This window comes from Scyliorhinus torazame, chromosome 24, assembly GCF_047496885.1.
Source record: "Scyliorhinus torazame isolate Kashiwa2021f chromosome 24, sScyTor2.1, whole genome shotgun sequence".
NCBI lineage: Eukaryota > Metazoa > Chordata > Chondrichthyes > Carcharhiniformes > Scyliorhinidae > Scyliorhinus > Scyliorhinus torazame.
The window spans coordinates 36035079-36106704 of NC_092730.1; the positions used below are offsets into that span (position 1 = coordinate 36035079).

A 71626-nucleotide genomic window follows, 5' to 3' on the forward strand; every position below is an offset into this window, starting at 1 on the left:
GTTTCTCGTTCTCAACTTCCAGGCTGTCATATCAGAGGCGACATTCATTCCTCCAGTCCATTGTCCGGGCAAATCTCTCCAATGAGCTGCTGTAATTAATTGAAACATCGATTCCCTAGCGGGCAGAGTGGGGCTATTCGGTCCATTAAGTCTGCACCGACCCTCCGAACGAGCATCATACCGTTCCAATACCAGCCTCCCCGAACAGGCGCCGGAATGTGGCGACTAGGGGTTTTTCACAGTAACTCCATTTGAAGCCTACTTGTGACAATCAGCGATTTTCATATTTCATATTTCATTTCATACCCTGTCCATGCCCTGCCCATAACTCCACCTAATGTCTGGAAAGTAAAGGCCGAGTAAACATGGCCCATTCCAACTAAGCTGCAGATGGTTGAAGTGTGAAAGGTAGCCGGTGCAGTACCAAGGTCCCACTGCCTGCTCGCACCTCGTTCTATTCATCCATTAGCCTTTGATTTGAACAATAAAATGATATCCAGACATTTTGCTCAATTGTCGGCGAGACCAGCGGCCATTAAGAACGGCAGAGAAGTCTTGCCGTTCGACACATTTTCACGAAAGTTCCTTTGACATTTTTGTGTTTTACACCACCTCACAGCTTTCCATGTAAGGCATAACTTATGACAACGAAACTTGCGTGAATTTGTAAATTGCATGAGTAAAGGAAGACACGTTGTCATCAGGATTCGAACCTCCGCGGGGAAAGCCCAATGGATTTCTAGTCCATCGCCTGAACCGGCATAGTGGGGAGCACCGCGGTGTTCCCGGTGGTTAACCAGCGTTCGATTACCGGCTATTGTTGCGCCGATTTATTTAGAAATTTATGCGAGCTGGTTAATTTCAAAATAAGAGAACAAAAAGATCTAACAAATGACAGGCAAAAATAAATTTGAAGCTTTGTTATCATCGATTTTCACAATTCTGGTGCCCGGTGAAGTTAATATGAACGTTGCTGAGGTTGTGAAGCTATCCTGACAAATAAGAAAATTCAGAGCGAAAGCAGAATGAGAAAAAGGAAGGTTCTTCTGTCATGACACAGACATTTAATCCGAATACATTGAATGAACAAGAACTTCAAATTGATACTTAGACTGACATCGTGTTCTGCAAACAGATTGCTCCAAACGGAGTAAAGATTTCGGATCATAGCCGCTGCGAGTAGGGTGCGAACCTACGCGGGGAAACCCCATTGGATTTCGAGTCCAACGCCTCAACCACTCGGCCATTGCAGCTGACCGCTCGCTTGTAGAAAGCATTGTAAAATGCACTCCAGGTATTCCAGTAATGCAATGAACGGTGTCCCAGTCTTTATCTGGGAAGGGTAGAATTAACATGGAAAAAGACCATGAGATTTGGGGCAACGCCTTGAGCTGCACGAAAATCTCACCTTCCATAACGCACTGTTCTACTTTTGTGTCACAATATCAGTTGCAAAGGAAATATGCGATAAATTCATGTTGTTTGAATGGACCAGTACATAACTTCCCAGTCTCGGTCAAAATTAAAGTAATGGAATCGAAGAATCTTACAACACAGAAAGAGACCTGCGCAGACCGAGTGGTCACGTGATGACTGGGTTATCAGGAAGTTCCACCAGATTTCTGTGTGAAGTGACCGCAGCAGGTCTACCACATGGACTCAACGTTAAATTCCTCGACGTCAGACGCCGTTTCCATCCGCTGCAAAGAGGAAGCTGATGTTTTCACCCTGTCAATAATCACTGTCAATATTTCCATTTCAGTTCTGTTTTTGATGATACCCTTTTTCCCAGATCACAGAAAATACACGGAAAGCTCCAGCTGCCGGACATGGTCATTTTCGATGTCGCAAAAGTCCTTCACATTGCTAGCCGTGAAGATTCATGGAGCATCATCCTCAAATTTAGCTGCTCACGGGCATGTGTCACATCCTCTGCCTGTTCGGCAATCACATAGAGTCAGTGATCCTCACCAAGTGAATCAACACAAACCCGGCTCAATAAGAACTGCAGACAAACAAAGGGTGCGTCATAGCACCAATTTTCTTTTCCATTTTCCTCACTACAATATTGTACCTGTCACCCAGCAACTTCCCGACAGGCCTGGAGATAATCAAAGGAACGACAGGAAATTGTTCAAACTACAATCGTTTTCATTAGAAAGTCAAACAATATCTTCAGACATTGAGCTCCAGGCTGGAGGCAAAGTTTGTGTGGGTATTCAATCAGAATCTCAGAATCAAGCAGATTCAGCACGGCTTTATGAAGGGAACGTCATGGACGACAGATTAATTGGAATTCTTTGCGGCGTTAATCACCAGGATAAATAAAGGAGACCCAAAAGGTGTAATATACTTGGATATCCAATAACGCGTTCGACAAGATGCCACACATAAGTTAACTTAATGAGATAAGAGACCATGGTTTTCTGGCTAATATATTCGGACGGTCTCCTTGGATTTTATTTTGTATATTGTCACGTTCTCCAAGGTACAGTGATATGTATTCTTCTGCGAGCAGCTCAACAGATCATTAAGTACATGAAAAGGAAAGGAAATAAAAGAAAATACATAATAGGGCAACACATGTTACACAATGTAACTCCATAACACCGGCATCGGGTGAAGCATACAGGGGTGTAGTGTTCATGTGGTCAGTCCATAAGAGGATCGTTTAGGAGTCCGCTAACAGCGGGGAAGAAGCTGTTCATGCGTTATCTCAAACTTCGGTATCTCCTGCCATTGGAAGAAGTTGGAACAGTGAGTAAGCCGGGTGGGAGGCGTCTTTGATTGTGCTGCCCGCTTTCCCCAGGTAGCAGAAGGTGTAGATGGAGTCAATGGAGGGGAGGCAGGTTCGTGTGATGGACTGGGCGGTGTTTACGACTCTCTGAATTTTCTTGCGGTCATGACCGAGCAGTTGCCATAACAGGCTGTGATGCCGCCAGATAGATTGCTTTCAATGGTGCATCTGTAAAAGTGGGTAAGAGATAATGTGGACATGCCGAATTTCCTTAGTTCCCTGAGGACTGGATAATATCCCAAACTTGTATCCTGCTATTGTCACCTTGCTCCACCACCTTGTTCTCTTCACAAAACATCAGGAATCTCAGACCAAATCTTCAGACATTTGATTCTCTCTTCAACCAACATCTTGTCCCTGATTAAGTCCACCTTGGGAAGAGGGGCTTGACATTCCGAGATCCCCTGCAGACAGCCGGTTGCTGTTGATGGATCAAAAGAGGCCAAAACCCTGAAAGAAAGCCTCTCTCACAGTCCTGTGAGCATGTCTCCATTAGACGGCGCAGTCACAACCTGCAGAATACCTAACGGCACAGAGGTCCCACTTTCGATCCCGGACCTGGGCCACTGTCCGTGTGGAGTTTGCATATTCGCCCCGTATTTGTGTGCGTTTCATCCCCACAACCCAAAGATGTGCAGGGTAGGTGGATTGCCCCTTAATTGGTAAAATGAATTGGGTACTCTAAATTTATATTGAGACAAAACACTGAATAGATCCTCTGGGAGCTGGACTCAAATCAAATGGGGAATATCCGATGAATTTCTGGTCGAAAGATTTAACAACTGGATAACGTCAGCTGACATCAGCAATTGTGTTAAAATCCCTGTTGATATTCCACAGGAAAGGGAAGGAGAATTTGCAAAAGACAGATATCCCGCTGTTATGGAGGAAGTTCTCATTCTTACACATGGTCAAAGGGAATAAGGCTCGGCTGAGATTTGAATTTAGATTTTTCTTTAGGGAACAGACACTTTAACGTACTAAACTACAGTGTGTGAGTATGTTGAGCTAATCACAAGGGAATGCTGGAAATAATTTACGGATCTGTAGTATCTGTGAAAAGAGAAATAGTTACCATTTCAGATGCTGACCTTTCATTGGAACGACCTGTTCCTCTCTCCACAGAAGCTGCCGGATCAGCTGAATATTTGCAGCATTTTCTGGCTTCGTTTCGGGTTTGCAGCATCCACAGTATTTTGCTTTTGGGCCTAAGGACAATGAGTTGTCCTTCCTGCTCTGAGGGTTATTGCAGGTCTCTCTGGCTGTGATTATCGCTGATTATCCGTCTCTGGGATCTTTATGAATCATTGAACGATTTATCGTGAGCTAGTCCCATTTACTGCATTCAGGAGCAGCATTCCCTATCAGTGAACAGGTCACACTCGTTGCAGCCGCCTGCTGCCTGTGACCAGCAACAAAAGCAATTGCAGAGACAGACTTAGATTATCATCATGGGACAAATAACAAAAATAATAATCGCTTATTATCACAAGTCGGATTCATTGAAGTTACTGTGAAGTCGACACATTCCGGCACCTGTTCGGGGAGGCCAGAATGGGAATTGAATCCGCGCTGCTGACTTTGTTTTGCAGAACATGCCAGCTGTTTCGACTACTGTGCTAACCCAGTCCCTCAATACAAAGCCCGAGAGACAGGATCAGAGGGAAGGTTGTTTTTCTGCAGTGTGGACTTCACTCCAGAACAATGAGAAAAGCAGAACATGAGAGTTGAATGTGGTAAAGAGACGTTTCTTCACACAAAAGGTAACGGAAATTAGGAACTCGCGCCGAACAAGCCAGTGAAACTCAGAGTCAATAATATAGTTTTGAATATTTCACTTATTTTTAACCAGCTCTGGTCTGATTGTTTCTGAAATCCTGTAAGGGAGCTGGAGTGAAGATGCAGCCGAGCCCTAATTCAATTTAAATAAAGAGTGGAACAGTCTCGAGGGGCTGAATGGCCAGCACAGTTTGTTTGTTCTTGGGAAAAGAACAGAATATCAAGAGAAACAGTTGAAAACACACATTGCATTTCATTCATAGAGTCATAGAACCATACAGCACAGAAAAGGCCCTTCGGCCCGTCACGTCTGTGCTGCTCAAAAACAACCACCTAACCATTCTCATCCCATTTTCCAGAACTTGGCCCAAAGCATTGTGTGCCCTGGGATGGCAAGTACACATCTAAATACTTCAATATTATGAGGGTCTTTGCTCTACCATCCTTTCAGGCAGCGGAAAAACAAGTTTTCACAATAAAATATTTCACAACAAACACTGCAATCAGAATCTGAAAAGGGAGAGAGGTCATCTTGTCCTCTGTGTCCCTATTAATAAAGCCGAGGATACCGTCTGCTTTATTAACGGCTCTTGCAACCTTTTCTACCTGCTTCAATGATTTATACACTTGTCCATCCATTTCCCGCTGTTCCTGCACACACTTTTGGAATTATATCCTTTATTTTATATTGCCTACTTGTGTTCTTCGTACAGAAATTAATCACTTCATTTCTTGTCTGCCATATGTTCTCCTGTTGCACCAACAAGTCTATGTCCTTTCAGTGTTCGACGGTGTTCAGAATTCCTGGAACTCTTTTCACAACCACAGGCCGGCCCAAAACATTTCAGACAATAATGTTCTCTTGAAATGTACTCTTTGAACTGTGCAAATTGCTGAACTTTTGAACTGCCTGTTGGACAACATCGGAAATTCCCATGTGGGGATGGGCGATTATTGCAAGTGTGGCTCTATGGCGCAACGGATAGCGCGTTGGACTTCTGGTTGCTGTCGTGGTGAGACGTTCAATGGTTGTGGGTTCGACTCCCATGGGAGTCACGTTTTAAATAATGTTTTACGAAATCAGTCATGGGTTGATCAATGTTCCCAGAGGACTGCCGCCCGGAACTTCCTTCCAGAAAGGTTCCTCCAGTCACTCCCCCACTTTCTCATCAGAACAACGTCACAGAAGAAAACACACCACCTTCACAGAACGACCATTCAGCAGGAAAGTAAAATATGTGAACTATGCTGACCCGAATCAGTCTGCTCAAACGTGAGTTCTTGTTGAAAGAAAAATTGAGGAAGTGAATAGTTGACTGGCAACCGCAGGGCAGTAATGTCGTAGCTCCTGGTTTAAGGAGCAGAGTGCTGCAGCGGAATGATGGGCCATTACCCCGAGTACGAAGAATCGAGGGTATTCCCTGCTATTTACAATCGCCCTCACAAGAAAGCAAACAGAAACAACGTTCCTGTTTGCTTTACAGCAAATACCTATCAGAATCCTGCTTGCAGTCGCATCCCGACAGTTGTCCCAGGAATGAAGCAGACAGTATTACAATATTGTAAAGATAAAAAATGGGGAACCACAGAGAAAATGCTGTAAAAAGGGATGGGTGAGTAAATTTGCAGATGACACTAAAGTCGGTGGAGTTGTGGATAGTGCGGAAGGATGTTACAAGTTACAGAGGGACCATAAGACCATAAGACATAGGAGCGGAAGTAAGGCCATTCGGCCCATCGAGTCCACTCCACCATTCAATCATGGCTGATTTCAACTCCATTTACCCGCTCTCTCTCCATAGCCCTTAATTCCTCGAGAAATCAACAATTTATCAACTTCTGTCTTAAAGACACTCAACGTCCCGGCCTCCACCGCCCTCTGTGGCAATGAATTCCACAGACCCACCACTCTCTGGCTGAAGAAATTTCCCCTAATCTCTGTTCTAAAGTGACTCCCTTTTATTCTAAGGCTGTGCCCCCGGGTCCTAGTCTCCCCTGCTAATGGAAACTACTTCCCTACGTCCACCCTATCTAAGCCATTCATTATCTTGTAAGTTTCTATTAGATCTCCCCTCAACCTCCTAAACTCCAATTAATATAATCCCAGGATCCTCAGACGTTCATCGTATGTTAGGCCCACCATTCTTGGGATCATCCGTGTGAATCTCCGCTGGACCTGCTCCAGTGCCAGTATGTCCTTCCTGAGGTGTGGGGCCCAAAATTGCTCACAGTATTCTAAATGGGGCCTAACTAATGCTTTATAAAGCTTCAGAAGTACATCCCCGCTTTTATATTCCAAGCCTCTTGAGATAAATGACAACATTGCATTTGCTTTCTTAATTACGTACTCAACCTGCAAGTTTACCTTTAGAGTATCGTGGACTAGGACTCCCAAGTGCCTTTGCACTTCAGCATTATGAATTTTGTCACCGTTTAGAAAATAGCCCATGCCTCTATTCTGTTTTCCAAAGTGCAAGACCTCGCACTTGCCCACGTTGAATTTGATCAGCCATTTCTTGGACCACTCTCCTAAACTGTCTAAATCTTTCTGCAGCCTCCCCACCTCCTCCATACTACCTGCCCCTCCACCTATCTTTGTATCATCGGCAAACTTAGCCAGAATGCCCCCAGTCCCATCCTCTAGATCGTTAATATATAAAGAGAACAGCTGTGGCCCCAACACTGAACCCTGCGGGACACCACTCGTCATCGGTTGCCATTCCGAAAAAGAACCTTTTATCCCAACTCTCTGCCTTGTGCCTGACAGCCAATCGTCAATCCATGTTAGTACCTTGCCTCGAATACCATGGGCCCTTATTTTACTCAGCAGTCTCCCGTGAGGCACCTTATCAAAGGCCTTTTGGAAGTCAAGATAGAGAACATCCATTGGTTCTCCTTGGTCTAACCTATTTGTTATCTCTTCAAAGAACTCTAACACGTTTGTCAGGCACGACCTCCCCTTACTAAATCCATGCTGACTTGTCCTAATCCGACCCTGCACTTCCGAGAATTTAGAAACCTCATCCTTAACAATGGATTCTAGAATCTTGCCAACAACCGAGGTTCGGCTAATTGGCCTATAATTTTCCATCTTTTTCCTTGTTCCCTTCTTGAACAGGGGGGTTACAACAGCGATTTTCCAATCCTCTGGGACTTTCCCTGACTCCAGTGACTTTTGAAAGATCATAACTAATGCCTCCACTATTTATTCAGCTATCTCCTTTAGAACTCTAGGATGTAGCCCATCTGGGCCCGGAGATTTATCAATTTTTAGACCTCTTAGTTTCTCTCGCAATTTCTCCTTAGTGATGGTTACCATATTCAACTCTGCCCCCTGACTCTCCTGACTTGTTGGGATATTGCTCATGTCTTCTACTGTGAAGACTGACGCAAAGTACTTATTTAGTTCCTCAGCTTGTCTCCCATCACCAGATTACCAGCGTCATTTTGGAGCGGCCCAATGTTTACTTTTGCCACCCGTTTGTTTTAATGTATTTAAAGAAACGTTTACTATCATTCCTAATGTTACTGGCTAGCCTACCTTCATATTTGATCCTCTCTTTCTTTATTTTTCTCTTTGTTATCCTTTGTTTGTTTTTGTAGCCTTCCCAATCTTCTGACTTCCCACTACACTTTGCCACATTATAGGCTTTCTCTTTTGCTTTGATGCATTCCCTAACTTCCTTTGTCAGCCATGGCTGCCTAATCCCCCCCCCCCCTCTGATAACCTTTCTTTTCTTTAGGATGAACCTCTGTACTGTGTCCTCAATTACTCCCAGAAACTCCTGTCATAGCTGTTCTACTGTCTTTCCCACTAGGCTCTGCTCCCAGTCGATTTTCGTCAGTTCCTCCCTCATGCCACTGTAGTTAGCTTTTTTTAACTGTAACACCTTTACATGTACATAGATAACTGCAGCTCTGGGCGGAGAGGTTGCAAATGGAGTTTAATGCAGAAAAGTGTAAGGTGATTCATTTTGGAAGGAATAACAGGAAGGCAGAGTACTGGGCTAATGGTAAGATTCTTGGCATTGTGGATGAGCAGAGAGATCTCGGTGTCCATGTACATAGATCACTGAAAGTTGCCACTCAGGTTGAGAGGGTTGTTAAGAAGGCGTACGGTGTGTTAGTTTTTATTGGTAGAGGGATTGAGTTTCGGAGCCATGAGGTCATGTTGCAGCTGAACAAAACTCTGCTGCGGCTGCATTTAGAGTACTGTGTGCAATTCTGGTCACCGCTTTATAGGAAGGATGTGGAAGCATTGGAAAGGGTACAGAGGAGATTTACCAGAATGTTGACTGGTATGGAGGGAGGATCTTATGAGGAAAGGCTGAGGAGTATAGTGTTCAATTCTGGTCGCCACACTACCAGAAGGATGTGGAGGCTTTAGAGAGGGTGCAGAAGAGATTTACCAGAATGTTGCCTGGTATGGAGGGCATAAGCTATGAGGAGCGATTGAATAAACTCGGTTTGTTCTCACTGGAACGAAGGAGGTTGAGGGGCGACCTGGTAGAGGTATACAAAATTATGAGGGGCATAGACAGAGTGGATAGTCAGAGGCTTTTCCCCAGGGTAGAGGGGTCAATTACTAGGGGGCATAGGTTTAAGGTGAGAGGGGCAAAGTTTAGAGTAGATGTACGAGGCAAGTTTTTTACGCAGAGGGTAGTGGGTGCCTGGAACTCACTACCGGAGGAGGTAGTGGAGGCAGGGACGATAGGGACATTTAAGGGGCATCTTGACAAATATATGAATAGGATGGGAATAGAAGGATACGGACCCAGGAAGTGTAGAAGATTGTAGTTTAGTCGGGCAGTATGGTCGGCACGGGCTTGGAGGGCCGAAGGGCCTGTTCCTGTGCTGTACATTTCTTTGTTCTTTGTTCTTTGTTCTTTGACTTGAGGCTGTTTTCGTTCGAGAGAAGAAGGTTAAGAGGTGACTGAATTGAGGCATACAAGATGATCAGAGGATTGGATAGGGTGGACAGTGAGAGCCTTTTTCCTCGGATGGTGATATCTAGCACGAGGGGACATAGCTTTAAATTCAGGGGAGATTGATATAAGACAGACGTCAGAGGTAGGCTCTTTACTCAGAGAGTAGTAAGCGTGTGGAATGCCCTGCCTGCAACAGCATTGGACTCGCCAACACTAAGGGTATTCAAATGGTCATTGGATAGACATATGGACGATAAGGGAATAGTGTAAATGGGCTTTAGAGTGGTTTCACAGGTCGGCGCAACATCGAGGGCTGAAGGGCTGTACTGCGCTATAATGTTCTATGTTCTAAATCTCAGCTGCTTTGGCAGCATCTATGGGGAGAGAAAAGAGCCAACGTTTGGAGTCCAGGTGACACTTTGTCAAAGCTGGACACGAAACATTATCCAGTAGTACCACACAGAGGGGCAATATAGATATATAACGATAACCAGTAATACGTCACAAGGGAGCAATAAAGAAATAAAACATTATCGAGGAATAAGTCACAATAGAAACTGAGTGCCCAGCTTCCCCTCTCGGACGGATGCGGACAATCCAACCAGCCAGACTATATACAACAAGGGAAGAAGGATTTTACCCGGAGTCCTGGGATCATTATTAATTCCTCAACCAGAGTCACTGAAAAGGCTATCCAGTCATTCACTGGGCTTTTACCTGTGGGATCATTCTGTGTGAATTTAAGAAGGAATGTCTTGTGCTGAGATCGCCGCTTCCCCATTGAATGGGAGGCATTTGATCTTCGTGGGTTGAACATTTTGCTGGAGAAATGTAACCTCGTGGAGGAAAAGTCAATATCAGGAGGCGGATTCGGATCCACGCCACCAGAGAAGACTGTGACCTTCGACCGCTCGGCCATCCTGACGCGTTGTGGCAAAAGATATGCTCCGTGCAGAAATCGATTTAAATTCCACCTTCATCGTCATTTCATTTCAAACTGGATGTACTTTTACGATTTTTGAACCCCAGCCAGAGGCCTGTATCTGAGTGCCATCCTATTCCGAGCCGCTGGTGGTTAAGGAGCTTCTCATTGCTGCATTCATCAGTTTGCCCCAATCAACAAGGTCCGAATTGTTAGGTGGATTGGCCATGATAAATTGCCCTTAGTGTCCAAAATTTCCCTTAGTGTTGGGTGGGGTTGCTGGGTTATGGGGATAGGGTGGCGGTGTTGACCTTGGGTAGGGTGCTCTTTCCAAGAGCCGGTGCAGACTCGATGGGCCGAATGGTAGACTAGTACAAAAGGTGAAGTCACACGGGATCAGGGGTGAGCTGGCAAGGTGGATTCAGAACTGGCTAGGCAATAGAAGGCAAAGGGTAGCAATGGAGGGATGCTTTTCTAATTGGAGGGCTGTGACCAGTGGTGTTCCACAGGGATCAGTGTTGGGACCTTTGCTGTTTGTAGTATATATAAATGATTTGGAGGAAAATGTAACTGGTCTGATTAGTAAGTTTGCAGACGACACAAAGGTTGGTGGAATTGCGGATAGCGATGAGGACTGTCTGAGGATACAGCAGGATTTAGATTGTCTGGAGACTTGGGCGGAGAGATGGCAGATGGAGTTTAATCCGGACAAATGTGAGGTAATGCATTTTGGAAGGGCTAATGCAGGTAGGGAATATACAGTGAATGGTAGAACCCTCAAGAGTATTGAAAGTCAAAGAGATCTAGGAGTACAGGTCCACAGGTCATTGAAAGGGGCAACACAGGTGGAGAAGGTAGTCAAGAAGGCATACGGCATGCTTGCCTTCATTGGACGGGGCATTGAGTATAAGAATTGGCAAGTCATGTTGCAGCTGTATAGAACCTTAGTTAGGCCACACTTGGAGTATAGTGTTCAATTCTGGTCGCCACACTACCAGAAGGATGTGGAGGCTTTAGAGAGGGTGCAGAAGAGATTTACCAGAATGTTGCCTGGTATGGAGGGCATAAGCTATGAGGAGCGATTGAATAAACTCGGTTTGTTCTCTCTGGAACGAAGGAGGTTGAGGGGCGACCTGATAGAGGTCTACAAAATTATGAGGGGCATAGACAGAGTGGATAGTCAGAGGCTTTTCCCCAGGGTAGAGGGGTCAAATACTAGGGGGCATAGGTTTAAGGTGAGAGGGGCAAGGTTTAGAGTAGATGTACGAGGCAAGTTTTTTACGCAGAGGGTAGTGGGTGCCTGGAACTCGCTACCGGAGGAGGTAGTGGAAGCAGGGACGATAGGGACATTTAAGGGGCATCTTGACAAATATATGAATAGGATGGGAATAGAAGGATACGGACCCAGGAAGTGTAGAAGATTGTAGTTTAGTCGGGCAGTATGGTCGGCGCGGGCTTGGAGGGCCGAAGGGCCTGTTCCTGTGCTGTACATTTCTTTGTTCTTTGTTCTTTGAATGGCCTCCTTCTGCACTGTAAATTCTATTATATGAAATTCCCGCTCTACCTGTTCCTCACACGACTAAGCGACGTGAAGGATCCAATAGGAAAGTTGCATCCTGGCGACTGGAATCTCTCTCCACAGCTGATTTCACAGACAAGTAGCCGAAGGCGCCCTCCAGTGTCCAAACAGGAGAAATTCCATTCAGTCGATGCGGCAGCAGACGATTCTGGGAGAAGTCAACTGAGTCACCACGACTGTACTGTGGGTAGCTGAAAAACAGGTGTCAAGGAGCGGATCAGACTGAAAGCAAAACTTTGATACTAATAAAGGTATAGTCAGAAGTACAGCTGGGTGACACCAAACTGTTGGCTTTTCGTATGAGTGAACGTATAAATAGCAGAGAATGGTTTCAATCCATCGACCTCTGGGATATGGGCCCAGCACGCTTCCGCTGCGCCACTCTGCACCTCGTTGAATGCATCTGGGCTTGGACTTGAGGCAAAGTTTAAAGAAATTAGTAACAGTTTGATCAATATTCCCAGAGAGGTGAAACTGCCGCCACGAACTTCCTTCCATGAAGGTGTTTCCAGTCACTCCCCACTTCCGCATCAGAACTACGTCACAGAAGAAATCACATCCCCTTCACAGAACAACCATTCAGCACGAAAGTAAAATATCTGAACGATGCTGACCAGAGTCAGTGTGCTCAAACGCGTGCTCAAATGAGAAAGTGAATAGTTGTGTGGCTACCGCAGGGCAGTAATGCCGTAGCTCCTGGTTTAAGGAGCAGAGGACCGCAGCGGAACCGTGCTGGGCCATTAGCCCTAGTTCGAGGTTGTTCTCTGCTGTATACATTCTCACTCACACCAAAAGTAAACATAACGCACGTTCCTGTTGGCTTTGCAGCAAATACCTATCATCCCGACATTTGTCCCAGGAATGAAGGAGACAGCATTACAACATAGGGAACCACGGAGAAAATGTTGTAAAATCTCAACAGGTTAGGCATATCCTGAGACCTAGGATTTCCCTTGAATGGGAGGTATTAGATCTTCCCAGGTTTGAAAATCTTGCTCGAGAAATGTAACCTCGTGGAACACAAGTCCATATCAGGAGTGGAATTCGAACCCAGAGCACCAGAGTAGGCTTCGACTTTAACACAGCGCCTTTGGCCGCCCAACCATCAGAACACGTTGCGATAGAAGATGCAAATCGATTTAAATTATATCTTCAACGCCATTTCATTTCAAGTTAGATCTGCTTTTCCCATTTATTTATTTTTAAAATAAATTTAGAGCACCTAATTCATTTTTTCCAACTAAGCGGCAATTTAGCGTGTTCAATCCACCTACTTGGCACATCTTTGGGTGATAGAACATAGAAAATAGAACATAGAACGACACAGCGCAGTACAGGCCCTTCGGCCCACGATGTTGCACCGAAACAAAAGCCATCAAACCTACACTATACCATTATCATCCATATGTTTATCCAATAAATTTTTTAATGCCCTCAATGTTGGCGAGTTCACCACTGTAGCTGGTAGGGCATTCCACGGCCTCACTACTCTTTGCGTAAAGAACCTACTTCTGTCCTATATCTATTACCCCTCAGTTTAAAGTTATGTCCCCTCGTGCCAGCCATTTCCATCCGCGGGAGAAGGCTCTCACTGTCCACCCTATCCAACCCCCTAATCATTTTGTATGCCTCTATTAAGTCTCCTCTTAACCTTCTTCTCTCCAACGAAAACAACCTCAAGTCCATCAGCCTTTCCTCATAAGATTTTCCCTCCATACCAGGCAACATCCTGGTAAATCTCCTCTGCACCCGCTCCAAAGCCTCCACGTCCTTCCTATAATGCGGTGACCAGAACTGTACGCAATACTCCAAATGCCAACACACCAACACGGGGCGAATGTGTAAACTCTACGCGGACAACTACCCAGAACAGGATCGAACTTGGGACCTCGGCGCAGTGACGCTTTTCCTATTTCTCAACCCCCGCCAGAGTCCTGTATCTGAGTGCCACCCTTCTCCAAGCCGCAGGGCATAAAGGAGCTGCTCAAAGCTGCATTGGTCAGTTTTCACCAATCAGCAAAGAGCGAATTCCCACTCTACCTGTTCCTCACACCAAGGTATTGAGAGTCTAAGATCTGAGCGACGTGACGCATCCAAATGGAGCGTTGCAACCTGGCGACTGAAATCTCTCTCCACAGCTGCCTCCGGTGCTACTTTCACAGACAAGTAGCCGAAGAACCCCTCCAGTGTCCAAACAGGAGGGAGTTCATCCAGTAGAATCGTCAGAAGAGAATTATGGGAGAAGTCAATCCGATCACCTCGACTGCACTGTGGGTAGCCGAAGAACTGGTGGCAATGAGCGGTCAAGCCCCAAACACGTCTGCCTCCATTCCTCCCTTGAATCCAACTCGATGCAATCTGGCCTGACAAACTGGAAAGGATTGTCACATCAGTGATTGCAGATCGATCGTGGAAAACTGAATTCCACTTCCGAAAAATGTGTGGATGAAAAATCGAAGAGGACGGGATTCGAACCCACGTGTACACAGCACAAAAGATAAACAGTCCATCGGTTTAATCACTCAGCCACTTCGTTCCACAGGTTCAGACGCCAATACGTCTCAATTTGTTTTGCATCCATGAACTGATGGAAATTATCTGCCTCGTTCGTTTCAAACTGGTGTTCAACGATGGAAATGAAGCGATGGTGGTATAGTGGTGAGCATAGTTCCCTTCCAAGCAGTTGATTCGGGTTCGATTCCCGGCCATCGCAGTAATTGCTAGCGCGGATGTCTTGACATCGTGAGTTTCAAACTGAGAAAAACTGGTCAACAGTTTCTCACTTGAGTGTATGTGTAATTATCTAACTGAGGTGTATCAGATGCCAAAAGGTCCGGAAAGGTAGACATGGAGCTGATGCCTCCTCTTGTGGCGCATTCTAAAACGAGAGGCTATGACCTTAGAATAAAAGATCGCAAATTAAAAAAGAGTGGAGGTAAAACTACTTCTCGCAAAGGGTGTGAGTCTGTGGAATTCGGTATCCCAGAGTGTGTTGGATGCAGCGAGACTGAGTAAATTTCATGTTAGAGAGATTTTTATTGGTGAGGAGTTGAAGGGTTGTGGAGAACGGGCCAGACGGTGGAGTTGAGGCCAGGATGGGATCAGCCAAGATCACATGAAATGTGTTAGGCTCACGAAGCTAAATTGCCGACTCCAGCTCCGAAGTCTTGTTTTCCAGAGAGGATGTGTTCTGGCTAAAGCGCAATCGACCTCTTCATCTGAAACATTGTCGGTAGCAGATGAGGAACATATCAGCACGATAGAATGGCGGGGCAGACTCGATGTGTCTAATGGCTTAATTCGGTTCCTGATATTTTATGAACGTAACTTTTGCGCGACTTCGTGAGTTTCAAACTGAGGGGAAGAAACAGTTTCCAAATCAGAATTTATGCGCAATTAGAGCAGTGAGTTAAATAAGTAACTTTCTCACCTATTTGTAATGTGATTTCAACATGAATAGTGTTCGACTATTAACCACCCCCAAGCCCTTAAACAAAAGCTAAACATCACAGCATTTTTACTTTATGCTCGTGACATGGACCAAACAGAGACACAGCAGACACGTTTCAGCCGAGGATGGGATTCGAACCCACGTGCGCAGAGCGCAAAGGATTATTGTGCAGCCCCTTAACCACGTGGTACAACTACTTTACTTCATGAAACATTAATGTCCGATCTTCTCACAGACAAGCAGCCGACGCACTCCTCCAGTGGACAAATAGAATGAAATTAATCCAGGAGAGGTAGCAGAATGTAATTGTGGGAGAAGTCAACCCGGTCACCTCGACGAGACTGTGGGTAGCCGAAGAAGAACTGGTGTCAATGAGCTGTTCAGCCCCAAACACGTCTGCCTCCGTTCCTCCCTCCTCTAACCCAACTGGATGCATTCTGGCCTGACAACTTGTAATAGACTGTCACATCAGTGATTGTGGATCCACCTTGGAAAAATGAGTCACATTTCGCGGAAACAGTGGATACAATTTCGAGGAGTATGGGATTCGAACCCACGTGTGCAGAGCACAATAGATTATCAGTCGATCACCTTTACCGCGGCCCACAAGCGCGCAAGTTAATGTGTCTTCACTCGTTTTGCATCCATGAACAGATGGAAAGTATCGGCCTCCATCTATTCCACCTGGTGTTCAAATTTGGAAATGCAGCGATGGTGGTGCAGTGGTCAGCACAGCTTTCTTCCAAGCAGTTGTACCGGGTTCGGATCCCGGCCATCGCAGTAATAGTTGTATCGGATGATTTTGCGCGACACCATGAGTTTCAAACTGAGGAAGACTGGCCAACAGTTTCTCACTCAGAATCTATGCGCAATTATCTAATTGAGGTGTATAAGATGCCAAAAGGTATGGATAAAGTAGACGTGGGGCTGATGCTTCCTCTTATGGGGCATTCTAAAACGAGAGGTCATAGTTTAAGAATAAGAGATTGCAAATTTAAAAATGATTTGAGGAAAAACTACTTCTCCCAAAGGGTTGTGATTCTGTGGAATTCGTTACCCCAGGGTGCGTTGCATACAGGGAGAGTGAGTAAAGTTAAGGAGGGGTTAGAGAGATGTTTATTGGTAATGAGTTGATGGGTTATGGAGAACGGGCAGGATGGTGGAGTTGAGGCCAGGATGGCATAAGCCAGGATCACATGGAAGGTGTTAGGCTCAGTAGGCTAAATTGCCTACTCCCGCTCCGAAGACGTGTGTTCTCGGGAGGAGGTGCTCTGGCTGATATTGCAATCGACCACTTCATCTGTAACTTTGTAGGTAGCAGATGAGGAACAACTCAGCCATGATAGAATGGCGTGCAGACTCGATCGGTCTAATGGCTTAATTCTGCTCCTATACCTTATGAACTTATCTTTTGCGCGACTTTGTGAGTTTCAAATTGAGAGGAAGAAGCAATTTCGAACTCAGGATTTATGCGCAATTAGGGCAGGGAGTGAAATAAGTAACTTTCTCACCTTTTTATAACGTGGTATCAACATGGACAGTGTTGGACGAATTCACCACCCTCCAAGCCCTTGAACAAATGCTAAAAATCACAGCATTTTTACTTTTTGCTCATGAAGTGGACCAAACAGAGACACAACAGACACATTACAGACGAGGATGGGATTTCATTCCACGTGTGTAGAGTACAATGGATTATTGTGCATCTCATTAACCACATGATACAACTCCTTTACTTTATTGAATTTTAATACGCGATCTTCTTACAGGCAAGTAGCTAAAGAACCCCTCCCGTCTACAAACAGGAGGAGGTTCATCCTGGAGAGCTGGCTGAAGAGAATTAGTGGAGAAGTCATCCCGGTAACCTCAACTGTACTGTGGGTAGCCGAACACCTGGTGTCAAGGAGCGGTTCCACTGACAACGTATCCACAGGCACATATAGTGACGAAGACTGTCAGGTTCAGATTGTCTCTTTCACTCTCACTCATTACCTGAGAGTGACAGGAACCCCCCCCCCCCATTTACAAACGGGACCAGAGAAGGGCAGAGCGAATGCACCTCACTCCCACATACAACATGTTGACGGATTCAACACAACCAAAATATAAGAAAAGATCATCACCAAATATTATGTTCTCATAAATCCCACCGTCCCAAGTTCAATATAATATAAACAATTGTTATCAGTTGTGTGTCACTCTGACCTGCGAACTTCGTTCCACCAGAGTGTGCTGACATCTATTGGCCACGACACAGAACCGCAACAGAGCGGGGGAGATTCACATGAACTGTTGGTGTTGCAGAAACAGGTCAACATGAAGAACCGGTGATAGAATGTGATCGGCAGGACTGAGAGGTGTTAGAAGTAAGTAAAATTTAAACAATCTATATTCATGTATTTCCCAATGGAGTTGGTAGAATTTGGAAGTGTTTATCTTGAGGATCAATTAAGACGAATAGCAGAAATGTTTTTAAGTGAAATCTGGACGAGTACAGGAGTGAGAATGGATTTCAGAGACAAACAAATAATGTTGCATGAAGTAGTCCATAGAATCCACCAATTCTATAGTCTGCGTGTCGGATCTCCTGGAGCACTGTAACAATTAGAGAAGTGTCTGTTTTCAATTATGAGCATTATGGAGAGGACGAATAACAATTTGCAGCATTTTCAGACACTGACAGATACTGACAGCAACAGAGACTGACAGAAAGTAACAATCTGACAGGTAAATCACACTCACAGATAAGAACTGAGACTGACAGATACAATCAGACACTTACAGACAGTAACCCACACTGACAGATACAATTGTACATTCACACACAGTATCAAACACTGAAAGATACAATCACAACTCACATACACTGAAATACACTGATAGCTACAATCACACACAAACAGGCATTAACAGATACTGACAGTTACAATCACAACTCACAGACATTTACACACGCTGATACATCCAATCAGCGTGTGGCTGTTTAGCACAGGGCTAAATCGTTGGCTTTGAAAGCAGACCAAGGCAGGCCAGCAGCACAGTTCAATTCACGTGACAGCCTCCCCGAACAGGCGCCGGAATGTGGCGACTAGGGGCTTTTCACAGTAACTTCATTTGAAGCTTACTTGTGACAATACGCGATTTTCATTTCATTTCATTTTCATACACTCACAGTCACAGACACTGACTGATACAATCGCACACTTACAGACAGTGACAGGCACTGATACACTCGCCCAGAACCCTCCTCTGCCGCCTCCACTGGGTGAAATTCCTCCTGTTTGTCCACTGGAGGTGTTTCTCGGCTACGTGCCTGTGAAAGCAGCCCCGGAAGCAGCGGGGGAGAGAGATTCCAGTCGCCAGGATGCAATTCTCCAATTGGATACTTCACGTTGCTCAGAACTTACACGCTCGTTTAGAGAATCATAGAATGGTTAAAGATCAGCGTGAGTCCATTCCGCCCACCGTGTCCATGTCAGTCGCCTGGAGCTGGCGTGTAGTCCTGTGATGAAGACAGAAAATGCTGTAAAATCTCAACAGGCCTGGCAGCAGATGTGGGGAGGGAAACAGAGAATGGGAAGGAGGATCCGACTGGATTCGGAACTGTAACTCTCTTTCTCCCTCCACAGGTGTTGCCCGGCCATCCGAGTTATCCACCATTTTCTATTGCTGTTTCAGGATTTTATGAAGAATCGCCATAGCGGCATTGCCCTTTTGCTCGGCGCTTCTAATTATAAAGACTGGTCCCGTATGTCTATTGTTCTGTTCGCAGTGGAGGACAACGAACCAGAAAGAACCAAATTGACGCAATGATCCCGATAAGAAAAGCAAGGGACAAAGAAGACTTTCTTTTGATTTTACTTTCACAACCAAACCAAATTCAGCGGGAATTAAGAAGTCCAATGAGTTGCTCAAATAAACTTTGCTTGGGACGTAATGGTAAGGTGGTTTCAGCGGTACGTTGAGCGCACCTGGTTCGTTGGTCTAGGGGTATGATTCTCGCTTGGGGTCTTCTGCTGCAATAAAATGCTCGAGGTCACGTGTTCAAATCCTGGACGATCCTTGCAAAGCACTTTTTAATATCTGTACGATCGATATGGTGCCATTGACTGAACGAGGGAGCAGTTTGGAGAAAAAGGAGGGTGGGAGCGAGGGTCATGTTTGGGGCTTAACCGCTCTTTGACACCAGTTCTTTGGCTGCCCACAGTGCAGTCGAGGTGACACAGTTGACCACTCCCAGAACCCTCCTCTACCGCCTCCACTGGATGAATTTCCTCCTGTTTGTCCACTGGAGGGATTTTTATGCTAAGTATCTGTGAAGGCTGCACCGTAAACAGCGGGGGAGAGAGATTCCAATCGCCAGGATGCAACTCTCCAAATGGATACTTCACGTTGCTCACACTCGTTTAGAGAATCATTAAATGGTAACAGATCAGGGTGAGTCCATTCCGCCCAACGTGTCCATGACAATCGCCTAGAGCTGGCGTATAGTACCGTGATACAAACAGAAAATGCTGGAAAATCCCAACATGCCTGGCAGCAGCTGTGTTGAGCGAAACAGAGAATGGGAAGCAGGGTCATTCTGAATTCGGAATGGTAACTCGCTTCCTCTCTCCACAGATATTACCATACCAGACGATTTGTCCAGCAATTTCCATTTGTCTTTCAGGATTTTATGGAGAATCTCCATCGCGGCATTGTCCTTGTGCCCGGCGCTTCTATTTACAAAGACGTGTCCCTTCTGTCTATTGTTCTGTTCCCTGTGGAGGCCAACAAACCAGAAAAAAACAAATTTACCCAATAATCCCGATAAGGAAAGCAAGGGGCAAAAGGGAGTTCCTTTTGATTTTACTTTAACAACCAAACCAAATTCAACAGGAATTAAGAAGTCCGTTGAGTTGATAAAATAAGCTTTGCTTGGGAGGTAATGGTGAGATGGTTTCAGCGGAATACTGATCTCCGGCTTGTTCGTTGATTTAGGGGTATGATTCTCGCTTAAGGTCTTCTGATCGGTAAAATGCGATTAGTCCCGGGTTCAAACCCCCGCCGAGCCCTGCAAGGACTTTATAACATCTGTGCGATCGATATGGTCTCATTGACTGAACTCGGGAGCAGTTTGGAGGAAAAGGAGGGAGGGGCGAAGGTCATGTTTGGAGCTTAACCGCTCCTTGACATCAGTTCTTCGGCTGTCCACAGTACAGTCGAGGTGACTCAGTTGACCTCTTCCACAATCCTTCTCTGTCGCCTCCACTGGATGAATTTCCTTCTGTTTTGTCCACTGGAGGTGTTCTTCAGCTACATGTCTGTGAAAGTAGCACCGGTAGCAGCTGTGGAGGGAGATTACATACGCCAGGGTGCAACTCTCCAATTGGATACTTCCCGTTGCTAACTCTTGTTTAGAGAATCAAAAAATGGTTACAGATCAGGATGAGTCCATTCCGCCCACCGTGCCCATGACAGCCGCCTAGAGCTGGCGTGTAATCCCGTGATAAAAACAGAAAATGCTGGAAATCCTTAACAGGCCTGGCAGCAGCTATGGAGATGGAAACAGAGAATGGGAGGGAGTGTCGTACTGGATTCGGAACTGTAACTGTCTTTCTCTCTCCACAGATGTTGCCATACCAGTCGAGTTATCCAACATTTTCTATTTCTCTTTCAGGATTTTATGAAGAATCTGCATAGCGGCATTGCCCTTGTGCTCGACTCTTCTATTTGTAAAGACTGCTCACTTATGTCTATTGTTCTGTTCGCAGTGGACGCCACCAAACCAGAAAGAACCAAATTGACCCAGTGATCCCGATATAAAACCAAGGGACAAAAAGTCTTTCTTTTGATTTTACATCAGCAAGGAAACAAAATTTAACAGGAATTAAGAAGCACATTGACTTGATAAAATAAGCTTTGCTTCGGAGGAAATGGTAAATTGTTTCAGTGGAATGCACAAAGCGATTTAAATTCTATATTCATCGTCATTTCATTTCAAACTTGATGTGCTTTTACTATTTTTGAACCCTGTATCTGAGTGCCAGAGTCACAGATCTGATTATCCAGTCAGTAACTGATCTTTTCCTGTTGGGTTTTGCTGTGCCAATTTAAGCAGGATTCTCACGTCCTGAGGCCGCCTCTTCCCCGGTGAATGGGAGGCATTGGATCTTCCTGGGGTGAACATTTTGCTGGAGAAATGTAACCTCGTGGAGGAAAAGTTAATATCAGCAGTGGGATTCGGACCCATGCCTCCAGAGGAGACTGTGACCTTAACGCAGTGACTTCGAACGCTCGACCATCCTGACGCGCTGTCGCAAAAGATATGCTGCGTGCACAAATCGATTAAAATTCTATCTTCATCGTCATTTAATTTCAAGCTAGAAACAAGTAGCAGGTGGAAGGTACTGAGGGAGATAGTAAATGGGTGACCAAAAGACAGAGCAAGAGTAGGACGGCAGTGCAGGTGTCCTCTGCGGTCATCTCCCTGCAAAACAGATATACCGCATTGGATACTGTTGAGGGAGATGGCTCACCAGGGGAAGGCAGCAGCAGCCAGGTTCATGGCACCGTGGCTGGCTCTGCTGCGCAGCTGGGCAGGAAGAAGAATGGCAGGGCTATAGTGATAGGGGACTCAATTGTAAGGGGAATAGACAGGCGGTTCTGCGGACGCAATCGAGACTCCAGGATGGTATGTTGCCTCCCTGGTGCAAGGGTCAAGGATGTCTCGGAGCGGCTGCAGGACATTCTGGAGGGGGGGGGGAGGGTGAACAGCCAGCTGTCGTGGTGCACATATGCACCAACGATATAGGTAAAAAACGGGACAAGGTCCTACAAGCTGAATTTAGGGAGCTAGGAGGAAAACTAAAAAGTAGGACCTCAAAGGTAGTAATCTCAGGATTGCTACCAGTGCCACGAGCTAGTCAGAGTAGGAGTGTCAGGATAGAGAGGATGAATACGTGGTTCGAGAGATGGTGCAAGAGGGAGGGATTCAAATTCCTGGGACATTGGAACCGGTTCTGGGGGAGGTGGGACCAGTACAAACCGGACGGTCTGCACCTGGGCAGTACTGGAACTGATGCCCTAGGGGGGGGGGGGGGGGGTGTTTGCTAGAGCTGTTGGGGAGAGTTTAAACTAATGTGGCAGGGGGATGGGAACCGATGCAGGAAGTTGGAAGGTTGTAAAACAGGGACAGAAATAAAAGGCAGTAATGGGGAAAGTGTAAGGCAGAGAAGCCATAGTCAAAAATCAAAAAGGGCGACAGTACAAGGTACAGTGACTGAGGGGAGCTCAGTGAATAGGACCACGAATAATAGAAGAAATAAAACGGGAAGTGAAAACATTAATGTTAAGCGACGCGGCAGGTTGTTACAGGAAGATATGGGTTCGATGACAAGGAAAATTAGGAGAAAGGTTAAGAGGAAATATAACTTAGGATAGGTTACTGATCGAGGTGTTAAGATTCAGAACAGAGGTAAAAAAGCCAACGTAAGTGTACTTTACCTGAATGCTCGTATTATTCAGAATAAGGTAAATGAGTTGATGGCGCAAATCGTCGTGAATGACTATGATTTAGTGGCCATTACTGAAACATGGTTAAAGGATGGTCACGACTGGGAGTTAAATATCCGAGGGTATCAAACCTTTCGGAAGGACAGAGTGGATGGTAAGGGAGGTGGTGTAGCTCTGTTATTTAAGGATGACATCCGGGCAACAGTAAGGGGTGACACCGGTGCTATGGAGGATAAGGTTGAATCCATTTGGGTGGAAATCAGGAATAGTAAGGCGAAAAAGTCACTGATAGGAGTAATCTATAGGCCACCAAATAGTAACATTATGGTGGGGCAGGCAATAAACAATGAAATAGCAGATGCATGTAGAAATGGTACAGCAGTTATCATGGGGGATTTTAATCTACATGTTGATTGGTTTAACCAGGTCAGTCAAGGCAGCCTTGAGGAGGAGTTTATAGAATGTATCCACGATAGTTTCCTAGGTGGAACCTACGAGGGAACAAGCGGTCCTAGATCTGGTCCTGTGTAATGAGACAGGATTGATTCAGGATCTCATAGTTAGGGAACCTTTCGGAAGGAGCAATCACAATATGATGGAATTTAAAATACAGATGGAGGGTGAGAAGGTACAATCAAGCACTAGTGTTTTGCGCTTAAACAAAGGCGATTACAATGGGATGAGAGAAGAACTAGCTAAGATAGACTGGGAGCAAATATTTTATTGTGAAACAGTTGAGAAACAGTGGAGAACCTTCCAAGTGATTTTTCACAGTGCTCAGCAAAGGTAGATACCAACAAAAAGGAAGGGCGGTAAAAAGAGGGAAAATCGACCGTCGATATCTAAGGGAATAAGGGAGAGTATCAAATTGAAGGATAAAACATACAAAGTAGCAAAGATCAGTGGGAGACTAGAGGACTGGGAAATCTTTAGGGGGCAACTGAAAGCTACTAAAAAAAGCTATAAAGAAGAGTAAGATAGATTATGAGAGTAAACTTGCTCAGAATATAAAAACAGATAGTAAAGGTTTCTACAAATACATAAAACAAAAAAGAGTGGCTAAGGTAAATATTTGTCCTTTAGAGGATGAGAAGGGAGATTTAGTAATGGGAGATGAGGAAATGGCTGAGGAACTGAACAGGTTTTTTGGGTCGGTCTTCACAGTGGAAGACACAAATAACATGCCAGTGACTGATGGAAATGAGGCTATGACAGGTGAGGACCTTGAGAGGATTGTTATCACCAAGGAGGTAGTGATGGGCAAGCTCATGGGGCTAAAGGTAGACAAGTCTCCTGGACCTGATGGAATGCATCCCAGAGTGCTAAAAGGGATGGCTAGGGAAATTGCAAATGCACTAGTGATAATTTACCAAAATTATCTGGGGCCGTCCCGGCGGATTGGAAATTAGCAAACGTGACACCACTGTTTAAAAAAGGAGGTAGGCAGAAAGCGGGTAATTATAGGCCAGTGAGCTTAACTTCGGTAGTAGGGAAGATGCTGGTATCTATCATCAAGGAAGAAATAGCGAGGCATCTGGATGGAAATTGTCCCACTGGACAGACGCAGCATGGGTTCATAAAGGGCAGGTCGCGCCTAACTAATTTAGTGGAATATTTTGAGGACATTAACAGTGCGGTAGATAACGGGGAGCCAATGAATGTGGTATATCTGGTATATCTGGATTTCCAGAAAGCCTTTGACAAGGTGTCACACAAAAGGTTGTTGCATCAGATAAAGATGCATGGCATTAAGGGGAAAGTAGTAGCATGGATAGAGGATTGGTTAATTAATAGAAAGCAAAGAGTGGGGATTAATGGGTGTTTCTCTGGTTGGCAATCAGTAGCTAGTGGTGTCCCTCAGTGATCAGTGTTGGGCCCACAACTGTTCACAATTTACATCGATGATTTGGAGTTGGGGACCAAGGGCAATGTGTCCAAGTTTGCATACGACACTAAGATAAGTGGTAAAGCAAAAAGTGCAGAGGATATTGGAAGTCTGCAGAGGGATTTGGATAGGCTAAGTGAATTGGCTAGGGTCTGGCAGATGGAATACAATGTTGACAAATGTGAGGTTATCCATTTTGGTAGGAATAACAGCAAAAGAGATTATTATTTAAATGATAAAATATTAAAACATGCTGTTGTGCAGAGAGACCTGGGTGTTCTAGTGCATGAGTCTCAAAAAGTTGATTTTCAGGTGCAACAGGTGATTAAGAAGGCAAATGGAATTTTGTCCTTCATTGCTAGAGGGATGGAGTTTAAGACTGGGGAGGTTCTGCTGCAATTGTATAAGGTGTTAGTGAGGCCACACCTAAAGTATTGTGTTCAGTTTTGGTCTCCTTGCTTGAGAAAGGACGTACTGGCACTGGAGGGTGTGCAGAGGAGATTCACTAGGTTAATCCCAGAGCTGAAGGGGTTGGATTACGAGGAGAGGTTGAGTAGACTGGGACTGTACTCATTGGAATTTAGAAGGATGAGGGGGGGGATCTTATAGAAACATATGAGATTATGAAGGGAATAGAAAGGATAGATGCGGGCAGGTTGTTTCCACTGGCGGGTGAAAACAGAACTAGGGGGCATAGCCTCAAAATAAGGGGAAGTAGATTTAGGACTGAGTTTAGAAGGAACGTCTTCACCCAAAGCGTTGTGAATCTATGGAATTCCTTGCCCAGTGAAGCAGTAGAGGCTCCTTCATTAAATGTTTTTAAGATAAGGATAGATAGTTTTTTGAAGAATAAAGGGATTAAGGGTTATGGTGTTCGGGCCGGAAAGTGGAGCTGAGTCCACAAAAGATCAGCCATGATCTCATTGAATGGTGGAGCAGGCTCGAGGGGCCAGATAGCCTACTCCTGCTCCTAGTTCTTATATTATCCAGTTATGAACTGGGCTTCTCCCTGTGAGGTCTTGCTGTGCGAATGTAAGCAGGAATCTCATTCCAGGAGGCCACCGCTGACCCATTGAATCTTCCTGGGGTTGCACATTTTGCTGGAGAAACGTAACCACGTGGAGGAAAAGTTAATGTCAGAAGTAGGATTCGAACCCACCCCTCCAGAGGAGACTGCAACCTTAACGCAGCGCCTTCGACCGCTAGGCCATCCTGACGCGCTGTAACCAAAGATATGCTCCATCGGCGAATCGATTTAAATTCAATTTTCATCTTCATTTCATTTCAAACTAGATGTGGTTTTACTATTTTTGAACGCCAGCCAGACTCTTGTATCTGAGTGCGATCGTTCTCCAGCACGCTGTGTGTTAAGGAGCTCTCATTTCTGCATTGATCAGTTTGCTCTATTCAACAAAGTCCGTACTGCCGCCTACCTGTTCCTCACACGAAGGTATTACGAGTCTAAGATCTGAGCGGCGTGATGGATCCAATTATACAGTTGCATCTTGGCGACTGGAATCTCTCTGCACAGCTGCTTCTGGTGCTGCTTTCACAGGCTAGTAGCCTAATAGCCCCTCCAGTGTCCAAACACGAGGATGTTCATGCTGTAAAGGCGGCAGAAGAACATTCTGGGAGAAGCCAACTTATTCACATCCGCCAATACAACATGCCAGACTATTTACAACAAGGGAAGTGGAAATTTACGCGGAGTCCTGGGATCATTATTAACTCCTGATCCAGAGTTACTGAGCAGATCATGCCGTCATGAACTTGGCTTCTGCCTGTGGGAACTTGCTGTGCGAATTTAAGCACGAATCTCACGTCCCGAGGCCACCGCTTCCCCTTTGAATGGGAGGTATTGGATCTTCCTGGGCCTGAACATTTTGCTGGAGAAATGTAAGCACGTGGAAGAAAAGTTAATGTCAGAGGTGGCATTCGAACCCTCGCCTCCAGCAAGACAGTTCGGCCATCCTGACGAGCTGGGTGAAATGTTATGCTCCGTGCACAAATAGACATAGACATAGAACATACAGTGCTGTAGGAGGCCATTCGGCCCATCGAGTCTGCACCGACCCACCTAAGCCCTCAATTCCACCCTATCACCCTCATCCCGCAACCGGATAATCCTTCCTACCTTTGTGGACACGAAGGGCAATTTTGCATGGCCAATTCACCTAGCCTGCACGTCTATGGGCTGGAGGAGGAAACCGGAGCACCCGGGGTGAAATTCACGCAGACACAGGGAGAACATGCAGACTCCGCACAGACAGTGACCGAAGCCGGGAATCGAAACTGGAACCCTGGTGCTGTGAAGCAACTGTGCTAACCACGATGCTACCTTGCTGTCCAAAATTTCGAAATAAATTTCTTCTGCGATGGCCGAGAATCGAACACGGGTCAACTGCTTGGAAGGCAACTGTGCTCACCACTGTACCACCATCGCTCACAGACCCGCTTTGAATTATATCTTCATTCGCATTTTCTTTCTAATCAGTTGTGCTTTTCCTATTTTTGAACACCAGCCATAATCCTGAATCTGAGTACCGTCCTTCTCCAAGCCGCTGGGGGCTAAGGAGCTTCGCATTGATTCATTGATCAGTTTGCTGCAATCAACAAAGACCGAACTCCCGCCGACCTGTTCCTCACACGACGGTATTGAGAGTCTAAGATCTGAGCGGCGTGAAGGATCCAATTATACAGTTGCATCCTTCCGACTGGAAACTCTCTCCACAGCTGATTCTGGTGCTGCTTTCACAAACAAGTAGCCAAAGAACCCTTCAGTGTCAAAACAGGAGGTCGCTCATGCTGTAAAGGCGGCAGAAGAACTTTCTGGAAGAAGCCAACTGATTCACGTCCGACAATCCAACCAGCCAGACTATTTACAACAAGGGAAGTGGAAACTTACCCGGAGTCCTGGGATCAGTATTAATTCCTCAACCAGAGTCACTGAGCAGATCATCCAGTTATGAACTGGGCTTCTGCCTGTGGGGTCTTGCTGTGCGAATATCTGCAGGAATCTCATTCCAGGAGGCCACCGCTTCCTCATTGAATGGGAGGTATTGGACCTTCCTGGTGTTGCAAATTTTGCTGGAGGAACGTAACCACGTGGAAGAAAAGGGACTGTCAGAAGTGGGATTCGAACCACACCTCCAGAGAAGACTGCTACCTTAACGCAGCGCCTTCGACCGCTCGGCCATCCTGACGCACGGCGGCCGAAGGTTTGCTCCATGTGCAAATCGATTTAAATTTAATTTTCATCTTCATTTCATTTCAAACTAGATGTGGTTTTACTATTTTTGAACGCCAACCAGACTCTTGCATCTGAGTGCGATCGTTCTCCAACACGCTGTGTGTAAAGGAGCTCTCATTTCTGCATTGATCAGTTTGCTCCAATCAACAAAGTCCGTACTGCCGTCTAACTGTTCCTTACACGAAGGTATTAAGAGTCTAAGATCTGGGTGGCGGGAAGGATCCAATGAGACAGTTGCATCCTGGCGACTGGAATCTCTCTGCACAGCTGCATCTGGTGCTGCTTTCACAGTCAAGGAGCCGAATAACGCCTCCAGTGTCCAAACACGAGGATGTTCATGCTGTAAAGGCGGCAGAATAACTTTCTGGAAGAAGCCAACTGATTCACGTCCTACAATCCAACCAGCCAGACTATTTACAACAAGGGAAGTGGAAATTTACCCGGAGTCCTGGGATCAGCATTAATTCCTCACCCAGAGTCACTGAGCCGATCATCCAGTCATGAACTGGGCTTCTGACTGTGGGGCCTTGCTGTGCGAATTTAAGTACGAATCTCGCGTCCCGAGGCCACCGCTTCCCCATTGAATGGGAGGTATTAGATCTTCCTGGGGTTGAACAATTTTTGGAGAAATGTAACCTCGTGAAAAAAAGGGAATGTCAGAAGTAGGATTCTAACACTCGCCTCCAGAGGAGTCTGCGATCTTAACGCAGCGCCTTCGACTGCTCGGCCACCCTGACGAGCTGCAGAAACTGTGATGCTCGGTGCACAAATAGACATAGAACATACAGTGCAAAAGGAGTCCATTCGGCCCATCGAGTCTGCACCGATCCACTTAAGACCTCAATTCCATCCTATCACCCTCACCCCGCAACCCAATAATCCTTCCTACATTTTTGGACACGAAGGGCAATTACGCATGACCAATTCCCCGAACCAGCTCGTCTTTATGCCGTGGGAGGAAACCGGAGCACCCGGGGTGAAATTCACGCAGACATGGGGAGAACGTGCAGACTCCGCACAGACAGTGACCCAAGCCGGGAATCGAACCTGGAACCCTGGAGCTGTGAATCAACTGTGCTACCTTGCTGCCCAAAATTTCGAAATAAGTTTTTTCTGCGATGGCTGGGAATCGAACACAGGTCAACTGCTTGGACGGCAGCTATGCTCACCATTATACCACCATCGCTCACTGAAGAATTTTAAATTATATCTTCATTGTCATTTCATTTCTAATCAGTTGTGCTTTTCCTATTTTTGAACACCAGCCAGAGTCCTGCATCTGAGTGCCGTCCTTCTCCAAGCCGCTGGGGGTTAAGGAGCTTCGCGTCGTTGAATTGATCAGTTTGCTGCAATCAACAAAGACCGAACTCCCGCCGACCTGTTCCTCACACGAAGGTATTGAGAGTCTAAGATCTGAGCGGCGTGAAGGATCCAATTATACAGTTGCATCCTTGCGACTGGAATCTCTCTCCACAGCTGCTTCTGGTGCTGCTTTCACAAACAAGTAGCCAGAAAACCCTTCAGTGTCCAAACAGGAGGACGTTCATCCAGTAAAGGCGGCAGAAGAGTTTTCTGGGAGATGTCGACTGAGACACCTCGACAATCCAACCAGCCAGACTATTTACAACAAGAGACGAGACATTTACCAGGAATCCTGGGATCATTATTAATTCCTCAAATAGAGTCATGAGCAGATTATCCAGTGATGAACTGGGCTATTGCCTGTGGGGTCTTGCTGTGCGAATATCAGCAGGAATCTCATTCCAGGAGGCCACCGCTTCCCCATTGAATGGGAGGTATTGGATCGTCGTGGTGTTGCAAATATTGCTGGAGAAACGTAACCACGTGGAGGAAAAGGGAATGTCAGAAGTGGGATTCGAACCTACGCCTCCAGAGGAGACTGCGACCTTAACGCAGCGCCTTCGACCGCTCGGCCATCCTGACGCACTGTGGCCAAAGATATGCTCCATGCGCAAATCGATTTAAATTTAATTTTCATCTTCATTTCATTTCAAACTAGATGTGGTTTTACTATTTTTGAACGCCAGCCAGACTCTTGCGTCTGAGTGCGATCGTTCTCCAACGCGCTGTGTGTTCACGAGCTCTCATTTCTGCATTGATCAGTTTGCTCCAATCAACAAAGTCCGTACTGCCGTCTAACTGTTCCTTCCACGAAGGTATTAAGAGTCTAAGATCTGAGTGGCGGGAAGGATCCAATGAGACAGTTGCATCCTGGCGACTGGAATCTCTCTGCACAGCTGCATCTGGTGCTGCTTTCACAGACAAGTAGCCGAATAACGCCTCCAGTGCCAAACACGAGGATGTTCATGCTGTAAAGCCGGCAGAAGAACTTTCTGGAAGAAGCCAGCTGATTCACGTCCGACAATCCAACCAGCCAGACTATTTACAACAATGGAAGTGGAAATTTACCCGGAGTCCTGGGATCAGTATTAATTCCTCATCCAGAGTCACTGAGCAGATCATCCAGTCATGAACTGGGCTTCTGACTGTGGGGTCTTGCTGTGCGAATTTAAGTACGAATCTCGCGTCCCGAGGCCACCGCTTCCCCATTGAATGGGAGGTATGAGATATTCCTGGGGTTGAACAATTTTTGGAGAAATGTAACCTCGTGGGAAAAAAGGCAATGTCAGAAGTAGGATTCTAACCCACGCCTCCAGAGGAGACTGCGTCCTTAACGCCGCGCCTTCGGCCGGTCGGCCACCCTGACGAGCTGCAGAAACTGTTATGCTCGGTGCACAAATAGACATAGAACATACAGTGCAGAAGGAGTCCATTCGGCTCATCGAGTCTGCACCGATCCCCTAAAGACCTCAATTCCATCCTATCACCCTCACCCCGCAACCCAATAATCCTTCCTAGCTTTTTGGACACTAAGGGCAATTACGCATGACCAATTCCCCTCGCCTGCTCGTCATAATGCTGTGGGAGGAAACCGGAGCACCCGGGGTGAAATTCACGCAGACATGGGGAGAACGTGCAGACTCCGCACAGACAGTGACCCAAGCCGGGAATCGAACCTGGAACCCTGGAGCTGTGAAACAACTGTGCTACCTTGCTGCCCAAAATTTCGAAATAAGTTTTTTCTGCGATGGCTGGGAATCGAACCCAGATCAACTGCTTGGAAGGCAGCTATGCTCACTATTATACCACCATCGCTCACGGAAGAATTTTAAATTCTATCTTCATTGTCATTTCATTTCTAATCAGTTGTGCTTTTCCTATTTTTGAACACCAGCCAGAGTCCTGCATCTGAGTGCCGTCCTTCTCCAAGCCGCTGGGGGTTAAGGAGCTTCGCGTCGTTGCATTGATCAGTTTGCTGCAATCAACAAAGACCGAACTCCCGCCGACCTGTTCCTCACATGAAGATATTGAGAGTCTAAGATCTGAGCGGCGTGAAGGATCCAATTATACAGTTGCATCCTTGCGACTGGAATCTCTCTCCACAGCTGCTTCTGGTGCTGCTTTCACAAACAAGTAGCCAGAAAACCCTTCAGTGTCCAAACAGGAGGACGTTCATCCAGTAAAGGCGGCAGAAGAGTTTTCTGGGAGATGTCGACTGAGACACCTCGACAATCCAACCAGCCAGACTATTTACAACAAGAGACGAGACATTTACCAGGAATCCTGGGATCATTATTAATTCCTCAAATAGAGTCATGAGCAGATTATCCAGTGATGAACTGGGCTTTTGCCTGTGGGGTCTTGCTGTGCGAATATCAGCAGGAATCTCATTCCAGGAGGCCACCGCTTCCCCATTGAATGGGAGGTATTGGATCGTCCTGGTGTTGCAAATATTGCTGGAGAAACGTAACCACGTGGAGGAAAAGGGAATGTCAGAAGTGGGATTCGAACCCACGCCTCCAGAGGAGAGTGCGACCTTAACGCAGCGCCTTCGACCGCTCGGCCATCCTGACGCACTGTGGCCAAAGATATGCTCCATGCGCAAATCGATTTAAATTTAATTTTCATCTTCATTTCATTTCAAACTAGATGTGGTTTTACTATTTTTGAACGCCAGCCAGACTCTTGCGTCTGAATGCGATCGTTCTCCAACGCGCTGTGTGTTAAGGAGCTCTCATTTCTGCATTGATCAGTTTGCTCCAATCAACAAAGTCCGTACTGCCGTCTAACTGTTCCTTCCACGAAGGTATTAAGAGTCTAAGATCTGAGTGGCGGGAAGGATCCAATGAGACAGTTGCATCCTGGCGACTGGAATCTCTCTGCACAGCTGCATCTGGTGCTGCTTTCACAGACAAGTAGCCGAATAACGCCTCCAGTGCCAAACACGAGGATGTTCATGCTGTAAAGGCGGCAGAAGAACTTTCTGGAAGAAGCCAGCTGATTCACGTCCGACAATCCAACCAGCCAGACTATTTACAACAATGGAAGTGGAAATTTACCCGGAGTCCTGGTATCAGTATTAATTCGTCAACCAGAGTCACTGAGCATATCATCCAGTCATGAACTGGGCTTCTGACTGTGGGGTCTTGCTGTGCGAATTTAAGTACGAATCTCGCGTCCCGAGGCCACCGCTACCCCATTGAATGGGAGGTATGAGATCTTCCTGGGGTTCAACAATTTTTGGAGAAATGTAACCTCGTGGAAAAAAAGGCAATGTCAGAAGTAGGATTCTAACGCACGCCTCCAGAGGAGACTGCGTCCTTAACCCGCGCCTTCGACCGCTCGGCCACCCTGACGAGCTGCAGAAACTGTTATGCTCGGTGCACAAATAGACATAGAACATACAGTGCAGAAGGAGTCCATTCGGCCCATCGAGTCTGCACCGATCCACTTAAGACCTCAATTCCATCCTATCACCCTCACCCCGCAACCCAATAATCCTTCCTACCTTTTTGGACACTAAGGGCAATTACGCATGACCAATTCCCCTAGCCAGCTCGTCTTTATGCCGTGGGAGGAAACCGGAGCACCCGGGGTGAAATTCACGCAGACATGGGGAGAACGTGCAGACTCCGCACAGACAGTGACCCAAGCCGGGAATCGAACCTGGAACCCTGGAGCTGTGAAACAACTGTGCTACCTTGCTGCCCAAAATTTCGAAATAAGTTTTTTCTGCGATGGCTGGGAATCGAACCCAGGTCAACTGCTTGGAAGGCAGCTATGCTCACCATTATACCACCATCGCTCACTGAAGCACTTTAAATTCTATCTTCATTGTCATTTCATTTCTAATCAGTTGTGCTTTTCCTATTTTTGAACACCAGCCAGAGTCCTGCATCTGAGTGCCGTCCTTCTCCAAGCCGCTGGGGGTTAAGGAGCTTCGCGTCGTTGCATTGATCAGTTTGCTGCAATCAACAAAGAGCGAACTCCCGCCGACCTGTTCCTCACATGAAGATATTGAGAGTCTAAGATCTGAGCGGCGTGAAGGATCCAATTATACAGTTGCATCCTTGCGACTGGAATCTCTCTCCACAGCTGCTTCTGGTGCTGCTTTCACAAACAAGTAGCCAGAAAACCCTTCAGTGTCCAAACAGGAGGACGTTCATCCAGTAAAGGCGGCAGAAGAGTTTTCTGGGAGATGTCGACTGAGACACCTCGACAATCCAACCAGCCAGACTATTTACAACAAGAGACGAGACATTTACCAGGAATCCTGGGATCATTATTAATTCCTCAAATAGAGTCATGAGCAGATTATCCAGTGATGAACTGGGCTTTTGCCTGTGGGGTCTTGCTGTGCGAATATCAGCAGGAATCTCATTCCAGGAGGCCACCGCTTCCCCATTGAATGGGAGGTATTGGATCGTCCTGGTGTTGCAAATATTGCTGGAGAAACGTAACCACGTGGAGGAAAAGGGAATGTCAGAAGTGGCATTCGAACCCACGCCTCCAGAGGAGAGTGCGACCTTAACGCAGCGCCTTCGACCGCTCGGCCATCCTGACGCACTGTGGCCAAAGATCTGCTCCATGCGCAAATCGATTTAAATTTAATTTTCATCTTCATTTCATTTCAAACTAGATGTGGTTTTACTATTTTTGAACGCCAGCCAGACTCTTGCGTCTGAATGCGATCGTTCTCCAACGCGCTGTGTGTTAAGGAGCTCTCATTTCTGCATTGATCAGTTTGCTCCAATCAACAAAGTCCGTACTGCCGTCTAACTGTTCCTTACACGAAGGTATTAAGAGTCTAAGATCTGAGTGGCGGGAAGGATCCAATGAGACAGTTGCATCCTGGCGACTGGAATCTCTCTGCACAGCTGCATCTGGTGCTGCTTTCACAGACAAGTAGCCGAATAACGCCTCCAGTGCCAAACACGAGGATGTTCATGCTGTAAAGGCGGCAGAAGAACTTTCTGGAAGAAGCCAGCTGATTCACGTCCGACAATCCAACCAGCCAGACTATTTACAACAATGGAACCTGGAACCCTGGAGCTGTGAAACAACTGTGCTACCTTGCTGCCCAAAATTTCGAAATAAGTTTTTTCTGCGATGGCTGGGAATCGAACCCAGGTCAACTGCTTGGAAGGCATCTATGCTCACCATTATACCACCATCGCTCACTGAACAACTTTAAATTCTATCTTCATTGTCATTTCATTTCTAATCAGTTGTGCTTTTCCTATTTTTGAACACCAGCCAGAGTCCTGTATCTGAGTGCCGTCCTTCTCCAAGCCGCTGGGGGTTAAGGAGCTTCGCGTCGTTGCATTGATCAGTTTGCTGCAATCAACAAAGACCGAACTCCCGCCGACCTGTTCCTCACATGAAGACATTGAGAGTCTAAGATCTGAGCGGCGTGAAGGATCCAATTATACAGTTGCATCCTTGCGACTGGAATCTCTCTCCACAGCTGCTTCTGGTGCTGCTTTCACAAACAAGTAGCCAGAAAACCCTTCAGTGTCCAAACAGGAGGACGTTCATCCAGTAAAGGCGGCAGAAGAGTATTCTGGGAGATGTCGACTGAGACACCTCGACAATCGAACCAGCCAGACTATTTACAACAAGAGACGAGACATTTACCCGGAATCCTGGGATCATTATTAATTCCTCAAATAGAGTCATGAGCAAATTATCCAGTGATGAACTGGGCATCTGCCTGTGGGGTCTCGCTGTGCGAATATACGCAGGAATCTCATTCCCGGAGGACAACGCTTCCCCATTGAATGGGAGGTATTGGATCTTCCTGGCGTTGATCATTTTGCTGGAGAAATGTAACCACGTGGAGGAAAACTTAATGTCAGAAGTGGGATTCGAACTCACGTCTCCAGAGGAGACTGTGACCGAAACGCAGCACCTTCATCCGCTCGGCCATCGGTACGCACTGTGACAAACGGTGTGTTCCGTGCACGAATCGATTTAAATTCTATCGTCATTGTCATTTCATTTCAAACAAGAACAAAGAACAAAGAAAAGTACAGCACAGGAACAGGCCCTTCGGCCCTCCAAGCCCGTGCCGACCATGCTGCCCGTCTAAACTAAAATCTTCTACACTTCCTGGTTCCGTATCCCTCTATTCCCATCCTATTCCTGTATTTGTCAAAATGCCCCTTCCATGTTACTATCGTCCATGGTCCCACCGCCTCCTCCGGCAGCGAGTTCCAGGCACCCACTACCCTCAGTGTAAAAAACGTGCCTCGTACATCTCCTCTAAACATTGCCCCGCGCACCTTAAACCGATGCCGCCCAGTAATTAACACCCCTAGCCTGGGCAAATGCCTCTGACTATCCACTGTGTCTATGCCCCTCATAATTTTGTAGACCACTATCAGCTCGCCCGTCAACCTCCGTCGTTCCAGTGAGAACAAACCGAGTTTATTCAACCGCTCCTCATAACTAATGCCCTCCATACCGGGCATCATCCTGGTAAATCTCTTCTGCACCCTTCATAAAGCCTCCACACCCTTCTGGTAGTGTGGCGACCAGAATTGAACACTCTACTCAAAGTGTGGCCAAACTAAGGTTCTATACAGCTGCAACGTGACGTGCCAATTCGTGTACTTAGTGCCCCGGCCAATGAAGGCAAGCATGCCGTATGCCTTTCTGACTACCTTCTCCACCTGTGTTGTCCCTTTCAATGACCTGTGGACCTGTTCACCTTGATCTCTCTGACTTTCAATACTCTCGAGTGTTCTACCATTCACTGTATATTCCCTACCTCCATTAGACCTTCCAAAATGCATTACCTCACATTTGTCCGGATTAAACGCCATCTGCCATCTCTCCACCCACGTCTCCAAACGATCTAAATCCTGCGGTGTCCGCTGACTGTCCTCATCTCTATCCGCAATTCCACCAACCTGTGTGTCGTCTGCAAACTTACTTATCAGACCAGTTACATTTTCCTCCAAATCATTTATGTTTTCTAAGAACAGCAAAGGTCCCAGCACTGATCCCTGCGGAACACCACTAGTCACAGCCCTCCAATTAGGAAATCACCCTTCCATTGCTGCACTCTGCCTTCTATGACCTAACCAGTTCTCGATCTAACTTGCCAGCTCACCCCTGATCCCGTGTGACTTCAATTTTTGTGCCGGTCTACCATGAGGGACCTTGTCAAAGGCCTTACTGAAGTCCATATAGATAACATCCACTGCCCTACCTGCATCAATCATCTTTGTGACCTCTTCGAAAAACTGAGTTTACCTTGACAATCCAACCAACCAAACTACTCACAACAAGAGAAGAGGAATTTTACCCGGAGTCCTGGGATCAATGTTAATTCCTCAACCAGAGTCACTGAGCAGATCATCCAGCCCTGAATTGGGTTTCTATCTGTACGGTCTTCTTGTGCGAATCGAAGCAGGAATCTCATGTCCTGAGGCCACCGCTTCCCCATTGTATCTGAGTTATTGGACCTTCCTGAGGTTGAACATTTTGCTGCAGAAATGTAACCTCGTGGACGAAAAGTTAATGTCAGCAGTGGGATTCGAACACACGCCTCCAGAGGAAACTGCCACCTGAATGCAGTGTCTACGATCGCTCGGCCATCCTGAGGCGCTCTGGCAGAAGCCCTGCTCCGTGCACAAATCGATTTGAGATCTTTCTTAATCATCATTTCATTCTAAACTCGATGTGATTTTCCTATTTTTGAACCACAGCCAGAGTCTTGCATCCGACTGGCATCCTTCTCCAAGCCGCTGGGGGTTATGGAGTTTCTCAACGCTGCATTGACCTGTTTGCTCCAATCAACAAAGACCAAACTGCCGCCGACCTGTTCCTCATTATTGAGAGTCGTAGATCTGAGCGGCGTGAAGGATGCAATTAGACTGTTGCATTCTTGCGACTGGAATCTTTCTCCACAGCTGCTTCTCTTGCTGCTTTCACAGACAAGTAGCCAAAGAACCCCTGCAGTGTCCAAACAGGAGGACGTTCATCCAGTAAAGGCGGCAGAAGAGGACTCTGGGAGAAGTCAACTGAGTAACCGCGACAATCCAACCAGACAGATTATTTACAAGATAAGAGGAATTATACCCGGAGTCCTAGGATTAATATTACTGCTTCAACCAGAGTCACTGAGCAGATTATCCATTCATTAAGTGGGCTTTTTCCTGTGGGAATTTAAGCACGAATCGCACGATACGAGGCCACCTCTCCCATTGCATGGGAGATATTGGATCATCCTGGGGTTGAATATTTTTCTTGAGAAATGTAACCTCGTGGAGGTAATGTTAATGTCAGATGTTGAATTCAAACCTACGCCTCCAGAGGAAACTGCGACCTTAACGCAGCGCCATCAACCGCTCTGCTATCCTGACGCTTTGTGGCAAAGGGTATGCTCCGTGCATAAATAGATTTAAGTTCGATCTTCACCGTTATTTCATTTCGAACGAGATGTGCTTTTCCTATTTTTGAACGCCAGCCAGAGTCACGTATCTGGGTGCCATTCTTCTGCAAGCCTCTGGCGGTTAAGAAGCTTCTCATTGATGCATTGATCTGTTTGATCCAATCAAAAAACCCGAACTGCCGCCGACCTGTTCCTCACACGAAGCTATTGAGAGTCTAAGATCTGAGCGGCGTGAAGCATGCAATTAGAGAGTTGCATTCTCGCGACTGGAATCTCTCTCCACAGCTGCTTCTGCTCCTGCATTCACAGACAAGTAGCCAAAAAACACCTTCAGTGTCCAAACAGGAGGAGTTTCATGCAGTAAAAGCGGCAGAAGAGGATTATGTGAGAGGTTAAATGAGTCACCTCGACAATCCAACCAGCCAGACTATTTACAACAAGTGAAGAGGAATTTTGCCCGGAGTCCTGGGATCCATATTAATTCCTCAACCAGAGTCACTGAGCAGATTATCCGGTCACTAGCTGGGATTTTGCCAGTGGGGTATTGCTGTGCCAATTTAAGCAGGAATCTCACGTCCTGAGGCCAACGGTTCCCCATTGAATTGGAGGTATTGGATGTTTGGTAGTTGAACATTTTGCTGGAGAAATGTAACCTCGTGGAAGAAAAGTTAATGTCAGAAGTGGGAGTCGAACACAGGCCTCAGAGAAGACTGCGATCTTAATGCTGCGACTGGGACCTTAAAGCAGCGCCTTCGAACGTTCGGCCACCCTGCCGCGCTGTGGCAACAGATATGCTCCGTGCACAAATCGATTTAAATTCTATCTTCTTCGTAATTTCCTTTCAAACAAGATGTGCTTTTCCTATTTTTGAACCCCAGCCAGAGACCTGCATCTGAGTGCGATCTTTCTCCAAGCCGCTGGGGGGGGGGGGGGGGGGGGGGTTAAGGAGCTTTTCATTGCTGCATTGATCAGTTTGCTCCAATCAACAAAGACCGAGCTGCCGCCTACCTGTTCCTCACTTGAAGGTATTGAGAGTCTAAGATCTGAGCGGCGTGAAAGCTCCAATTAGACAGTTGCATCCTGGCGACTGGAATCTCTCTCCACAGCTGCTTCTGGTGCCGCTTTCACAGACAAGTCGACAAAGAACCCCTTCTGTGTCCACACAGGAGGAAGTTCATCTCATGTCCTGAGGCCACCACTTCCCAATTGAACCGGAGGTATTGGATCTTCCTGGGGTTGAACATTTTGTTTGAGAAACATAACCTCGTGGAAGAAATGTTAATGTCAGAAGGGAATTCGAACGCACGCTTCCAGAGGAGACTGCAAACTTAACGCAGCGCCTTCGACCGCTCGGCCATCCTAACGCTTTGTGACAAAACATATGCTCCGTGCACAAATCGATTTAAATTCTATATTCATCGTAATTTCTTTTCACACTTCATGTGCTTTTCCTATTTCTGAACACCAGCCAGAGTCCCGTATCTTAGTGCCGTCCTTCTCCAAGCCGCTGGTGTTTAACGAGCTTCTCATTGCTGCATTGATCAGTTTGCTCCAATCATCAAAGACCGAGCTGCCGCCTACCAGTTTCTCACGCGAAGGTGTTGAGAGTCTAAGATCTGAGCGGCGTGAAAGCTCCAATTAGACAGTTGCATCCTGGCGACTGGAATCTCTCTCCACAGCTGCTTCTGGTGCTGCTTTCACAGACAAGTAGACAAAGAACCCCTTCAGCGTCCAAACAGGAGGACATTCATCCAGCAAAGGCGGCACAAGAGGATTCTGGGAGAGGTCAACTGAGTCACCTCGACAATCCAGCCAGACAGGCTATTTACAACAAGAGAAGAGGAATTCGACCCGGCGTCCTGGGATCAATATTAATTCCTCAACCACAGAGCAGATCATCCAGTCATTAACTGTGCTATTGCCTGTGGGGTTTTGCTGTGCCAATTTAAGGAAGAATCACATGTTCTGAGGCCACCAATTCCCCATTGAATCGGAGGTATTGCATCTTCCTGAACTTCAACGTTTTGCTGCAGAAACGTAACCTCGTGGAGGAAAAGTTAATGTCAGAAGTGGGACTCGAAGCCACGCCTCCAGAGGAGACTGTGACCTTAACGCAGCGCCTTCGGCAGCTCGGCCATCCTGACGAGGTGTGGCCAAATATATGCTCCATGCACAAATCGATTTAAATTCTACCTGCACTTGCATTTCTTTTCAAACTTGATATGCTTTTCCTATTTCTGTAACCCAGCCAGAGTCCCGTATCTGGGTGCCATCCTTCTCCAAGCCGCTGGGGTTTGAGGAGCTTCTCATTGCTGCACTGATCTGTTTGCTCCAATCAACAAAGACGGAACTGCCGCCGACCTGTTCCTCACACGAAGGTATTGAGAATCTAAGATCTGAGAGGCGTGAAGGATCCAATATAACAGCTGCATCGTGGCGACTGGAATCTCTCTCCACAGCTGCTTCTGGTGATGATTTCACAGACTAGTAGCCTAATAACCACTCCAGTGTTCAAACAGGATGAAGTGCATCCAGTTAAGGCGGCAGAAAAGGATTCTGGGAGAAGTCAACTGAATCACCTCGACAATCCAACCAGACCGGCTATTAACAACAAGGGAAGAGAAATTTTGGCAGGCGCCCTGGGATCAAAATTAATTGCTCAAACAGACTCACTGACCAGATCATCTATCGTGAACTGGGCATCTGCCTGTAGGGTCTTGTTCTGCCAACTAAAGCAGGAATCTCACGTCCTGAGGCCACCACTTCCCCATGGAATCGAAGTAATGGACCTTACTGGGGTTGAACATTACATGGGGGAAAAGTTAATGTTAGAAGTGGGATTCGAACCCACGCCTCCAGAGGAGAGTGCCACCTTAACGCAGCGCCTTTGACCGATCGGACATCCTGACGCGTTACGACAAAATATATGCCCCGTGCACAAATCTATTTAAATTCTATCTTCATTGACATTTCTTTCCAAACTTGATGTGATTTTACTATTTTTGAACCCCAGCCAGTGTCCTGTATCTGAGAGCCTTCCTTCTCCAAGCCGCTGGGGGTTAAGGAGATTCTCATTGCTTCTTTATCAGTTTTCTCTAATCAAGAAAGTCCGAACTGCCGCCTTGCTGTTCCTCACACGAAGGTATAGAGAGTCTAAGATCTGACCGGCGTGAAGGATCCAACTAGACAGTTGCATACTGGCGACTGGAATCTCTCTCCACAGCTGCTTCTGGTGCTGCTTACACAGACAAGTATCCGAATAACCCCTCCAGTGTCCAAACAGGAAGAAGTTGATCCAGTAAAGGCGGTAGAAGAGGATTCTGGGAGAGGTCAACTGAGTCATCTCGACAATCCAACAAGACAAGCTATTTACACCAAGAGAAGAGGATTTTTACCCGAAGTCCTGGGATCAATATTAATTAGTCAACTAGACTCACTGAGCATATCATCCCGTCATAAGACCATAAGACATAGGAGCGGAAGCAAGGCCATTCGGCCCATCGAGTCCACTCCACCATTCAATCATGGCTGATTTCAACTCCATTTACCCGCTCTCAATACAAGCCCTTAATTCCTCGAGAAATCAAGAATTTATCAACTTCTGTCTTCAAGACACTCAACGTCCCGGCCTCCACCGCCCTCTGTGGCAATGAATTCCACAGACCCACTACTCTTTGGCTGAAGAAATTTCTCCTCATCTCTGTTCGAAAGTGATTCCCTTTTATTCTAAGGCTGTGCCCCCGGGTCCTAGTCTCCCCTGCTCATGGAAACAACTTCCCTACGTCCACCCTATCTAAGCCATTCATTATCTTGTAAGTTTCTATTAGATCTCCCCTCAACCTCCTAACCTCCAATGAATATAATCCCAGGATCCTCAGACGTTCATCGTATGTTAGGCCTACCATTCCTGGGAACATCCGTGTGAATCTCAGCTGGACCCGCTCCAGTGCCAGTATGTCCTTCCTGAGGTGTGGGGCCCAACATTTCTCACAGTATTCTAAATGGGGCCTAACTAATGCTTTATAAAGCTTCAGAAGTACATCCCTGCTTTTATATTCCAAGCCTCTTGAGATAAATGACAACATTGCATTTGCTTTCTTAATTACGGACTCAACCTGCAAGTTTACCTTGAGAGAATCCTGGACTAGGACTCCCAAGTCCCTTCGCTCTTCAGCATTATGAATTTTGTCACCGTTTAGAAAATAGTCCATGCCTCTATTCTTTTTTCCAAAGTGCAAGACCTCGCACTTGCCCACGTTGAATTTCATCAGCCATTTCTTGGACCACTTTCCTAAACTGTCTAAATCTTTCTGCAGCCTCCCCACCTCCTCCATACTACCTGCCCCTCCACCTATCTTTGTATCATCGGCAAACTTAGCCAGAATGCCCCCAGTCTCGTCATCTACATCGTTAATATATAAAGAGAACAGCTGTGGCCCCAACACTGAACCCTGCTGGAGACCACTCGTCACCGGTTGCAATTCCGAAAAAGAACCTTTAATCCCAACTCTCTGCCTTCTGCCTGACAGCCAATCGTCAATCCATGTTAGTACCTTGCCTCGAATACCATGGGCCCTTATTTTACTCAGCAGTCTCCCGTGAGGCACCTTATCAAAGGCCTTTTGGAAGTCAAGATAGATAACATCCATTGGCTCTCCTTGGTCTAACCTATGTGTTATCTCTTCAAAGAACTCTAACAGGTTTGTCAGGCACGACCTCCCCTTACTAAATCCATGCTGACTTGTCCTGATCCTACCCCGCACTGACAAGAATTTAGAAATCTCATCCTTAACAATGGATTCTAGAATCTTGCTAACAACTGAGGATAGACTAATTGGCCTATAATTTTCCATCTTTTTCCTTGTTCCCTTCTTGAACAGGGGGGTTACAACAGCGATTTTCCAATCCTCTGGGACTTTCCCTGACTCCAGTGACTTTTGAAAGATCATAACTAACGCCTCCACTATTTCTTCAGATATCTCCTTTAGAACTCTAGGATGTATCCCATCTGGGCCCGGAGATTTATCAATTTTTAGACCTCTTTGTTTCTCTAGCACTTTCTCCTTTGTGATGGATACAATATTCAACTCAGCCCCCTGACTCTCCTGAATTGTTGGGATATTACTCATGTCTTCTACTGTGAAGACTGACGCAAAGTACTTATTTAGTTCCTCAGCTGTTTCCTTGTCTCCCATCAGTAGATTACCAGGGACATTTTGGAGCGGCCCAATGTCTACTTTTGCCTCCCGTTTGTTTTTAATGTATTTAAAGAAACTTTTATTATCAATCCTAATGTTACTTGCTGGCCTACCTTCATAATTGATCCTCTCTTTCCTTATTTCTCTCTTTGTTATCCTGTTTGTTTTTGTAGCCTTCCCAATCTTCTGACTTCCCACTACTCTTTGCCACATTATAGGCTTTCTCTGTTGCTTTGATGCATTCCCTAACTTCCTTTGTCAGCCATGGCTGCCTAATCCCCCCTCTGATAACCTTTCTTTTCTTTGGGACGAACATCTGTACTGTGCCCTCAATTACTCCCAGAAACTCCGGCCATTGCTGTTCTACTGTCTTTCCCACTAGGCTCTGCTCCCAGTCGATTTTCGTCAGTTCCTCCCTCATGCCCCTGTAGTTACCTTTATTTAACTGTCACACATTTACATCTGATTCTATCTTCTTTCTTTCAATTTGGAGATTGAATTCTACCATATTATGATCACTGCCTCCTAAGTGTGCCCTTACTTTAAGATCTTTAATCAATTCTGGCTCATTACATAAAACTAAGTCCAGAATGCCTGTCCCCTCGTGGGCTCCATCACAAGCTGTTCCAAAAAGACCCCTCCTGTAAACATTCAATTAATTCCCTTTCCTTGGGTCCACTGGCAGCATTATCTACCCTGTCCACCTGCACATTAAAGTCCCCCATGATCACTGTGACCTTGCCTTTCTGACACGCACTTTCTATTTCGTGGTGCATTTTGTGACCCTGGTCCTGACCACTGTTAGGAGGCCAGTACATAACACCCATTATGGGGTTTTTTGCCTTTGTGGTTCCTCAACTCTACCCACGCAGACTCCACATCATCTGACCCTATGTCGTTTAGTGCTATCGATTTAATTTCATTCCTAATTAACAAGGCAGCCCCGCCCCCTCTGCCCACCTCTCTGTCTCTTCGATAGGTTGTGAATCCCTGGAGGTTTAAATGTCAGTCCTGAACCCCCTGCAACCACGTCTCTGTGATGCCTACCACATCATACCTGCCAGTCATAATCTGGGCCACAAGCTCATCTACCTTGTTCCGTACACTGCGCGCATTTAAATATAGCACCTTTAATTCTCTATTGACCGTCACTTTTTGTTTTCTTAGTGTGGTGGACCTCGGTTTACTGAGGCTTTCCATACACTGTGTCATATTTTGTGGGACGGGGACTATCGTAACCTCTCCTGAGTTCTGTCTTTTCGTGCGTTTTTGTATTCCTAAGCAGCTACGCTTCCCACTGATTACTTCACCTCATGGTTCCCTGACTCCCCCCCCCCCACCATTCTCTAGTTTAAAGTCCGACTGACCACCCTATTTACTCTTTTCGCCAGAACACTGGTCCCAGCTCGGTTCAGGTGGAGACCATCCCAACGGTATAGGTCCCCCCTGTCCTAAAACTGATGCCAGTGTCCCATGAAAAGGAACCCCTCTTTCCCACACCTCTCTTTCAGTCACGTATTATCTTCCCTTATTCTTGCCTCCCTATGCCAATTTGCACGTGGCTCGGGCAGTAATCCGGAGATTATGACCCTTGAGAACCTGTTTTTTAATTTGAATCCTAGCTCTTTATAATCTCTAAACAGGTCCTCTTTTCTAGACTTTCCTATGTTGTTGGTATCGACATGGACCACAACAACTGGGTCCGCCCCCTCCCTCACCCGTATCCTTTCAAGCCGGTCAGAGATGTCCCGCACCCTCGCACCGGGCAGGCAGCTTATCATGCGGGACCCTTTATCCTGCTCACAAAGGATACTATCTATCCCCCTGATAATAGAATCCCCTACAACTACAACTTGCCTATTTACTCCCTCCCCTTGAATGGCCTGCTGAACCATGGTGCCTTGGTCAGCTGACTCATCCTTCCTGCAGCCCTGTTCGCCATCCACACAGGGAGCAAGTGCCTCATACCTGTTGGACAGGGTCAAGTGCTGAGGCTCCTGAGTTCCTGACTGCTGCTTCCCGTTACCTGCCTGACTTGCAGTCGCACCCTGCTGTCCCTGGCCACCGGCAGGATTTAAACTACTACTGTCATGAACTGGGCTTCTGCCTTTCGGGACATGCTGTACGAATTCAAGCAGGAATCTCATGTCCTGAGGCCACCGCTTGCCCATTGAATGTGAGGTATTGGATCTTCCTGGGGTTGAACATTGCGTGGAGGAAAAGTTAATGTCAGAAATGGGATTCGAACCCACGTCTCCAGAGGAGACTGCGACCTTACCGCAGTGCCTTCGACCGCTCGGCCATCCTGACGAGGTGTGGCCAAAGATATGCTCCATGCACAAATCGATTTAAATTCAACCTTCACCGACATTTCATTTCGAACTTAACGCTCTTTTCCTATTTTTTTAACCCCAGCCAGAATCCTGTATCGGAGAGCCATGCTTGTCCAAGCCCCTGAGCGGTAATGACCTCCTCATTGCTGCATTGATCAGTTTTCTCCAATCAACAAAGACCTAACTGCCGCCTACCTGTTCCTCACACGAAGGTATTGAGAGTCTAAGATCTGAGTGGAGTGAAGGATCCAATTGGAGAGTTGCATCCTGGCGAATGGAATCTCTCTCCACAGCTGCGTCTGCTGCTGCTTTCACAAACAAGCAGCTGAAGAACCGTGAAGTGTCCAAACAGGAGGAAGTTCATTGCAGAATAGGATTCTGGGGAGGTCAACTGAGATACCTCGACATTCCAACCAGCCAAACTATTTACTAGAGAAGAGAAACTTTACCCAGCGTCCTGCGCTTAATATTAATTCCTCAACCAGACTCACTGAGCAGATGATCCAGTCATGGACTGTGTTTCTGTCTGTGGGGTCTTGCTGTGCGGATGATAAGCAGGAATCTTATGTCCTGACGCCACCTGTTGAATCGGAGATATTAGATCTCCCTGGCGTTGAACGCTTTGCTGGAAACACATAACCTCGTGGAGGAAACGTTAATGTCTGAAGTAGGATTCGAACCCACGCCTCCAGAGAAGACTGCGACCTTAGCGCAGCGCAGCGCAGCGCCTGCGACCGCTCGGCCACGCTGCCACTTTGCGACAAAATATATGCTCCGTGCACAAATCTATTTAAATTCTATCTTCATTGTCTTTACATTCCAAGCTTGATGTGATTTTACTATTTTTGAACCCCAGCAGAGTCTTGTGTCTGAGTGCCATCCTTCTCCAAGCCGGTGGTGTTTAAGAAGATTCTCATTGCTGCATTGAACAGTTTTCTCTAATCAAGAAAGTCCGAACTGCCGCCTTACTGTTCCTCACACAAAGGTATAGAGAGTCTAAGATCCGAGCGGCGTGAAGGATCCAACTAGACAGTTGTATACTGGCGACTGGAATCTCTCTCCACAGCTGCTTCTGGTGCTGCTTACACAGACAAGTAGCCGAATAACCCCTCCAGTGTCCAAACAGCAGGAAGTTGATCCAGTAAAGGCGGCAGATGAGGATTCTGGGAGAGGTCAACTGAGTCACTTCGACCACCCAACAAGACAAGCTATTTACAAAAAGAGAAGAGGAATTTTACCCGGAGTCCTGCGATCAATATTATTTCCTCAACCAGGCTCACTGAGCAGATCATCCAGTCATGGACTGGGCTTCTGTCTGTTGGGCCTTGCTTTGCGAATGTGAGCAGGAATCTCATGTCCTGACGCCACCGCTTCCCAATTGAATCGGAGGTATTGGATTTTCCTGGTGTTGAACGGTTTGCTGGAAACACGTAACCTCGTGGAGGAAAAGTTAATGTCAGAAGTGGGATTCGAACCCACGCCTCCAGAGGAGACTGCAACCTCAACGCAGCGCCTTGGACCGCTCGGCCATCCTGACGCGCTGTGATCCAAGATATGCTCCATGGGCAAATCGATTTTAATTCAATTTTCATCATCATTTCATTTCAAACTAGATGTGGTTTTACTATTTTTGAACGCCAACCAGACTCTTGTATCTGAATGCCATTCTTCTCCAAGACGCTGTGTGTTAAGGAGCTCTCATTTCTGCATTGATCAGTTTGCTCCATTCTACAAAGTCCGTACCACCGCTTGCCCATTGAATGTGAGGTATTGGATCTTCCTGGGGTTGAACATTTCGTGGAGGAAAAGTTAATGTCACAAGTGCGATTCGAACCCACGTCTCCAGAGAAGACTGCGACCTTAACACAGCGCCATAAGCCACTCGGCCATCGTGATGCGCTGGCGTCAAAAACAAGTTCCGTGTACAAATCGACTTAAATTCTATCTTCATTGTCATTTCATTTCAAACAAGATATGCTTTAGCTACTTTTGAACCCCACCCAGTGTCCTGTATCTGAGTGCCATCCTTGTCCAAACTGCTGGGGGTTAAGGAGCTTCTCATTGCTGCATTCATCAGTTTGCTCCAATCAACAAGGACCAAAGTCCCGCTCAACCTGTTCCTCGCACGACGGTATTGTATGTCTAAGATCTGAGAGACGTGAAGTATCCAATTGGAGAGTTGCATTCTGGCGACTGCAATATCTCTCCACAGCTGCTCCCTTTGCTGGTTTCAGAGACATGGAGCCGAACAACCCCTCCAGTGTCCAAACAGGTGAACGGTCATCCAGTGGAGGCGCCAGAAGAGTGTTCTGGGAGAAGTCAACTTAGTCACATCGACTGCAGTGTGGGTAGCTGAAGAACAGGTGTCCAAGACCGGATCAGACTGAAAGCAATACTTTGACACCAATAAAGAAAATCGCAGATGTGCTGCTGACAAATAGCAACTTGTTTCCGTTTGGTGTGAGTGAGAATATAAATAGCAGAGGATGCTTTCAATCCATCGACTTCTGGGTTATGGGCCCAGCACGCTTCCGCTGCGCCACTCTGCTCGTGGTTGACTCTCTTCGGGGTCGGACTTGAGGCAAGGTTTGAAGAAATCAGTAACAGCGTGATTTATGTTCCCAGACGGGTGAAACTGCCGTCCCGAACTTCGTTCTATGAAGATGATTCCAGTCACTCCCCACATTCCCATCAGAACAACGTCACAGAATCAATCACATCACCTTCACAGAACAACCATTCAGCACGAAACTAAATTATCTGAACTGTGCTGACCAGAATCAGTGTGCTCAAATGTGTATTCTTGTTGAAAGAAAAAATGAGGAAGTGAATAGTTGTGTGGCTGCCGCAGGGCAGTAATGACGTACCTCCTGGTTTCAGGAGGAGAGTTCGGTAGGGAAACCGTGCTGGGCCATTACCCTGAGGACGAGGAATCGAGGCTGTTCTCTGCTATTTACATTCTTCCTCATACCAAAAGTAAACATAACGCACGGTCCTCCTGTTTGCTTTGCAGCAGATACCTGTCAGAAATGTCTTGCAGTCACATCCCGACATTAATCCCTGGAATGAAGATGGGAGCATGACACATTACAACATTGTAAAGCTCACACAGAGGGAACCACGGAGAAAATGTTTTAAAGTCTCAGCATGTCTGACAGCATCTGCAAGGAGAGAAAAGAGCTAACTTTTCGAGTGCAGGTTACCCTTAGTCATCGCTGGACCGGAAACGTTCTCCAGTAGTACCCCACGGCGGGGCAATATAGATAGATAACGATATCCAGTAATATCTCGCAGGGGGCCAATAAGGAAATAAATCTTTATCGAGCAATGAATCACAATAGAAACCGAGTTCCCATCTTCCCCTCTCGGATGGATGTGAACAGTCGAACGTGCCAGACTATTTACAAGAGAAGACGAATTTTACCCTGAGTCCTGGGATCTCTATTAATTCCTCAACCAGAGTAACTGAAGCAGATTATCGAGTCATTAACTGGGCTTTTGCATGGACCTTGGGTAGGGTGCTCTTTCCAAGAGCCGGTGCAGACTCGATGGGCCGAATGGCCTCCTTCTGCACTGTAAATTCTATGATTCTATGATGTTGGGTCTTGCTGTGCGTATTTAAGCAGGAATCTCATGTCCTGAGACCAAACCTTTCCCATTCAAAGGGAGGAATTGGATCTTCGTGAGGTTGAAAATCTCGCTGGAGAAATTTAACCTCGTGGAGGAAAAGTCAATATCAGGAATGCGATCTGAACCCATGTTTCCAGAAGAGACTGCGACCTGAACGCTGCGCCTTTGACCACTCAGCCATCCTGATGCGCTGGCGGCAAAAGTGAGATCCGTGCACAAATCGACTTAAATTCTATCTTTATCGTCATTTAATTTCAAACAACATATGCTTTTCCTACTTTTGAATGCCAGCCAGTCTCCTCTATGTTAGTGCCCTCCTTCTCCAAGCCGCTGGAGGTTAAGGAGCTTCTCGTTGCTTCATTGGTCAGTTTGCTTCAATCAAGAAGTACCGAATCTCCGCTCTACCTGTTCCTCACACGAAGATGTTGAGAGACTAAAATCTGAACGATGTGAAGCATCCAATTGGAGAGTTGCATTCTGGCGACGGCAATCTCCTTCCACAGCTGCTTCCGGTCTTGTTTTCACAGAAAAGTAGCCGAAGAACCCCTCCAGTGTCCAAACAGGTGAACGTTCATCCAGTAGAGGCGGCAGAAGAGTGTTCTGGGAGAAGGCAACATCGTCACCTCGACTGTACTGTGAGAACAGGTGTCAAAGAGCGGATCGGAGTGAAAGCAAATTTTTGATACTAATAAATAAAAAGGCAGATGTGCTGATGACAAATCGCCACATGTTTCCGTTTGGTGTGAGTGAGAATATAAATAGCAGAGGATGGTTTCGATCCATCGACCTCTGGGTTATGGGCCCAGCACGCTTCCGCTGCGCCACTCTGCTCGTGGATGACGCTTTTCGGCGCCGGTCTTGAGGCAAAGTTTGAAGAAATCAGTAACAACGTGAACAACGTTCCCAAAGAGGTGAAACTTTCTTCCCGAACTTCATTCTATGAAGGTGATTCCAGTCACTCCCACTTTCCCATCAGAACAACGTCACAGAAGAAATCACATCACCTTCACAGAACAAACACTGAGCACGAAGGTAAATTAACTGAAATATGCTGACCAGAATCAGTGTGCTAAAACGTGTGTTCTTGTTGAAAGAATAAATGAGGAAGTGAATAGCTGTGTGGCTACCGCAGGGCAGTAATGTTGTGTCTCCTGGTTTAAGGAGCAGAGTGCCGCAGCGGAAGCGTGCTGGGTTATTAGCCTGAGGTCGAGGATTCGAGGCTGTTCTCTGCTATTTACATTCTCCCTCACACCAAAAGTAAACACAACACACGTTCCTGTTTGCTTTGAAGCAAATACCTATCAGAATGTTTCTTGCAGTCTCATCCCGACATTAGTCCCATGAATGAAGAAGACATAAGAACATAAGAACTAGGAACAGGAGTAGGCCATCTGGCCCCTCGAGCCGGCTCCGCCATTTAATGAGATCATGGCTGATCTTTGTGGACTCAGCTCCACTCTCCGGCCGGTTCACCATATCCCCGAATCCCTTTATTCTTTAGAAAGACATCTATCTTTTTCTTAAAAACGTTTAAAGAAGGAGCCTCAACTGCTTCACTGGGCAAGGAATTCCAGAGATTCACAACCCTTTGGGTGAAGAAGTTCCTCCTACACTCCGTCCTAAATCTACCTCCCCTTATTTTGAGGCTATGCCCCCTGATTCTGTTTTCCCCGACCAGTGGAAACAACCTGCCCGCATCTATCCTATCTATTCCCTTCATAATTTTATATGTCTCAATAAGATCCCCCCCGCATCATTCTAAACTCCAATGAGTACAGTCCCAGTCTGCTCAACCTCTCGTCATAATCTAATCCCCTCAACTCTGGGATCAACCTAGTGAATCTCCTCTGCAGTCCCTCCAGTGCCAATATGTCCTTTCTAAGGTAAGGAGACCAAAACTGAACACAATACTCCAGATGCGGCCTCAACAACACCCTATACAATTGCAGCATAACCTCACTAGTCTTGAACTCCATCCCTCTAGCAATGAAAAACAAAACTCGATTAGCCTTCTTAATCACCTGTTGCACCTGCACACCAACTTTTTGCGACTCGTGCACCAGCACACCCAGGTCCCTCTGCACAGCAGCATGTTTTAACATCTTACCGTTTAAATAATAATCCATTCTGCTGTTATTCCTCCCAACATGGATAGCCTCACACTTGGCAACATTGAACTCCATCTGCCAGACCCTAGCCCATTCACCTAACCTACCAAATCCTTCTACAGGCTTCCGGTATCCTCTGCACTTTTTGCTTTACCACTCATCTTAGTGTCGTCTGCAGATTTTCACACATTGCACTTGGTCCCCAACTCCAAATCGTCTCTGTAAATTGTGAACAACTGCGGGCCCAACACTGATCCTTGAGGGACCCCACTAGTTACAGGTTGCCAACCAGAGAAACACGCATTGATCCCCACTCTCTGCTTTCTGTTAGTTAACCAATCCTCTACCCATGCTACCACTTTACCCTCAATGCCATGCATCTTTAGTTTATGCAGCAACCTTTTGTGCGGCACCTTGTCAAAAGCTTTCTGGAAATCCAAATATACCACATCCATTGGCTCCCCGTTATCTACTGCACTGGTAACGTCCACAAAAAATTCTACCAAAGTAGTCAGACACGAACTACCCTTTGTGAACCCATGCTGCGTCTGCCCAATGGGACAATGTCCCTCCAGGTGCCCCGCTATTTCCTCCTTAATGATAGATTCCAGCATTTTCCCTACAACCGAAGTTAAGCTTACCGGCCTATAATTACCCGCTTCCTGCCGACCTCCTTTTTTAACCAGTGGTGTCACGTTTGCTACATTCCAATCCTCTGGGACCACCCCAGAGTCTAGTGAATTTTGATAAATTATCACTACTGCGTTTACAATTTCCCTAGCCATCTCTTTTAACACCCTGGGATGCAGCCCATCAGGGCCAGGAGACTTGTCTACCTTTAGCCCCATTAGCTTGCCCAATATTGCCTCCTTAGTGATTACAATCATCTCAAAGGTCCTCACCTATCATATATTTTTTCCATCAGTCACTGGCATGTTATTTGTGTCCTCCACTGTGAAGACTGACCCAAAAAACCTGTTCAGTTCCTCAGCCAATTCCCCGTCTCCTATTATTAAATCTCCCTTCTCATCTTCCAAAGGACCAATATTTACCTTAGCCACTCTTTTTTGTCTTATATATTTGTACGAAGTCTTACAACACCAGGTTAAAGTCCAACAGGTTTGTTTCGATGTCACTAGCTTTCGGAGCGCTGCTCCTTCCTCAGGTGAATGAAGAGGTCTGAATGAAGAGGTCTCATTCACCTGAGGAAGGAGCAGCGCTCCGAAAGCTAGTGACATCGAAACAAACCTGTTGGACTTGAACCTGGTGTTGTAAGACTTCGTACTGTGCTCACCCCAGCCCAACGCCGGCATCTCCACATCATTATATATTTGTAGAAGCTTTTACTATCTGCTTTTATGTTCTCAGCCAGTTTACTTTCATAGTCTACCTTACTCTTCTTTATGGCTTTTTAAAGTAGTTTTCTGTTGTCCCCTAAAGACTTCCCAGTCCTCTAGTCTCCCACTAATTTTTGACACTTTGTATGTTTTTTCCTTCAATTTGACACTCTCCCTCACCTCCTTAGATATCCACGGTCGATTTTTCCCCTTTCTACCGTCTTTCTTTTTTGTCGGTATGAACCTTTTCTGAACACTGTGAAAGATCGCTCGGAAGGTTCTCCACTGTTCCTCAACTGCTTCACCATGAAGTATTTGCTCCCAGTCTACCTTAGCTAGTTATTCTCTCATCCCATTGTAATCGCCTTTGTTTAAGCACAAAACACTAGTGTTTGATTTTACCTTGTCATCCTCCAACTGTATTTTAAATTCCACCATATTGTGGTCGCTCCTTCCAAGAGGATCCCGAACTATGAGATCATTAATCAATCCTGCCTCATTACACAGGACCAGATCTAGGACCGCTTGTTCCCTTGTAGGTTCTATTACATACTGTTCCAGGAAATTATCCCGGGCACATTCTATAAACTCCTCCTCAAGGCTGCCTTTACCAACCTGGTTAAACCAATCGATATGCAGATTAAAATCTCCCATGATAACCGCTGTGCCATTTCTACATGCATCTGTTATTTCTTTGCTTATTGCCTTCCCTACCATCCTGTTACTATTTGGTGGCCTATAGACTACTCCTATCAGTGACCTTTTCGCCTTACTATTCCTGATTTCCCCCAAATTGATTCAACCTTGTCCTCCATAACACCAATATCATCCCTTACTATTGCCCGGAAGCCATCCTTAAACAACAATGCTACACCACCGCCCTTACCGTCCATTCTATCCTTTCGTATCGTGTGAAACCCTTGGATATTTTACTCCCAGTCGTGACCATCTTTTAACCATGTTTCAGGAATGGCCACTAAATCATAGTCATTCACGATGATTGGCGCCATCAACTCAGTTACCTTATTTCGTATACTACGAGCATTCAGGTAAAGTACACTTATGCTGTTTTTTATGTCTTTGTTATGAATCCTAACACCTTGATCAGTAACTTTTCGCAATTTATTTTTCCTCTTACCATTTCTCCTAATTTTCCTTGTCTTTGAACCCATATCTCTACATAATAACCTGTCACGTAACCTGCTGCCTTAATCTCCATTAACCATTATACTGTCCATAGCTTTACATTTCCCTTCCCCCCCAACTTGCTAGTTTAAAGTCCTTGTGACCAACCTATTTATCCTATTCGCTAGAACACTGGTCCCAGAATGGTTCAGGTGAAGTCCGTCCCAACGGTACAGGTCCCTCCTGCCCTAGTACTGATGCCAATGCCCCATGAAATGGAATCCCTCTTTCCCGCACCACTCCTTTAGTGCGGAAAACTTCTCTAATTTTCTCAACCCTATGCCAATTGGCACGTGGCTCGGGTAGTAATCCAGAGATTATAACCCTGGAAGACCTGTTCTTTAATTTAGTCCCTAGTGTTTGATAATCCCCAAACAGGTCCTGTTTCCGAGTCTTACCTATGTTGTTAGTCCCCACGTGGACCACAACAACTGGATCCTCCCCCTCCCTCTCCAAAATCATTTCAAGCCGATCAGAGATGTCCCTCACCCTGGCATCGGGCAGGCAACATACCATGTGGGACTCTCGATCTGGCTTACAAAGGATGACATCAATCCCCCTAATTATAGAATCCCGTACAACTACCACTTGTCTTTTTGCTCGCCCCTCTTGAATGGCTCCCTGTACCACGGTGCAGTGGTCAGTCAACGCATCCTCCCTACAGCCCTCTTCCTCATCCACACAGGGAGTAACTGCCTCCTGCCTGTTGGACAAGGTCAAGGGCAGAGGCTCCTCAACTCCTAAACTCAGGATCCTCCTACATGCATCCCTTGCAGTCACACCACTCTGTCCCTGACCACTGTCCGAATTAACAGTACTTATTCTACCGGATGTGACTGCCTCCTGAAACAAAGCGTCCAGCATGACACATTGCAACATTGTAAAGCTCACGCAGAGGGAACCACGGAGAAAATGTTTTAAAGTCTCAGCAGGTCTGAAAGCATCTGCAGGGAGAGAAAAGAGCTAACGTTTCTAGTCCACGTGACAATTTGTCAAAGCTGCACGGGAAACGTTATCCAGTAGTACCCCATAGAGGGGCAATATTGATATATAACAAAGAACAAAGAAATGTACAGCACAGGAACAGGCCCTTCGGCCCTCCAAGCCCGTGCCGACCATACTGCCCGACTAAACTACAATCTTCTACACTTCCTGGGTCCGTATCCTTCTATTCCCATCCTATTCATATATTTGTCAAGATGCCCCTTAAATGTCCCTATCGTCCCTGCTTCCACTACCTCCTCCGGTAGTGAGTTCCAGGCACCCACTACCCTCTGCGTAAAAAACTTGCCTCGTACATCTACTCTAAACTTTGCCCCTCTCACCTTAAACCTATGCCCCCTAGTAATTGACCCCTCTACCCTGGGGAAAAGCCTCTGACTATCCACTCTGTCTCTGCCCCTCATAATTTTGTATACTAAATTATAGTATAACGATATCCAGTAATACCTCACAGTGGGGCAATAAGGAAATAAAGCTTATCGAGCAATAAATCACAATAGAAACCGAGTTCCCAACGTCCCCTCTCGGACGGTTGTGAACAATTAAACCAGCCACACTATTTATAAGTTGAGAAGACGAATTTTACCCGGGGTCCTGAGATCAATATGAATTCCTCAACCAGAGTCACTGAAGCAGATTATCGAGTCATTAACTGGGCTTTTGCCTGTGGGGTCTTGCTGTGCGTATTTAAGCAGGAATCTCATGACCTCAGGCCAACGCTTTTCCAATGAAATTCCTGAGGTTGAAAATCTTGCTGGAGAAGTTAAATCTCGTGGAGGAAAAGTCAATATCAGGAGTGGGATTCTAACCCACGACTCCAAAAGCGACTGCGATCTGAACGCAGCATCTTAGACCGCCTGGTCATCCTGATGCGTCGTCGTCAAAACTAAGCTCCGTGCACAAATCGACTTAAATTCAATCTTCATCGTCGTTTCATTTCAAACAAGAGTCCTGTATCTGAGTGCCATCCTTCCCCAAGCCGCTGGGGGTTAAGCAGCTTCTCATTGCTGCATTGATCAGTTGCTCCGATCAACAAGGACCGAATTCCGGCTCTATCCGTTCCTCACACGAAGGCACTGAGAGTCTATGATCGGAGCGACGTGAAGTTTAAAAGAACAAAGAACAAAGAAATGTACAGCACAGGAACAGGCCCTTCGGCCCTCCAAGCCCGTGCCGACCATGCTGCCCGACTAAACTACAATCTTCTACACTTCCTGGGTCCGTATCCTTCTATTCCCATCCTATCCATATATTTGTCAAGATGCCCCTTAAATGTCCCTATCGTCCCTGCTTCCACTACCTCCTCCGGTAGCGAGTTACAGGCACCCACTACCCACTGCGTAAAAAACTTGCCTCGTACATCTACTCTAAACCTTGCCCCTCTCACCTTAAACCTATGCCCCCTAGTAATTGACCCCTCTGCCCTGGGGAAAAGCCTCTGACTATCCACTCTGTCTATGCCCCTCATAATTCTGTATACCTCTATCAGGTCTCCCCTCAACCTCCTTCGTTCCAGTGAGAACAAACCGAGTTTATTCAATCGCTCCTCATAGCTAATGCCCTCCATATCAGGCAACATTCTGGTAAATCTCTTCTGCACCCTCTCTAAAGCCTCCACAGCCTTCTGGTAGTGTGGCGACCAGAATTGAACACTATACTCCAAGTGTGGCCTAACTAAGGTTCTATACAGCTGCAACATGACTTGCCAATTCTTATACTCAATGCCCCGGCCAATGAATGCAAGCATGCCGTATGCCTTCTTGACTACCTTCTCCACCTGTGTTGCCCCTTTCAATGACCCGTGGACCTGTACTCCTAGATCTCTTTGACTTTCAATACTCTTGAGGGTTCTACCATTCACTGTATATTCCCTACCTGCATTAGACCGTCCAAAATGCATTACCTCACATTTGTCCGGATTAAACTCCATCTGCCATCTCTCCACCCAAGTCTCCAGACAATCTAAATCCTGCTGTATCCTCCGACAGTCCTCATCGCTATCCGCAATTCCACCAACCTTTGTGTCGTCTGCAAACTTACTAATCAGACCAGTTACATTTTCCTCCAAATCATTTATATATACTACAAAGAGCAAATATCCCAGCACTGATCCCTGTGGGACACCACTGGTCACAGCCCTCCAATTAGAAAAGCATCCCTCCATTGCTACTCTCTGCCTTCTATGGCCTAGCCAGTTCTGTATCCACCGTGCCAGCTCACCCCTGATCCCGTGTGACTTCACCTTTTGTACTAGTCTACCATGAGGGACCTTGTCAAAGGCCTTACTGAAGTCCATATAGACAACATCTACTGCCCTACCTGCATCAATCATCTTAGTGACCTCCTCGAAAAACTCTATCAAGTTAGTGAGACACGACCTCCCCTTCACAAAACCGTGCTGCCTCTCACTAATACGTCCATTTGCTTCCAAATGGGAGTAGATCCTGTCTCGAAGAATTCTCTCCAGTAATTTCCCTACCACTGAAGTAAGGCTCACCGGCCTGTAGTTCCCGGGATTATCCTTGCTACCCTTCTTAAACAGAGGAACAACATTGGCTATTCTCCAGTCCTCCGGGACATCCCCTGAAGACAGCGAGGATCCAAAGATTTCTGTCAAGGCCTCAGCAATTTCCTCTCCAGCCTCCTTCAGTATTCTGGGGTAGATCCCATCAGGCCCTGGGGACTTATCTACCTTAATATTTTTTAAGACACCCAACACCTCGTCTTTTTGGATCACAATGTGACCCAGGCTATCTACACCCCCTTCTCCAGACTCAACATCTACCAATTCCTTCTCTTTGGTGAATACTGATGCAAAGTATTCATTTAGTACCTCGCCCATTTCCTCTGGCTCCACACATAGATTCCCTTGCCTATCCTTCAGTGGGCCAACCCTTTCCCTGGCTACCCTCTTGCTTTTTATGTACGTGTTAAAAAGCCTTGGGATTTTCCTTAACCCTATTTGCCAATGACTTTTCGTGACCCCTTCTAGCCCTCCTGACTCCTTGCTTAAGTTCCTTCCTACTTTCCTTATATTCCACGCAGGCTTCGTCTGTTCCCAGCCTTTTAGCCCTGACAAATGCCTCCTTTTTCTTTTTGACGAGGCCTACAATATCACTCGTCATCCAAGGTTCCGAAAATTGCCGTATTTATCTTTCTTCCTCACAGAAACATGCCGGTCCTGTATTCCTTTCAACTGCCACTTGAAAGCCTCCCACATGTCAGATGTTGATTTGCCCTCAAACATCCGCCCCCAATCGATGTTCTTCAGTTCCCGCCTAATATTGTTATAATTAGCCTTCCCCCAATTTAGCACATTCATCCTCGGACCACTCTTATACTTGTCCACCAGTACTTTAAAACTTACTGAATTGTGGTCACTGTTACCGAAATGCTCCCCTACTGAAACATCTACCACCTGGCCGGGCTCATTCCCCAATACCAGGTCCAGTACCGCCCCTTCCCTAGTTGGACTGTCTACATATTGTTTTAAGAAGCCCTCCTGGATGCTCCTTACAAACTCCACCCCGTCTAAGCCCCTGGCACTAAGTGAGTCCCAGTCAATATTGGGGAAGTTGAAGTCTCCCATCACCACAACCCTGTTGTTTTTACTCTTTTCCAAAATCTGTCTACCTAGCTGCTCCTCTATCTCCCGCTGGCTGTTGGGAGGCCTGTAGTATACCCCAACATTGTGACTGCACCCTTCTTATTCCTGATCTCTACCCATATAGCCTCACTGCACTCTGAGGTGTCCTCTCGCAGTACAGCTGTGATATTCTCCCGAACAAGTAGCGCAACTCCGCCTCCCCTTTTACATCCCCCTCTATCCCGCCTGAAACATCTAAATCCTGGAACGTTTAGCTGCCAATCCTGCCCTTCCCTCAACCAGGTCTCTGTAATGGCAACAACATCATAGTTCCAAGTACTAATCCAAGCTCTAAGTTCATCTGCCTTACGCGTAATGCTCCTTGCATTAAAACATATGCACTTCAGGCCACCAGACCCGCTGTGTTCAGCAGCTTCTCCCCGTCTGCTCTGCCTCAGAGCCACACTGTCCCAATTCCCTAGTTCTCCCTCAATGCTCTCACCTTCTGACCTATTGCTCCCGTGCCCACCCCCCTGCCATACTAGTTTAAACCCTCCAGTGTGACACTAGCAAACCTCGCGGCCAGGATATTTATGCCTCTCCGGTTTAGATGCAACCCGTCCTTCGTATACAGGTCACACCTGCCCCGGAAGAGCTCCCAGTGGTCCAGATAATGGAAACCCTCCCTCCTACACCAGCTGTTTAGCCACGTGTTTATCTGCTCTATCTTCCTATTTCTAGCCTCACTGGCACGTGGCACAGGGAGTAATCCCGAGATTACAACCCTCGAGGTCCTGTCTTTTAACTTTCTGCCTAGCTCCCTGAACTCCTGCTGCAGGACCTCATGCCCCTTCCTGCCTATGTCGTTAGTACCAATATGTACAACGACCTCTGCCTGTTTGCCCTCCCCCTTCAGGATTCCCTCTACCAGTTCGGAGACATCCTGGACTCTGGCACCAGGGAGGCAACATACCATCCTGGAGTCTCTTTCACGTCCACAGAAGCGCCTATCTGTGCCCCTGACTATAGAGTCCTCTATTACTATTACTCTTCTGCGCTTTGACCCTCCCTTCTGAACATCAGAGCCAGCCGTGGTGCACTGCTCTGGCTGCTGCTGTTTTCCGCTGATAGGCTACCCCCCCCCCCCCCCGACAGTATCCAAAGGGGTATATCTGTTCGAGAGGGGGACAACCACAGGGGATTCCTGCACTGACTGCCTGCCCTTTCTGGTGGTCACCCATTTCTCTGCCTGCACCTTGGGTGTGACCACATTTACATAACTGCGATCTATGACGCTTTCCGCCACCTGCATGCTCCTAAGTGCATCCAATTGCTGCTCCAACCGAACCATGCGGTCTGTGAGGAGCTCCAGTTGGGTGCACTTTCTGCAGATGAAGCCATCCGGGACGCTGGAAGCCTCACGGACCTGCCACATCTCACAGTCAGAGCACAGCACCCCTCTAACTGACATTGCGTCAATTAATTAAAATTAAAATTTGTCTTTTTTAAAAAATATTTTTATAAAAATTTCAAAGTTACTGTCAACTATCTGTTTCCTAGCACTAGATTTCTAATAGAAATGCGATAGCTAACTATAATACTCTCCGATCTCTGGCTTAGATATCCCTCTAAATTATAATTAAGTTATTATGTTTAATTAGTTACCAAATACTCAAATTTTTTTTAAATTTAGGGTAGAATCCCAACCAGCCACTCAGGCCACAGCTTTTCTGTGATGTCACTTCAGTTTCCCCCCGACACACACAATTTGAAAAAAGGTATAAAAGTAAAAATAAGTAGAAATCACTTACTTACCTTCTTACCTTCTGAGTGTCTTAGATGTTCTCAGGTTCTCTCGCTGACAGAGACTGCTCCTCCACCTCCGAACCTTGACCTGCACAATGCTAATAATATAATAATAATATAATATGGCACTTACCTTACACCAATGGCTCTTATTATTAGGTTAGAGGAGGAGGGCGGGTGGGAGACACTACACGTGTAGTGTCTCGGGTTTCCTCTCCACCAGAATTTATTTGTTGGGGGGGGGGGGGGGGACTTCCCAGAGGTCCGCGGGTCGAACTTCCGGCTCCCGCCTTATATAAAAACAAATAAAACAGAAAAGATGAAATGACACGGGACCAGGTAAGGCTTGTTAAAGTAAGTACTCACCTCCCAGAAGGCCCCTGCGCACCGCTGCCGCCGAAATCCAAAGGGCTGCTCCTGTAAAGGTAAGTGGTTTTTAAAATAAGTACTCACCTCCCAGAAGGCCCCTGCGCACCGCTGCCGCCGACTGGAGAGTTGCATTCTGACGACTGGAATTTCTCTCCACAGCTGCTTCCGGTGCTACTTGCACAGACAAGTCGCCGAGAGAAATCCCCCAGTGTCCAAACAGGTGAACGTTCATCCAGTAGAGGGAGAAGAGTGTTCTGGGAGAAGTCAACTTAGTCACCTCGCTGCACTGTGGGTCGCTGAAGAACAGGTGTCAAGGAGCGGATCAGACTGAAAGCAAAACTTTGATACTAATAAAGAAAAAGGCAGATGTGTTGCTGACAAATAGCGACTTGTTTGCTTTTGGTGTGAATTAGAAAATAAATAGCAGAGAATGGTTTCGATCCATTGACCTCTGGGTTATGGGCCCAGCACGCTGCCGCTGCGCCGCTCTGCTCGTGGTTGATTCTCTGCGGGGTCGGACTTGAGGTAAAGTTTGAAGAAATCAGTAACAGCGTGATCAATGTTCCCAGAGAGGTGAATCTGTCGCCCCGAACGTCATTCTATGAAGGTGATTGCAGTCACTCCCCACTTTCCCATCAGAACAACGTCACAGAAGAAATCACATCACCTTCACAGAACAACCACTCAGCACGAAACTAAATTATCTGAACCATGCTGACCAGAATCAGTGTGCTCAAACGTGTGTTCTTGTTGAAAGAGAAAATGAGGAAGTGAATAGTTGTGTGGCTGCCGCAGGGCAGTAATGACGTACCTCCTGGTTTAAGGAGCAGAGTGCGGTAGGGAAACCGTGCTGGGCCATTACCCTGAGAACGAGGAATCGAGGCTGTTCTCTTCTATTCACATTCTCCCTCGCACCAAAAGTAAACAGAACTCACGTTCCTGTTTGCTTTGCAGCAAATACCTATCAGAAATTTCTTGCAGTCTCATCCCGACATTAGTCCCAAGAATGAAGGAGACAGCATGACACAGTGCAGCATTGTAAAGCTCACACATAGGGAACCACGGAGAAAATGCTTTAAAGTCTCAGCAGGCCTGGCAGCATCTGCAGGGAGAGAAAAGAGCTAACGTTTCTAGTCCACGTGACAATTTGTCAAAGCTGCACGGGAAACGTTATCCAGTAGTACTCCACAGAGGGGCAATATTGATATATAACGATATCCAGTAATACCTCACATTGAGGCAATAAGGAAATAAGGTTTATCGAGCAATAAATCACAATAGAAACCGAGTTCCCAACTTCCCCTCTCGGACGGATGTGAACAATCCAACCAGCCACACTATTTATAAGAAGAGAAGACGAATTTTACCCTGGGTCCTGGGATCAATCTGAATTCCTCAACCAGAGTCACTGAAGCAGATTATCGAGTCATTAACTGGGCTTTTGCCTGTGAGGTCTTGCTGTGCGTATTTAAGCAGGAATCCCATGACCTCAGGCCAACGCTTTTCCGATGATCTTCCTGAGGTTGAAAATCTTGCTGGAGAAATTAAATCTCGTGGAGGAAAAGTCAATGTCAGGAGTGGGATTCTAACCCACGTCTCCAAAAGAGAATGCGAGCTGAACGCAGCATCTTAGACCGCCTGGCCATCCTGATGCGTCGTCGTCAATACAAATCTCCGTGCACAAATCGACTTAAATTCAATCTTCATCGTCGTTTCATTTCAAACAAGACATGCGCTTCCTCCTTTGGAACCCCAGCCAGAGTCCTGTATCTGAGTGCCATCCTTCTCCAAGCCGCTGGGGGTTAAGCAGCTTCTCATTGCTGCATTGATCAGTTGCTTCGATCAACAAGGACCGACTTCCGGCTCTATCCGTTCCTCACGCGAAGGCACTGAGAGTCTATGATCGGAGCGACTTGAAGTATCCAACTGTAGAGTTGCATCCTGACGACTGGAATCTCTCTCCATAGCTGCTTCCGGTGCTGCTTCCACAGACAAGTAGCCGAGAGAAATCCTCCAGTGTCCAAACAGGTGATCGTTCATCCAGTAGAGGGAGAAGAGTGTTCTGGGAGAAGTCAACTTAGTCACCTCGACTGCACTGTGGGTCGCTGAAGAACAGGTGTCAAGGAGCGGATCAGACTGAAAGCAAAACTTTGATACTAATAAAGAAAAAGGCAGATGTGTTGCTGACAAATAGCGACTTGTTTGCTTTTTGTGTGAATTAGAAAATAAAGAGCAGAGAATGATTTCGATCCAGCGACCTCGGGGTTATGGACCCAGCACGCTGCCGCTGCGCCACTCTGCCCGTGATTGATTTTCTGCGGGGTCGGTCTTGAGGCAAAGTTTGAAGAAATCAGTAACAGAGTGATCAATGTTCCCGGAGAGGTGAAACTGCCGCCCCGAACGTCATTCTATGAAGGTGATTGCAGTCACTCCCCACTTTCCCATCAGAACAACGTCACAGAAGAAATCACGTCACCTTTACAGAACAACCATTCAGCACGAAACTGAATTATCTGAACTGTGCTGACCAGAATCAGTGAGCTCAAACGAGTATTCTTGTTGAAAGAAAAAATGAGGAAGTGAATAGTTGTGTGGCTGCCGCAGTGCAGTAATGACGTACCTCCTGGTTTAAGGAGCAGAGTGCGGTAGGGAAACCGTGCTGGGCCATTACCCAGAGGAGGAGGAATCGAGGCTGTTCTCTGCTATTTACATTCTCCCTCATACCAAAAGTAAACATATCGCACGTTCCTGTTTGCTTTGCAGCAAATACCTATCTGAAATTTCTTGCAGTCTAATCCCGACATTAGTCCCAAGAATGAGAGACAGCATGACACGGTACAACATTGTAAAGCTCACACATAGAGAACCACAGAGAAAATGCTTTAAAGTCTCAGCAGGCCTGGCAGCATCTGTATGGAGGGAAAAGAGCTAACTTTTCGAGTGCAGGGTACCCTTAGTCAAAGCTGGACCGGAAACGTTATCCAGTAGTACCCCACAGAGGGGCAATATAGATATATAACGATATCCAGTAATATCTCGCAGGGGGCCAATAAGGAAATACATCTTTGTCGAGCAATAAATCGCGATAGAAACCGAGTTCCCATCTTCCCCTCTCGGATGGATGTGAACAGTCGAACGTGCGAGACTATTTACAAGAGAAGACGAATTTTACCCGGAGTCCTGGGATCACTATAAATTCCTCAACCAGAGGAACTGAAGCAGATTATCGAGTCATTAGCTGGGCTTTTGCATGTTGGGTCTTGCTGTGCGTATTTAAGCAGGAATCTCATGTCCTGAGACCAAAGCTTTCCCATTCAATTGGATGAATTGTATCTTCGTGAGGTTGAAAACCTCGCTGGAGAAATTTAACCTCGTGGAGGAAAAGTCAATATCAGGAGTGGGATTTGAACCCACGTCTCCAGAAAAGACTGCAACCTGAACGCTGCGCGCCTTGGACCACTGGGCCATCCTGATGCGCTGGCATCAAAAGTACGATCCGTGCACAAATCGACTTAAATTCTATCTTTATCGTCATTTCTTTTCAAACAAAATATGCTTTTCCTACCTTTGAATCCCAGCCGGTCACCTCTATGTGAGTGTTCTCCTTGTCCAAGCCGCTGGATGTTAAGGAGCTTCTCATTGCTTCATTGGCCAGTTTGCTTCAATCAACAAGTACCGAATTACCGCTCTACCTGTTCCTCACACGAAGATGTTGAGAGATTAAGATCTGAACGATGTGAAGCATCCAATTGGAGAGTTGCATTCTGGCGACGGCAATCTCTTTCCGCAGCTGCTTCCGGTGCTGCTTTCACAGAAAAGTAACCTAAGAACCCCACCAGTGTCCAAACAGGTGAACGTTCATCCAGTAGACGCGCCAGAAGAGTATTCTGGGAGAAGGCAACTTAGTCATCTCGACTATACTGTGGGTAGCTGAAGAACAGGTGTCAAAGAGCGGATCTAACTGAAAGCACCATTTTGATACTAATAAAGAAAAAGGCAGATGTGCTGCTGACAATACGCCACATGTTTCCGTTTGGTGTGAGTGAGAATATAAATAGCAGAGGATGGTTTCGATCCATCGACCTCTGGGTTATGGGCCCAGCACGCTTCCGCTGCGCCACTCTGCTCGTGGATGACGCTTTTCTGCGTCGGTCTTGAGGCAAAGTTTGAAGAAATCAGTAACAACGTGAACAACGTTCCCAAAGAGGTGAAACTTTCTTCCCGAACTTCATTCTATGAAGGTGATTCCAGTCACTCCCACTTTCCCATCAGAACAACGTCACAGAAGAAATCACATCACCTTCACAGAACAAACACTGAGCACGAAGGTAAATTAACTGAAATATGCTGACCAGAATCAGTGTGCTCAAAAGTGTGTTCTTGTTGAAAGAATAAATGAGGAAGTGAATAGTTGTGTGGCTACCGCAGGGCAGTAATGTTGTGTCTCCTGGTTTAAGGAGCAGAGTGCCGCAGCGGAAGCGTGCGGATTAGCCTGTGGTCGAGGATTCGAGGCTGTTCTCTGCTATTTACATTCTCCGTCACACCAAAAGTAAACGTAACGTACGTTCCTGTTTGCTTTGAATCAAATACCTATCAGAATGTTTCTTGCAGTCTCATCCCGACATTAGTCCCAGGAATGAAGAAGACAGCATGACACATTACAACATTGTAAAGCTCACACAGAGGGAACCACGGAGAAAATGTTTTAAAGTCTCAGCAGGTCTGACAGCATCTGCAGGGAGAGAAAAGAGCTAACGTTTCTAGTCCACGTGACAATTTGTCAAAGCTGCACTGGAAACGTTATCCAGTAGTACTCCACAGAGGGGCAATATAGATATATAACGATATCCAGTAATACCGCACCGTGGGGCAATAAGGAAATAAGGTTTATCGAGCAATAAATCACAATAGAAACCGAGTTCCCAACTTCCCCTCTCGGACGCATGTGAACAATCCAACCAGCCACACTATTTATAAGTTGAGAAGACGAATTTTACCCGGGGTCCTGGGATCAATATGAATTCCTCAACCAGAGCCACTGAAGCAGATTATCGAGTCATTAACTGGGCTTTTGCCTGTGGGGTCTTGCTGTGCGTATTTAAGCAGGAATCCCATGACCTCAGGCCAACGCTTGTCCAATGATCTTCCTGAGGTTGAAAATCTGGCTGGAGAAATTAAATCTCGTGGAGGAAAAGTGAATATCAGGAGTGAGATTCTAACCCACGTCTCCAAAAGAGACAGCGAGCTGAACGCAGCATCTTAGACCGCCTGGCCATCCTGATGCGTCGTCGTCAAAACAAATCTCCGTGCACAAATCGACTTAAATTCAATCTTCATCGTCGTTTCATTCCAAACAAGACATGCGTTTCCTCCTTTTGAACCCCAGCCAGAGTCCTGTATCCGAGTGCTCCAAATGTGGCCTTACCAAAGTTTTGTACAGCTGCATCATCACCACACGTCTCTTAAATGCAACCCCTCTGTTAATGAACGCTAGCACACCATTGGCCTTCTCCACAGCTCTATCCACTTGAGTGGCAACTTTCAAACATCTATGAACATAGTCCCCAAGATCTCTCTGCTCCTCCACATTGCCAAGAACACTACCCTTAACCCTTTATTCCGCATTCATATTTGTCCTTCCAAAATGGACAACCTCACACTTTTCAGGATTAAACTCCATCTGCCACTTCTCAGCCCAGCTCTGCATCCTATCTATGTCTCTTTACAGCCGACAATGGCCCTCCTGACTATCCACCATCTTCGTATCGTCTGCAAATTTACTTACCCACCCTTCAATTCCCTCATCACGTCATTAATGAAAATCACAAACAGCAGAGGACCCAGAACTGATCCCTGCGGTACGCCACTGGTAACTGGGATCCAGGCTGAATATTTGCTATCCATCACCACTCTCTGACTTCTTTCGGTTAGCCAGTTCGTTATCCAACGGGCCAAATTTCCCACTATCCCATGCCTCCTTACTTTCTGCATAAGCCTACCATGGGGATCCTTATCAAATGCCTTAGTAAAATCCATGTACACTACATCCACTTCTTTACCTTCATCCACATGCTTGGTCACCTCCTCAAAGAATTTAATAAGACTTGTTAGGCAAGACATACCTCTCACAAATCCGTGCTGACTATCCCTAATCAAGCAGTGTCTTTCCAGATACTCAGAAATCCTATCCCTCAGTGCCCTTTCTATTACTTTGCCTACCACCGAAGTAAGACTAACTGGACTGTAATTTCCAGGGTGATCCCTAGTCCCTTTTTTGAACAGGGGAACGACATTCGCCACTCCCCAATCCCCTGGTACCACCCCTGCTGACAGTAAGGACGAAAAGATCATTGCCGACGGCTCTGCAATTTCATCTCTTGCTTCCCATAGAATTCTTGTATATATTCCGTCAGGCCCGGAGGACTTGTCTATCCTCAACTTTTACAAAATGCCCAACACATCTTCCTTCCTGACAAGTATTTCCTCGAGCTTACTGTTTCACACTATCCTCTCCAACAATATGGCCCCTCTCATTTGTAAATACTGAAGAAAAGTACCCGTTCAAGACCTCTCCTATCTCTTCAGACTCAATACACAATCTCCCGCCACTGTCCTTGATCGGACCTACCCTCGCTCTAGTCATTCTCATATTTCTCACATGTGTGTAAAAGGCCTTGGGATTTTCCTGGATCCTACCCGCCAAAGATTTTTCTTGCCCTCTCTTAGCTCTCCGAATCGCTTTCTTTAGTTCCCTCCTGGTTATCTTGTATCCCTCCAGCGCCCTGACTGAAACTTGTGTCCTCAGCCTTCTTCCTCTTCCTCCTTCTTCTTCCTCTTAACAAGACATTCAACCTCTCTTGTCAACAATGGTTCCCTCACTCGACCATCTCTTCCCTGCCTGACAGGGACATACATATCAAGGATACGTAGTACTTGTTCCTTGAACAAGTTTCACATTTCACTTGTGTCCTTCCCTGTCAGCCTATGTTCCCAACTTATGCACTTCAATGCTTGCCTGACAACATCGTATTTACCCTTCCCCCAATTGTAAACCTTGCCCTGTTGCACGCACCCATCCCTCTCCATTACTAAAGTGAAAGTCACAGAATTGTTGTCACTATCTCCAAAATGCTCCCCCACTAACAAATCTATCACTTGCCTTGGTTCATTACCAAGTACCAAATCCAATATAGCCTCCCCACTGGTCGGACAATCTACATACTGTGTTGGAAAAGTTTCCTGGACACACTGCACAAACACCACCCCATCCAAACTATTTGATTACTCATGGACAAAGACGAGAGTGGTCCTAAAGAAAGAGTGCTAAATTGGGGAAAGGCCAAGTATAACAAAATTCGGAAGGAACTAGGGAATGTGGATTGGGAGCAGCTCTTTAAGGGTAAATCCACATTTGAAATGTGGGAGTCTTTTAAGGAAAGGTTGATTCGAGTGCAGGACAGACATGTCCCTGTGAAATTGAGGGATAGAAATGGCAAGATTAGGGAACCATGGATGAAGGGTGGAATTGTGAGACTTGCGAAGATGAAAAAGGAAGCATACATAAGATCTAGGCGACTTAAATCTGATGAAGCTTTGGAGGAATATTGGGAAAGTAGGACACATCTCAAACGCGCAATAAAGAGTTCTAAAAGGGGCCATGACTTATCTTTGGCTAACAGGGTTAAGGAAAATCCCAAAGCCTTTTATTCGTAGAAAGGAGCAAGAGGGTAACTAGAGAAAGGATTGGCCCACTCAAAGACAAAAGAAGGAATTTATGCGTGGAGTCAGAGGAAATGGGTGAGATTCTTAATGAGTACTTTGCATCGGTATTCACCAAGGAGAGAGACATGACGGATGTTGAGGCTAAGGATGGATGTTTAAATACTCTAGGTCAAGTCGGCATATGGAAGGGGGAAGTTTGGGTATTCTAAAAGGCATTAAGGTGGAGAAGTCCCCAGGTCCGGATGGGATCTATCCCAGGTTACTGAGGGAAGCGAGGGAAGAAATAGCTGGGGCCTTAACAGATATCTTTGCAGCATCCTTGAGCTCTGGTGAGGTCCCGGAGGACTGGAGAATTGCTAATGTTGTCCTTTTGTTTAAGCAGGGTAGCAGAGATAATCGTGGGAATTATAGACTTGTGAGCTTGACGTCAGTGGTAGGCAAACTGTTGGAGAAGATACTGCGTGATAGGATCTATTCACATTTGGAAGAAAATAGACTTATCAGTGATAGGCAGCATGGTTTTGTGCAGGGAAGGTCATAACGTACAAAGCTAATAGAATTCTTTGAGGAAGTGACAACGTTAATTGATGAGGGAAGGGCTGTAGATGTCATATACATGGACTTCAGTAAGGCGTTTGATAAAGTTTCCCATGGCAGGTCGATGGAAAAAGTGAAGTCGTATGGGGTTCAGGGTGTACTAGCTAGATGGATAAAGAACTGGCTGGGCAACAGGAGACAGAGAGTAGTGGTGGAAGGGAGTGTCTCAAAACGGAGAAAGGTGACTAGTGGTGTTCCACAGGGATCCGTGCTCGGAGCACTGTTGTTTGTGATATACATAAATGATCTGGACGAATGAATAGGTGGTTTGATTAGCAAGTTTGCAGATGATATTAAGATTGGTGGAGTTGCAGATACCGTGGAGGACTGTCAGAGAATACAGGAAAATATAAATAGATTGGAGAGTTGGGCAGAGAAATGGCAGATGGAGTTCAATCCAGGCAAATGCGAGGTGATGCATTTTGGAAGATCTAATTCAAGAGCGGACTTTACGGTGAATGGGAGAGTCCTGGAGAAAATTGATGTAGAGACAAATCTGGGAGTACAGGTCCATTGTACCCTGAAGGTGGCAACGCAGGTCGATAGAGTGGTCAAAAAAGCATACAGCATGCTTGCCTTCATCGGACGGGGTATTGAGTACAAGAGTCGGCAGGTCATGTTACAGTTGTCTAGAACTTTGGTTAGGCCACAGTTGGAATACTGCGTGCAGTTCTGGTCGCCACATTACAAGAAGGATGTGGATGATTTAGAAAGGGTGCAGAAGAGGTTCACGAGGATGTTGCCTGGCATGGAGGGTGCTAGCTATGAAGAAAGGTTGAGTAGATTAGGATTGTTTTCGTTGGAAAGACGGAGGTTGAAGGGGGACCTGATTGAGGTCTACACAATTATGAGAGGTATATACAGGGTGGATAGCAACAAGCTTTTTCCAAGAGTGGGGGTGTCAATTACAAGGGGACACGATTTCAAGGTGAGACGGGGAAAGTTTAAGGGAGGTGTGCGTGGAAAGTATTTTACGCAGAGGGTGGTGGGTGCCTGGAACGCTTTGCCAGCGGAGCTGGTAGCGGCGGGCACGATAGCGTCATTTAAGATGCATCTAGACAGATACATGAACGGGCGGGGAACAGAGGGAAGTAGATCCTTGGAAAATAGGCGACAGGTTTTGATGAAGGCTCTGGATCGGCGCAGGCTGGGAGGGCCGCAGGGCCTGTTCCTGTGCTGTAATTTTCTTTGTTCTTTGTTCTTTGTAAAGAGTTTCCACTCAATGTTTGGGAAGTTGAAGTCACCCATGACTACTACCCTGTGATTTCTGCACCTTTCCAAAATCTGTTTCCCAATCTGTTCCTCCAATTCTCTGCTAATATTTGGGCCCACAGAAAACTCCCAACAAGGTGACCGCTCCTTTCCTATTTCTGACTTCAACCCATACTACCTCAGTAGGCAGATTCTTCTCGAACTGCCTGTCTGCAGCTGTTATACTATCTCTAATTAGCAATGCCACCCCCACCTCTTTTACCACCCTCCCTAATCGTATTCAAACATCTATAACCAGGGACCGCCAACAACCATTTCTGCCCCTCTTCTATCCAAGTTTCTGTGATGGCCACCACATCATAGTTCCAAGTACCGATCCATGCCTTAAGTTCACCCACCTTATTCCTGATGCTTCTTGCGTTGAGGTATACACACTTCAACCCATCTCCGTGCCTGCAAGTATTCTCCTTTGTCAGTGTCCCCTTCCCCACTGCCTCATTGCACGCTTTGGCGTCCTGAATATCGGCTACCTTAGTTGCTGGACTACAAATCCGGTTCCCATTCCCCTGCCAAATTAGTTTATACCCTCCCGAAGATTACTAGAAAACCTCCCTCCCATGATATTGGTGCCCCTCTGGTTCTGATGCAACCCATCCTGCTTGTACAGGTCCCACCTCCCACAGAATGCACTCCAATTATCCAAATACCTGAAGCCCTCCCTCCTACACCATTCCTGCAGCCACGTGTTTAACTGCTCTCTCTCCCTATTCCTAGCCTCGCTATCACGTGGCACCGGCAACAAACCAGAGATGACAACTCTGTCTGTTCTGGCTTTTAACTTCCAGCCTAACTCCGTTTATTACCTCCACACCCTTTTTACTACCTAACTCTTTGATAGCAATGTGCACCACGACTTCTGGCTGCTCACTCTCCCCCTTAAGGATCCTGAAGACACGATACGAGACATCCCTGGCACAGGCACCCGGAAGGCAGCATACCTTCTGGGAGTCCCGCTCGCGACCACAGAATCTCCTATCTATTCCCTTAACCATTGAATCTCCTATTACGATTGCTTTTCTCTTCTCCCCCTTCCCTTCTGAGCCCCAGACGCAGACTCAGTGCCAGAGAGCTGGCCGCTAAGGCCTTCCCCCGGTAGGTCATTCACCACCCCCCCAACCCCCCACTGCCAACAGCATCCAAAACGGTATACTTGTTTTGATGAGGAACGGCCACGAGGGATCCCTGCACTGTCTGCCTGTTTGTTTTCTTTCCCCTGACTGTAATCCAGCTACTCTTGTCCTGTACCTTGGGTGTGCTTACCTCCCTGTAACTATTCTCTATAACCCCCTCTGCCTCGCGGATGATCCGAAGTTCATCCAGCTCCAGCTCCAGTTCCCTAACACGGTCTCTGAGGAGCTGGAGTTGGGTGCACTTCCCTCAGGTACAGTCAGCGTGGACACCGGTGGTATCCCTCACCACCCACATCCTACAGGATGAGCATGTAACTGCCCTAGCCTCCAACCCTTCTTGCCTTACAGAATATAGCTGCCCTGTGGATCAACTGGACTTCCGGCCTCTGACTCTGCTCCCAGTCAGCTGCACACTCTATAAACTCCTGGTTCCGTTCTCGCTCTTTGCTGAAATGAAATTAAAGGAGCACCTTACTAACTCCTCGTCTAACGCCCTCAGTCAC

General features: G+C 46.5%; 13 non-coding genes across 13 annotated transcripts; all 13 read right to left on the minus strand.

Annotated features, from left to right (window-relative positions):
* Positions 1-1171: 1171 nt before the first annotated feature.
* Positions 1172-1253, minus strand: trnas-cga (transfer RNA serine (anticodon CGA)). The gene has a single exon. It is a non-coding gene; the product is annotated as a tRNA-Ser (tRNA).
* A 24716-nt stretch (positions 1254-25969) lies between these two features.
* trnal-aag (transfer RNA leucine (anticodon AAG)) lies at positions 25970-26052 on the minus strand. Its single transcript has one exon. It is a non-coding gene; the product is annotated as a tRNA-Leu (tRNA).
* Positions 26053-27206: 1154 nt separating this feature from the next.
* Positions 27207-27278, minus strand: trnag-ucc (transfer RNA glycine (anticodon UCC)). Its single transcript has one exon. It is a non-coding gene; the product is annotated as a tRNA-Gly (tRNA).
* Positions 27279-29946: 2668 nt separating this feature from the next.
* trnal-aag (transfer RNA leucine (anticodon AAG)) lies at positions 29947-30029 on the minus strand. The gene has a single exon. It is a non-coding gene; the product is annotated as a tRNA-Leu (tRNA).
* Positions 30030-31190: 1161 nt separating this feature from the next.
* On the minus strand, positions 31191-31262 carry trnag-ucc (transfer RNA glycine (anticodon UCC)). The gene has a single exon. It is a non-coding gene; the product is annotated as a tRNA-Gly (tRNA).
* A 675-nt stretch (positions 31263-31937) lies between these two features.
* On the minus strand, positions 31938-32020 carry trnal-aag (transfer RNA leucine (anticodon AAG)). Its single transcript has one exon. It is a non-coding gene; the product is annotated as a tRNA-Leu (tRNA).
* Positions 32021-33180: 1160 nt separating this feature from the next.
* trnag-ucc (transfer RNA glycine (anticodon UCC)) lies at positions 33181-33252 on the minus strand. The gene has a single exon. It is a non-coding gene; the product is annotated as a tRNA-Gly (tRNA).
* Positions 33253-33927: 675 nt separating this feature from the next.
* On the minus strand, positions 33928-34010 carry trnal-aag (transfer RNA leucine (anticodon AAG)). Its single transcript has one exon. It is a non-coding gene; the product is annotated as a tRNA-Leu (tRNA).
* Positions 34011-34552: 542 nt separating this feature from the next.
* Positions 34553-34624, minus strand: trnag-ucc (transfer RNA glycine (anticodon UCC)). Its single transcript has one exon. It is a non-coding gene; the product is annotated as a tRNA-Gly (tRNA).
* A 10649-nt stretch (positions 34625-45273) lies between these two features.
* Positions 45274-45356, minus strand: trnal-aag (transfer RNA leucine (anticodon AAG)). Its single transcript has one exon. It is a non-coding gene; the product is annotated as a tRNA-Leu (tRNA).
* A 1477-nt stretch (positions 45357-46833) lies between these two features.
* On the minus strand, positions 46834-46916 carry trnal-gag (transfer RNA leucine (anticodon GAG)). Its single transcript has one exon. It is a non-coding gene; the product is annotated as a tRNA-Leu (tRNA).
* A 2852-nt stretch (positions 46917-49768) lies between these two features.
* Positions 49769-49840, minus strand: trnam-cau (transfer RNA methionine (anticodon CAU)). The gene has a single exon. It is a non-coding gene; the product is annotated as a tRNA-Met (tRNA).
* Positions 49841-64457: 14617 nt separating this feature from the next.
* Positions 64458-64529, minus strand: trnam-cau (transfer RNA methionine (anticodon CAU)). Its single transcript has one exon. It is a non-coding gene; the product is annotated as a tRNA-Met (tRNA).
* Between the last annotated feature and the right edge of the window lie 7097 nt (positions 64530-71626).